The following is a 72,089-nucleotide window of genomic DNA, read 5'->3' as shown; positions in this document are numbered from 1 at the left end:
GCCAGACTCACAGCTGCTGGCTTGGCTAATCAGGGGGCCACACCCACACCAGACATTGATTTCACTTGAGACAGTCATGGATTCTCCCCAAAGAATCTGGGAAGTGTAGTTTGTGAAGGGTGCTGAGAGGAGGCTCCTATTCCCCTGACAGAGCTCCAGTGGCTAGAGTGGTTTAACTGTCAGCTGCTCTGACTGAATCTCTGTGAGGGGAAAAGGGCATCTCCTAGCAACTCTCAGCAATCCTTCCAAGCTACACAGAAAGTGGATTGCACTGTGAAAGACCAACCCAAATTGTGTCTGTATTTTTACAAATTTGTAGGGCAGTCCAATATCTCAGAGAGGAGGTCAGGTCTCTTGCTCCCCTGGTGCATTCACTATAGCTACCCAATTTCCCTTCTTTTTTAAAGTTTGATAGAAATATCTGTGGGCTATAGGTATGTTCTTAAACCGCAAGGGGTTTTTTTTGCCTATTAGTGAATATACACAGAATATGTATACACACACAACTAAGGTTATCAGACCTCCGGCTCTCGGCCGGAGACTCTGGTTTTTGGGGTCCTCTCCGGGTGACTCACCTTAATCTCCAGACTTTCAGCTTTCATTTTTTAAAAACATTAAGTTTCTAGGTGGTGTGGTTCCCGAGATATACACCAAAACGTCAGCCACCCCTGCAACTTCTGTTAGTTGCTCTAAATTCTGCTCTAATCCCTGCCGTTTCAGGTTTTTAGCCAATAAGAAGTCAGGGTTGTGACTAACAATAGCAAGAGCTAAACCTCATTTCAGGTTCTGAGAACAGTTCCCTTTTCCTGTTTGTCTCACATCAGGAATTCAGTAAATATATAGCTTTCAGCAGCATAAAGAGTACTTTCTCTGTACAGGATTGGGACTTGCTCCTGAGTAAACATGCATAGGATTGCACTACAACAGAAGATCACAGAAGGTTCTTGGTAGGCATAGAAGTGTACATGTAAGGTTTTGTTAATTACTTGAAAAAATGGTATACTTTTTATTTTTCAAACAATTTTTGAACAGAAGTTTTAAAAAGTGTACATGCTTCAGTGTTATACTTTTCTTTTCTTTTTTTACAATAATTTTTATTCAAATTTTCATAAAACATAGAAAACAAAATCATAAAACATTCAAAGACAAAAAACAAAACAAAACAAAAATGATTAAACAAAAAAAAATAAAATGTTGACTTCCCATTTGTCACATATCAAATCAGTTATAGGTCTACAATATATAACAATCCTGTCTCTTAAATCATATTATAAAATCACTTTCCTCCAGTAGTTATCTTAATTAATCATCAAATCTCATAAACATTACTTTATTCTTTCCACAAAAAGTCAAAGAGAGGTTTCAATTCTTTAAGAAATATATCTATCAATTTTTCTCCAAATAAACATGTCAATTAATCCATCTCGTTAATAATTATAATAATCTTATTGTCATAATCATAGTCCAAATAAACATTTCGATTAATCCATCTCATCAGAATCTGTTAGGTCCAATAATTTCAATAGCCATTATTCCATTATCCCTATTAGTTCCATCTTCCATCTTCAATAGTCCTGTTAAGTCCAGTAATTTAAGTGTCCAATCTTCCATTATCAGTATTCCATAATAATCTTGCTGTCGTAGCCATAGTCATATAATAAGAGTCTGATGGGAATTTCCTCTATCCCAAATATTTTCTTGCCATCCATTCTGAATAAGTTGCTGAAACATTGTTGTAAATTCAAATCTGTGTTCTTCTTTTTTAGAAAATGCACTGGCTCATCTCTTAAGAGTTTTTCCATTGTCACATGACTGCAGTTAATTCCATAGATTTTCTCTATATCAAGCTCCATCACATCATTCCAGTCCAGAAGATTATCCAAGCCATTGATAACTTTATCTCTAATATCTTCATTAATTTCTTCAGAGATAACGTTAAATTCCAAACAGTAGATTTTATTTCTAAAATCCATAAACTCCAGATCTTTTTCCAATTCCACATTTGTTCCAATCTCCAGGGCTTGTATCTTCCCTTTATTTTTTCTTTCTCAACTCTGATCTCATTCTCCTCTCTCACAGGGTCCCCTATTTCTTTAAACTCCTGCGTCATTTTGCTCAGTTCAATTTTCAGCTCCTTACTACCCTGTCGCAGGGTTTGTTTCGTTATCTCAATCTCATCCATTATTTTCTGAAACATAATTACTTCCAGATTCTCAGCCACTTTCTTGATTGCCATTTTTAAAACCACGAAAACAAAGCAAAACAAAAATAAAGAAGAACCACTTCTTATTTCAGCAACAATTGGGTTAATATTCCAGGCTTGATGACATCACAGTATAAACAGAGCAACCTGCCTTATCTCTCTATGTTCAAGAATACAAAATAAATTTAGTTCCCAGCATCAAAACAGTTAGTGGCGTCGTGAAGAAGCAGATTCGTCAAAATAAAATAGACCAAAAAGAGAATAGTCCCAGACAATATAATATTCCTCGGAATAGAAATCAGGAATAGAAATCCCTCTTCTGTTTATTATCTTTAGAATGCACTTCCAGGACAGCTTTTTGCGACAGAAACAGAGATAAGCTGTTAATTTCGTGAATAACAGAGAAGAGCTATATCTCACCCAGAAGTTGTCCAAAGCCGATCAATCTGACAAATCTCCTTTTGCTGCAACAATTTAAACCAAGTAAGAAAAATAATAGAAAGAAGGGTGCTTGCCTGTTAGTCCGTTCTCTCTTTCAAGAAAAGATAAACGTATCGCTTAAGCAGATAGAGCTTGTTCGGAAGTCCGTCCGGCATTGTTGGCTGGACCTTATCTCATAAATTAATGAAATCCAGTCCTCCCAACAAAAACAGGCTTTGAGGTTGATCTCTACGTTTCTCCCTGCCCGGGAGAAATTTCATCAGTCAAAAAAAAAAATGTTCCGACTGATTTATATCTGAATAAGCTTCTTTTGAGGCGGGAGTCCGTCCCAAAAGCAGGCACAAGCGAAGTCACCCTTCCCGGAAGTCGTTATACTTTTCTAATTAAGGAGTCAAACAATTTTTAAATTTTACAGGACTGTGGAAGAGGGCAGCTTATTTGTCTTATTCATAACCTGTTTCGAAAACCTTCCCAATATGATTTTTTTCTGGGAGTAAAACTTCAATGCTAATTTCACATACCTGGGAGCTAACCCCATTGAATTCAGTAGGACTTACTTTTGAGTAGACATGGTTAGGATTGTGCTGAAAATCAATGGGGCTTTTGAGTGAACATAGAAAAGGATTGTGTTGTAAATCTTTCTCTCCCCCTCCGATCCTTTTTTTTTTTTAAGCAGTAAGGCAGGGCTTACTTAGGTATCACTGTTTTTATTTTTTAAAAAGATGTTCTGCAGTGGCCAACTGGTTTTGACAATATTATATGGGGTGTATGTATTTTTACATCTCCAGTGTGTGCCTATATGGAATATTTCCAACAACCCTGTGAGGTAGATTTGGAAACCAAGGCAGCTCACAACAAGAAATAAAGCCATTTAAAATCCAATAACTGTAAAACAAATATAGAACAGTTGCAAAATAGCTTAAAGTGGCACGATTCTGAATTTTGGATTGGGTGAGTGAAGTTCCTTTTCATTGAATTGCAGTCCCATGCATGCTTCCTTGTTTGAGTAAGCCCCTTTGAATACATTGGGACTTGCTTCTGAGTAAACATGCATAGGATTGCACTATAAATATTTTTACAGGTTGTGTAAATAATAAACACCTTTGACATTCATGATATAAATATTTCTTCATAATATGTCTTCATATGTATCTGATTTCACACTATGGTTGTAAATTATTATTTACAAATGATTATTGCCTCTTTTAAATGTGCCCTTTTTCCTTGGGGTGGTCATGGTCCCCCTCTGTTCTTTTCACCCTGAGGGGCAGGTTAGGCTGAGAGATGCTGCGTAGTCCATGATGACCAAGTCAACTTCATAGCTTATTTCCATTTTAAAATGTAATTAAAATGATTTATACATAGGCGAAGTTTATGAAGTAATGGAGATCCACATAATACTTTTAAAGCACATCCAACTCTCATTTCAAGCACATGACTTCTCCTAAAGAATAATTGGAAGTGAAGTTTCTCCCTCACAGTTATACTTCCCACCACCCTTAACAAACTACAGTTCCCAGGATTCTGTAGTGGGATTCATGTGCTTCAAATGTATGTTGAATGTACTTTAAATGCATGGTGTGGATCTGCCCTAGTATGCTGTGCATTCATTAGTGAATTGAAAAGAACAGTATTAAAAGATACATTTTTAAAAAGGGCTGTAGCTCAGTGGTACAACACATGCTTTGCATGCAAAGGTCCAAAATTCAATCTCTGGCAGAGATTATTTTCTGGAATCGTCTACATGTCATCAGTACTGAGCTAGATGATACCAAATGGCCTGACTGGTACAAAAGAGAAAAGACCCACAGGCCACAGTGACTCTAAAATTTATTTATTTATTTATTTTATTTACAACATTTATATATGGCTTTATTGTAAAAAAAAACCTCAAAGTGGTTTATAGAAGGAATTAAAACAAAATTATTGACAAAAACAGTTAAAGACAGGTATTTTAAAACATTCAAAATAATAAAACCAATAATGAGTTAAAAATAGATTAAAAAACAGCTTCTACATGCTTGGGTAGGCTTGCCTAAACAAAAATGTTTTTAGAAGGTGCCAAAAAGAGTACAATGTAGGCACCTGCTAATGTCAATGGGCAAGGAGTTCCAAAGCATAGGTGCTGCCACACTGAAGGATCAGTTTCTTACAAGAGCAGAACAAGTAGTATGTGGCACCCGTAACATGGAAAGAACAACTTGAACTTATCCTGGTAGCCAATAAGCAAGCAATACAGATTTCAGAGCAGAGGTATTATGTCCTGATAGGGTCTCACTCATGTCAGCAATCATGCCACAGCATTCTGTGCTAACTGCAGCCCCTGGGTCAGGTTGTGCTGCATGGGGATTTCTGTGATCTTGGTTGATTGGCTGTCAGGATTTTTTTAGTTTTGTTTTTTTGTTAGGAATCCTGACTGGTTGTGGGATGCTTAGTTTTCTGCCTTACTCATAGGAATCTTGTTGTGGTTGGTATGGTATTGCATTTAGGAAATCACTGTCTTTTTCTTTTTCTGTTTCAATTTCACTTACCTTTATCCTCACTCCCTTTCATCCATAGAAGCAACAACATGTGTTCCATGTGCTCTGCTCAACTTTCTTAAACCCACTGACGATGCACCTTGTTATTTGTTTCTTGCCCAATAGTGGTAAAAGAGAATTCACATACAGTAGGGCCCCACTCATATGATGGGTTAGGTTCCAGACCCCTGCCGAAAAGCAAAAATCGCCGTAAGGTGGAACATAGCCTTTTTTTTGCGAATGCATATACAGTACTGGACTGGACTGTAAAAGCCTAATCTGTAAACACATTGCTTACCTTAAAACTGATGGCTGCTGAAATGGTGCTGCTGCCTATTTGAAGATCTGGTGCCACACACTGTGGGCAGGCTGCGCTAATACCTGGAGCCGCAGATGCAGAATCAAACTCCAAAAAGGGGGAAGGGAAAAAAGCCATTTTGTGAGCTCCTGGTGGGCTGCACTGACAGACACAGCCAGGGGCGAGAGGGACTGCTGCCACCGCAAGCTCCAAGCAGGCCGCAGTAGCAATGGTTGCCAATCAAAACGGCCTTGTGCTCCAGGCAGGCCGCAGTAGCGGGCACCGCTGACCAGAAGCGCACGGTGTGGGGAGGAAAAAACAACAACAGCATCCAATCCCAAACATGCCCTCTCACAACTCAGACTGAATCAAAATGGTGCCCGACGCCCTTCTCGGACGCCATATTAGCATGGCTGCAATTGTTGTTCCCAAGCTGCTGCCTATGAAGGTAGACCAAATCGTGGGTGCTTTCTCTCTGTCAATTATATTCACTGGAATTGGGTTGGTTGATGAAGTGAGTTTATAGCAGCCTACAGGGGAGACAGAAAAGGGTAGAAAATCTTCTTACTCATTTCTCAGACCTCTTTCTGAAGTGAAGGGTCAAATCTATAAAGAACTTTGGATATTAAAATGTAGGGGCAGGGCATTCTAGGCAGGGAGTTGCCAACCCTACTTGGATATGGATGTCTTTGTAGAGGATCCCTAGTCAAGCTTTACCAACAACACAATCCAAACCAAATCTACTCAGAAGTAAGTCCTATTGAGTTCTATGGGGGTTAGTTCCTTAGTAAGTGTGTTTAGAATTGCAGCCTTCAGGGTCATCCATCTTTACTCCTGAGTGCTCCCATCTATCATCTCCACAACACTAGGCTCCTTTCTTCCTACAATGGTCTTCTGTTGACTAGCCTGGCCTGAGGGCACTTAAATCCTTTTTGCCAGAAGCAAGTTGGCGAGATTAAATTTTCCCTATCCAGGCTCCATCTTTTAGCTAAGATTTCTATCTTAATTTCCAATCAGATAAATGTTTTTATTTGAATTGTATGCACCAAGCAACTGTGGTTGATGCTTAATGTATCATGCTTAATTACATCACTCGGTCCTGCCCTGTGACATCACTCGAACCTGCCCTGTGACATCACTCGAACCTGCCCTGTTACATCACTTGGACCAGCCCCGTGATATCACTTGGTCCTGCCCCATGACATCACTCGGGCCCGCCCCCCCAAATCTCAGGGTTTGGGATGCTTGTGACCTGGCGCGCGCACACGCGCACATGCACACACACACATGAGTTCTGAATCTGATGAGGATACAATTCATTCATGCTATTTAACAATGTGAGATAGAATGAAAGACATCTATGAAACCAATGATAAAAGCATTGAGAACTGTTTTTAATACAGAAGGATCACATAAAAGTTTTTCAATGCAAGATGAAAAATCACAAAAATCTTATGTGACTATCTGTATTCCAGATGGAGACCTAAAATTCAAAAGTCACTCCACTGCTGAAAGAATTGCACTGGCTGCCATTTGCTACCGGGCCAAGTTCAAGGTTCTAGTTTTTGTGTACAAAGCCCTATACCTGAAAGCCTGTCTTATCCCTTATATACCCAGTTGATCACTGCGCTCTGCAGGTGAGGGCCTCCCGCAGATACCATCGTATCAGGAAGTCCGTTCTGCACAACATAGGAAACGGACCTTTAGTGTGGCGGCACCTACCCTGTGGAATTCCCTCCCCTTAAATATTAGGCAGGCGCCATCTCTTGTTATCTTTTCGGCAACTTTTGAAGACTTTCCTCTTTCAACAAGCCTTTTAAGTTGAGACCTATCCCAGTCTGCGTCTGTGTTGGAATTGCTTTTTAATATGTTTTTTTAAATGTTTTTTTTTACCCTTTTTAAAATATGTTTTTAAAGCTTTTTTAAAACATACTTTGTTTTGTTTGGGTGTATTTTAAGGTCTGTTTTTATGATGTTTTGATGTGTTTTGGTTCTCTGTTCCATATCCATTTGATAAATGTGATCCTTTAAAAAAATGCAGAATAAATCAAGTTATTTACCTATAAATACCTGCCTAAGAGAGCTGTAAAGAAACATCTCAAAATGTAATGGGAGGTTTTCCATAAAACATTTCATTGCAGCAAATTTTACTAGAATTTTTGGAAATGTTGAAAGGAAGCTTGGCAGCAATGACCTTCCAGGGCAACTCAGGGGACTTACTGACCAATAAAATTGAAAGGCCACCTAGTCCAACATCCTGTTCAAAGGCATAGCAGATTATCCATTGGACCCATACAGAGCATCTTGTGCAGCAGTCTAAATCACAGTGTGTCCCATAAGAGCAAGTGAAGTGAACGTGCATGACTTAAGAGAGAAAGAAAGCTCTAGCTTTATTTCTTTATTTAAAAGATTTCTATTTGTTGTGAATGATTTCAGAGATAGGGAACCTTTTTCAGCCTGAGGGCTGCATTCCATTCTGGGTAGCTTGGGGGGGGGGACATGCCAGTGGTGGGGAGCCACAGCTAAAAGTCAGCAGAGCAATGAATATACATTTTACCTTTGTAGGCTAGTTTCTACAGATATCCTCATACACCCCTCTCTATCCTCCATTTGGGCAATCAAGAGGCATTATCAGAGTTCAAGGACACCTTCAAACCAGACAAAAAAACACAGGGTGCAAAGCAAGGTCAGTGAGAGGTGTGTGGCCTGGGAAGAGTTAAATAGAGAGGTTTGGAGGGCTGCTGTCCCCTGGCCCTCAATTTGCTTATGTATTAAGCACATTTATTACCCATCCTTCACCAATAGTCTCAGGATGTGTTACATCACAATAAAAAGAATATAATATAAAATAATAAACAGTTTAAACAACTGTCAACCCAATAAAATTGTTCACAGAAGATAAGCAACTATTGAGCATTCCCATAAACCTGATTAAAAAGATACACCTTTGCATGTTTTCTGAAAATCCCCAGTATTGGGGCTAGGCATACATTAGAAGGAAGGGAGTTCCAGAGTTTGTAGGCCACCACAGAAAAGTCCCTCTCATGTGCTGCTGTTCCCTGGGCCTCCAAGGGCGACAGAATCACCAATAAGGTTTTCCCTGCCAATCTGAATTCCCAGCCTGGTCTATAAAGGAGGAGGCAATGTTTCAGATATCTTAGTCCACTTTCAGGGTAAAACCCCTCACGAAGTGGATTACAGCATACTTTAAAAGACATTGTCTCCCAAAACAAATAACCACTATTCAGTAGATGAATGATTAAAATAACAAATATGATAGCAGTAGCAGCAAACACCTTAGTAACCATTAAAAAGTAACCAAATACAGACTGGAATAATTAAGTCTTTAAAATATTTCTAAAGGCCAGCAAAGAAGAGGCCAAACACAGAGGTGCCAATAGGATTTTCCGGACCCAGTGCACTCATCCCACTTGCAAAAGAGGACACAAATGTGCATGTTTCTGGTCATGTGCCATCTTGTATCCTCTTTTGCGGGTGATGGAGTCCCCAAAATAACTCTGGGACCACATGAGTACTAAGATTTCTGACATGCAGAATATCAGCAGGTGAAGCTTTCCCCATAATTGTATTTTCATACTAAAAAAAAAGGCTTGACCTATTAAATGTATGCCTGTCATTCATTTGTTAACGGCAGAAGAGCCCTGCTGTCTTCAATGCTACCCTTAAACCACGCAAAGAACTCAACTTTCATGAGTTATAAACCTGTTATGTTACTGTAGGATGGGGTGGATAATCTTTCTGGCTCCATGGGCCCAATCATCATCAATATGTGCCTTGTGGGCAGTATATGACAGGTGGGTGGGGCTACCCATATGTCAAAATCCTTTGTGCTGTCCTTTTAAGTCCCTGAGATGGAGGACTTAAAGGGGAAAGGGCGGGGAAGGACTAGCAAAAGCCTCTTTCAAGTTAGAGACCTAAAAGGAAAGAGTAGGGAGACTTGGGAAAGGCTTTAAAACAGCCCATGTGCTCCTGATTAAACAAATGGGTGTGCAGGAGCTGTCTTAAAGCCTTTGCAAACGCCTCTTTGAAGTAGCTCTCATGTGTGAGCTGCTTCAAAGGGTGCTTTTGCACAGGGCTTTAAACTCTGCTCAGTTGATGAGCAGGGATTAATCTTGCTGCCCTGGATGCCTGATCTTGTTCCTGCTGGGAACTGGATTTCACAGTCAATGCAGGATTAAACCCTTTCCTCCCATCCATCAGCTGATGTTAGTAGTGGCATTAGCTGATGGGAGGTTGGGTGTGATTTGGGGAAAATGACTAGGGGACCCAAAAGGGATCGCCTGGAGGACCATGTGATTGGCCTGGAGACCAGAAGTTCTCCACTCCTGCTGTAGGATCTTTATCAATTGATCTTAGCCTGCAATATACATTCTGTGCAAGAGCAGGAATGGTATTCCAGATTTTGAGGGGGTGGGGAAGAAATTTAAGATTTATAATGGGGTAGCCAATGTGGTATCCTCCAGAAGTTACTGGACTACAACTCCCATGAGCTCCAACCAGCATGGCCAATGGTCAGGGACAATGGGAATTGTAGTCCAGCAACATATATAGGGCACAACATTAGGTAGTCCTTTATATAACCAAGATTTAAATGCCCACGCTTGGATAAATTCAAGATTAAATTGTCTGGAGGAGGGACTTTCTGGTTCATTTTAAAGCTATTTTTGTTACTTGTTTTGGTCATCCCTGATGCATTTGTAACTAGTTTTTTCCATAGTACACATCAATCACAGCTATAACTTCACTTATTGGCAAATAGCACTGAATGGAGTGAGAAGACTCATTTTTCGCAAAGCAATTGGTTTCAATTGTGCCTCCACATTTTGCTTTGTATCCCTCATCCTTTGTATTGATAGTGTTATGAGCATGGGGGGGGCTGGAATGGATGATTTCTGTGGGTCACCTTTCCAGCCTCTGATTTGGAATCCTATGCCTGGGAGGCTGGCTCTGCTAGCCAGATGAATCTCCTTTGTTAATCAAATAGAGTGGCTAGGTAGTTAATGGTCCTATTTAGTTGCCCCGGCAACTGGTGAAAGGGGCTAGGAAGATCCTGTTTGTCATTTTAAACTCTACTGGAGGAGAGTCTCCCCCCCCCACTCCTGGGCGGGTAGAAGTGTGTTTGGAACTGGAAGTGGGTGTACTGGAGAACTAGGGCGGCAGGCATGCGCAGAGGCTGGCTCCCTGCATCGTGGCAATAGGATGCCCCTGCACCTAGATGGAAAAGCTGGATATTAGACTGCTAATGCCTTGAACCCCTCCATCCTAAGCTCAGGTTGGAATGTGTGTACATAAATAAACCATATTTCATAAAGACACCGCAGTCTCCGCTGGCCTTCTTCCCAAAGGAAACCAAACCCTGGATGGGCGCAGGGACCCCCTGAAATCTCACCGCTTGGAGATTGGGGGAGGCGCACAACACTGGTGTTAGAAGTGGGATTGAGTTTCCTAGAAGAAGCCTTGGGAGCAAGGTGTGCCTGAGTCAAGATGGAGGGGAGAACAGCATTCCTCCTGGAACAGATGAAATTGATGTTCCAGCTGGACCAGCAGCAAAGGCAGAAAGAACGCCAGGAGGACCAGCAGCAAAGGCAACAGGAGCAGCAGGAGCATTGGAAACGAATGGGAGAGATATATGAAAGCATCTTTGGAGATAAAAAGGAGACCCCATGTGAGGAGGTGAGAGCCCTGCCTGATCAGCCACTACAAGGGGTTGAGGGTGACCCAGGAGTCCAGCTGCAGAGCACCCAGATGGAGGTGGCTAAAGAGATCCAGAAAGTGGATGGGCAGCTGGAGGGAGTGGGCTGTAAGGAGTTGCAGTCAGTAGCGGAGGAAGAAGAAGTTTTGATTGTCCAGGAGCCTGCCAGGGGGGGAAACAGCAGAGAGCTGGAAGTGAAGCCCCAAGATTTGGAGGACAGGCTGGAAAAAGAAGAGGAAGATGCCTTCGAAGAAAGTAAAATAGAGGCTGGAGAAGAGATGCTGCTGATAGATTTCTCTACTCCCTGTGTGCCAGCTGTGGAAGAGAAAGTGCAGGAGGAAGAAAAAGCTTCAGACAAAGGTGAACTAGAGGCTGGAGAGGAGCTGCCAGCGCGTGGAGAAATGGCTGTGAAAGAAAAGGTGCAGCAGGAGAAACCTGAGAAGAGAGTTCAAGTCCAAGAGAAGCTCCCAGAGCCTGGAGGAATGGCTGTGAAAGAAAAGGTGCAGCAGGAGAAACCTGAGAAGGGAGTTCAAGTCCAAGAGAAGCTCCCAGCGCCTGGAGAGATGGGTGAGATAAAATCCCCAAGTGACTTTGTCCCTTGGGTGCCCCATAATGGTCTTGTGGGGTGGGATGCAGCTCCTATGATGGGTGCAGTCCTTGGGCGAATTCCAGCAGTGAGAGGCACCCAGTACCCAGTGAGTTTGGAGGGTAAGAGACACTGGGAGGGTTTCCTGCCTCTGTTTGGGCCCATGTTTCATACTGGAGATTGTGAGGGAGGACAGAGAAGATTTCTTTCTGCCAGCCTGGGTGGACTAGGCCAGCTAATCTTTAAGAAGATCCCCCCGGATAAAGACTTGTGGCAGAACTTTGATTTGGCGTTTGGGGCAGGAGACCAAGTGGACTGGCTTGAAGACTTTTCCCAGAGCAGAGAGTGGCAAGAACATGGCTACAGCCTGCCATGTGCTAGGGAGGAAACAAATCTGTTCCTGGAAAGGAGTCCCAACCCCCTGCAGGCAGCAGCAGGGATCAGCTTGGACTGGGAACGCCATGAAGCCCCAAGACAAAGGGCCATGTTGGCAACCGCATGGCTTCGGGGTGGGGGTTGTGCTTATGGGACTGTGTAATACTGTTGATTTGTGCCTTTCTGCATGCTGGTGGGGATATGAGCTGTTTAATGGGTTTTTTTTTTAGGAATCATGCTGATAGGGTTTTTTTTTGTAATAAGATTTTAATGTTTAGGATTTGTTATTCTGTGACTTGGATTGTGGGTGTATGTACAACTGTTTGGGGGAGCAAGGAGTAAATGTACATGTGGTTGAGGGCATGCTTAAACATGTCAGGAACTCAGACAACTGCCAAGTTATGAGGACTGGGTAAGCTGTTGGATGCAGAACTGTGACTGGGAGCTCCAAGAAAGAAGAGGAAGCCCAAAGAGAGAGTAATTAATTAAAAAAGGTGCTGTAAGGGAATGGACTGTTTTTGTACTTGTATGGAAATGAGACTGTAATATGACTATGCTTTTAATGATGTATATTGCAATGTCTTGCTAACCTGTATCTGTTATTTCTTGTAGGAAAAGTTGTTATTCTGTGGTTTGTTTGCAGGTCTGGGACAGACCTCTTTCAGAGAAGGGTGTAGTGTTATGAGCATTGGGGGGGGGCTGGAATGGATGATTTCTGTGGGTCACCTTTCCAGCCTCTGATTTGGAATCCTATGCCTGGGAGGCTGGCTCTGCTAGCCAGGTGAATCTCCTTTGTTAATCAAATAGAGTGGCTAGGTAGTTAATGGTCCTATTTAGTTGCCCCGGCAACTGGTGAAAGGGGCTAGGAAGATCCTGTTTGTCATTTTAAACTCTACTGGAGGAGAGTCTCCCCCCCCCACTCCTGGGCGGGGAGAAGTGTGTTTGGAACTGGAAGTGGGTGTACTGGAGAACTAGGGCGGCAGGCATGCGCAGAGGCTGGCTCCCTGCATCGTGGCAATAGGATGCCCCTGCACCTAGATGGAAAAGCTGGATATTAGACTGCTGATGCCTTGAACCCCTCCATCCTAAGCTCAGGTTGGAATGTGTGTACATAAATAAACCATATTTCATAAAGACACCGCAGTCTCCACTGGCCTTCTTCCCAAAGGAAACCAAACCCTGGATGGGCACAGGGACCCCCTGAAATCTCACCGCTCGGAGATTGGGGGAGGCGCGCAACAATATCTTTGTATCTCTGTGCCATTTGCTGACTGTGGACCTGGTACAGAAGTAGTCCCTGTACTTTCCTCTTGGAGGGTCTGCCCAAAATACTTCTTGGGGCAGGTTTTCCAAAGATGTAGGGCCAGCCACAGAATAGTTCCTGTCCCTGGTAATTGCTCATCTTACAGCTGTTACCAGTGGATCAGGGAGCAAGGCTCAGATGGGCAGGCTTGTACAGGTGCCGGAGGTCTTCCAAATAATCTGGTCCCAAAGAGTTTAGGGTTCTAAAGGCTATTACCAGCACCTTATATTGGGTCCACAAACAAATAGGCAGCCTATATAACTGGCAGAAAATAGGTGTAAAATGATCCAAACTCTTCCATGTGTTCTGTCTGCTGTATTCTGCACTGATTGTAGTTTACCAGACCATCATCAAGGGCAGCCCCATGTAAAACAAATTAAAGTAATTGAGCCGGGATGTGTTACTGAAGCAGCATCAGCTTTCTTGAGATACAGCCACAAATGATGAACCAAATAAAGTAGATAGAAAGCACTACATTTTACTCAAGCCAGTAAACAGAGCATATACAGTAATCCAAAACAAACTTCAGGATCACTAGTGAATGTAATGGGGGGGGGATTACTTCTGGACTTCGACTTTGGAAGGAATTTAGTGTCAACAAAACTCATCCAGAGAGTCCATGGGTGCAACTGCTGCATTACTGATTTTATTGTACACTGTTTGGATATACCAGTTTGAAGCGGTATATTAATTAATTAATAATGATAAATTATGGAGCCAGTTTCAGGCTTGTCAGTGTATGTATGGGATATTGACAGAGAAGCCTAAAGTTACTCTTTTTCAAAATATATTTAGATAATAATATATCAGTGCCATAGGTGAGAGTGAGATGGTCATCTGTTGTTGTTTTTCAAAGCCTTGCTCAAACTGTTACCATTACCATGAAAAAGTCCTGGGGATTTTCAAGACAGGATGCAACGATGAATAGCACTTGGCAAACTAATTTGGTTTAAACAGGCAGCCACCCAAATTTCAAATGAGCTACAAAGCTGGAGGGCAAAACAAAGCCTGGCTATTTCTAATTGTTCCTAATAGTTCTGTCTGGAAGGGTGGGCTCTGGGCTTTGATGGAGTGCTGCACATTTCCGCTTCCTTCAAATGGACACATCTTTTCCAATCAAATCCTTCACTTAGGGATTCTTCCTCTCTGGCAGTCTATTTGATTAAAAGCCTGCACAACTTGGCATACATTGTAAAATATTCAAAAGGCTGAGGGACTCCATAAGCAACCATAAAAGCTCAATTAGGTAGATATAAGGCTAGCACTATACCATATGTTACCCCAGTGACTGTGGGTGCAAGTAACTATTGAAATGTCTGCCAACATCCCAATTATAAACTATGTCTTCAAGGTGAAATTCAGCCTTTTTTGATTCACTAGAGCATGGCATCTGAGTAAGTCTAGAATAAACGGATCGCTTCCTTCCTATACCTCTGACTTGCCAATTTGATTTAAACACAGCTATATATGCACAGGAAAATGTGGCAGTCCTCAATGTTTTCCATGGTTCTTCTGTAGCAGATTGAAATATGGTTTGTGTTAGGCATTCATCCTATGCTTGAGGACTGACTAACCAGATGGAATGATATATGCCTTTTTGGTCTGCAGGAGGTTGATCCACCCATTCAAATCTAAAATGTGAAAGATTTCCCATATCTTTCCTCTAAGGCAGGGGTGGGGAACTTGTGGCCCTCCAGATGTTGTTTGACTCCAGCTTTCTTCATTCCTTGCCACAGGTCATGTTGGCTGGGGCTGAGGGGAGTTAGAGTCCAGCAACATCTGGAGGGCCAGAGATTCTCTATCCCTAAGGGCACATCGCCAGAAAACCTTACTTAGCAATCCTTGTGAGGAAGCAAATGTTGCAGCACAAGGGTGGAAAATGTTTTTTAGCACAAATGCTACATTCCCTTCTGGACAAACATCCAAGGACCACATGCCAATATTTGGCAGGACCAGAGGCAAAAGTATATGAATGTATATTTTACTTTTGTACAGTACGCACACTCACCCCTCCCCTATCCTTCATCCAGACAAGCAAAAGGTATTATCAAAGTTCAAGAACACATTCCAGCCAGGCAAAAACTTGGGATATGAAGCAGGACTAGTGAGGGGTGTGGCCTAGGGTGGGTTCTGAGGGTCAGTCAGAGGCCTAGAGGGTTACATTCCCCCCCACCCACCTAAGGCTCTTCACCCCTGGAATAGTGAGAAACAAGTTGTATTCTTATTTCTTTGCTGTTTTGTGTTATGGACATCCATGAAACTTTATCAAACACAACTACGAGTCTTGTGATACGTAAAACACCAACAGGCTTATTGTAGCATAAGCTTTATGTTGACCAGAGTCTTCAAGCTGTCACTGTTATGGAAATTTGTATATGCAGAGATCGTCATCGGTCTGAGATGCGGGTGTGCTAGTGTGTGTATTTACATAAGTAGCAGGCTTTTCCCCTGCATTTACATCACTGAGAAGACTTAGTAAAATAAGAAAAGCTCCTTTATTTATAGAAATACATAGTAGATAGGAAAGGCATACCACGTTCTAACTAAGTTGGAGGCGCAATGCCCAGACGTGGATATTGCCCTCATGGCTCAGGAGAGGGAACAAAGACAAAGATGTCTCCTCTCTTCTTGGACAGTCAAAGAAGAGAACAAAGGAAGGAGGGGCAGATAAGCTTTCCTGAGCATATCAGTTTACAACTGAAGAAAGTTAGGAAGAGAAGAGCACAGGTAAAGGTAGGCAAGCCTAGCCAGCTGGAGGACCCTAACTCTATCTCTTCTGGAATACAAACAAAAGAACCCAAACAGGAGTTGCTCTTGCCCCACTTCCAAAAGTCACAGGAGGGAGTCTTTTTGCTGGTTTTGTTCACCCTCTTGATAAAATTGTATGGAAACATGTAAGGTAAACTCCCTTCCTGATAGTTCACTGCTGTGTGCATGGGAGACTTCAGGAGTGGTTCACCTCTGACCACACTTTCCCCCCTGCTGTTGGACTCCTGTTAGTTTTTACTTAATCTCTGGTTTCATCTACATTCACAATGATACAATACAGGCTTTAGGATGGGGCTTTTTCATAAATGTGAGTGTGATAAATGAGATATATAGTTTGGGAACTATAGTATGTAGTGTTAATATGACACAGCAGAAAATGGATTAACCTGAATTAACTTAGAAGCAGAAAAGCAAAATTCCTCTGTGGATACTAAAAGTGCCTGAGAAGGCCAAAATGCTTAGTTGCTGTTTGATGCTCAAAATGCTAGCTTACCAATGTAACGGGACACCTTCCAAGAAGATAGGGACTGAGCGAAGAATATGCTGTGCCTGGGGGAGGTAGGGCACAGGGAGCGCTCAAGATTAGAACACTGTAAATGCAGAAGACAATGGAGCTCTCTTGACAAGAGTTGCTAACAAGATGGGAGGGGCTGTGTGTAAGGAGAACTTGGGAGCCAATATACCAATGTATCTGTGTAGCTATGCCTCAGACGGGTTTCCAGACGCGAGTCGGATACCTGGTCTCTCTTTTGCAAAAGAAGTTAATAAAGGTGTTTTATATCTGGTTTCTCATCTGGTGATTATTGAAGCTTCCTCCAGATGTAAAGAGCCTTTTTGGCGTAACATGAGGAAGAAAAGATAAGGGAGAGAACTTCAAAATGGTGACAAAAAGGGAAAGAGGCCACACCAGTTAGCAGGACCGGTGCCAGGGGGCGGCCAGGTTGAGCCCTGGCTGAGGGCCCCTCAACCCAGAGGGGTCCCTGGGGCTCCTCTCCAGACCCTGCTCCCAGGCACCTCCCCATACAGTCAGTGCAGGCTTCAATAAGCCTGCATATACGCTCCACCTACCTCTCCTATCCCTGTGAATGGCTTGTGTGCTGTGTATGCATGCTTGCCATCAAACAAATTGGAGGTAGAGTCTTCCTTAAGGGGCTGATGACCCCACCACCATCTTGGCTGATGGCAGGCATGCAGTGCAGTGTGCATGTCATTCACAGGGCCAATAGAGGTAGGTGGGATGCGTGGGTGGGTTTATTAGCCCCACACCACCTGTATGGAGGGGTAGGGCTTTAGTGCCAAGGGCCCAGGCATGCCTGGCACCAGCCCTGCCAGTTAGATACTGAAAAATGGGTATTTATTTACAGAAACATTCAATTTAATGCAATTGTCTGACTGGTTTGAACATTTCCAAGCATGTTAGCTCATTTCACATGGTAAAATTACTGTACCTCATTTGGGAGCAAGGCTCCCCCTATGATGCTGCCCATACTGCCTATGTACATTGAGCCTCCTCCCAATTCTAGGGGGACTCCTCATCTAGAAATCTAATGAGGGATCTGTGTCTGTGCGATTAGGCTTAATATGCAAAACCTCCACCTTTATTATTTATTTATTTATTATTAAATTTGTTAGCCGCCCATCTGGCTGGTTGTCCAGCCACTCTGGGCGACGTACAAGATAAAACAGTATATAAAACAATTAAAATTTAAAAACAGTAGAAAACTAGCCCATCTCAAACGCCTGCCTAAAAAGCCAAGTCTTCAGGGTCCTGCGGAAGCTCATTATAGACGGGGCATGGCGTAGGTCACTAGGGAGAGAGTTCCAAAGGGCGGGGGCCATTATTGAGAAGGCCCTCTCTCGAGTCCTCACCAGCCTAGCTGTTTTGACTGGTGGGATCCAGAGAAGGCCCTCTGAGGTTGATCTTGTTGAGCGGCATCCCTGTCGATGCTGGAGGCGCTCCTTCAGATAGGCTGGGCCACAATCGTATAGGGTTTTAAAGGTTAAAACCAACACCTTGAATTGGGTTCGGTACACAACCGGTAACCAATGCAACTCCTTCAACACAGGAGTGATGTGATCTCTACGGCGGCTGCCTGCAATCAGACGCGCCGCTGCATTCTGTACCAATTGTAACTTCCGAACTGTTTTCAAGGGTAACCCCACATAGAGCGCATTACAGTAGTCTAGGCGATTGGTGATCAGGGCATGTACAACATGTATATTTGTAAATAATGCCAAACATTTTCCAAAGGAAACCTCTCTCTAAAGGAAACCAAACTGAGTATGTGCTGCACCCCCTTGAGTTCTCACTGCTCAGAGAATTGGGGTGTGTGCAACAACATATAAACTGGAACCTGTACAAGAAACATACTCCTAATTTGGAAGCTCCTAAATCTGGTGACTTATTGTGTAGTGGATTTAGCAGCAAAATGGTTAACCCAGAATTGACTATCCCAGTTAGTAAATATGCAAGAAATTTGAGCTCCTTTCTGTATAATTATTCACTGATCTAATATTTCTAGTATGTCAGCCGTCTGGACCGGAAGTTGAAAACACAGCGCGTTATTCTTCTGACTGAACATTACTTCGAGGCCATGATAATAAAGTCTGGATGTAATGCACTTCCTCATTATGTTCTGTTTTGTTTCTTGCAGTGTGCTGTTCAAATGGATTAAAATGTTCAAGGTGATCATTCCCAGCAATTTTTTTTTCAGTGTTCGTGACCCTCTGGAGTAGATAATTTTTTCTTACATCACTATTCCCATATGAAAGCAACCTGTGCAGTGTCAGCAAGACTGGTTTTAAAACAGAATATATTATATTATTAATCCCCCAATTTAAAATGCATTCTGTAAGGAAGAAATGTATCATATAAAAATAGCTTGCTTCCTATATATCATGATACATTTATGTAGTAGGCATTCATAAGTGTACCAGACTTTGTTAGGAAGATGGAGCTTGCGAAATTTGAAGTTTGTACATTACAGACTGTAAAGGGGCAAATTCTGGAAACAGCCAGTGGGCTTTTAATAACAGAAGAGTGAGACAATAGTTGGGTATGTTGTAGGATGTGGGGTTGGAAGAAAAGGATTTGTGTGAGGATGTGAGAAGGACAGGAGAAAGGTTACCATCTGCATATAAATAACATAGCTGAGGGGGGTGGGAACCTCTGAATTTCCAGCCTACATGTATTAATGGATAGTTTGCAGCCTTTAGTTCCTGGTTGTTGTTGTTGTTATGTGCCTTCAAGTCACTTACGACTTATGGCAACCCTATGAATCTGTGACCTCCAAGAGCATCTGTCATGAACCACCCTGTTCAGATCTTGTAAGTTCAGGTCTGTGGCTTCCTTTATGGAATCAAGGACATCATCTCTTGTTTGGCCTTCCTCTTTTTCTACTCCCTTCTGTTCTTCCCAGCATTATTGTATTTTCTAGTGAATCATGTTTTCTCATTATGTGTCCAAAGTATGATAACCTCAGTTTCATCATTTTAGCTTCTAGTGATAGTTCTGGTTTAATTTGTTCTGACACCCAATTATTTGTCTTTTTCGCGGTCCATGGTATCCGCAAAGCTCTCCTCCAACACCACATTTCAAATGAGTTGATTTTTCTCTTATCCGCTTTTTTCACTGTCCAACTTTCACATCCATACACAGAGATCGGGAATACCATGGTCTGAATGATGCTGACTTTAGTGTTCAGTGATACATCTTTGCATTTGAGGACCTTTTCTGGTTCTCTCATAGCTGCCCTCGCCAGTCCTAGCCTTCTTCTGATTTCTTGACTATTGTCTCCATTTTGGTTAATGACTGTGCCGAGGTATTGATAATCCTTGACAAGTTCAATGTTCTCATTGTCAACTTTTGTTGTTGTTGTTATGTGCCTCCAAGACGACTACGACTTATGGCGACCCTATGAATCAGTGACCTCCAAAAGCATCTATCATGAACCACCCTGTTCAGATCTTGTAAGTTCAGGTCTGTGGCTTCCTTTATGGAATCAATCCACCCCTTATTTAGCCTTCCTCTTTTTCTACTCCCTTCTGTTTTCCCCAGCATTACTGTCTTTTCTAGTGAATCATGTCTTCTCATGATGTGTGCAAAGTATGATAACCTCAGTTTCATCATTTTGGCTTCTAGTGACAGTTCTGGTTTAGTTTGTTAAAGCTACATAAATCTTCTGTTGTCATTACTTTAGCCTTTTTGACTTTCAGCTGTAGTCCTGCTTTTGTGCTTTCCTCTTTAACTTTCATCAGCATTCGTTTCAAATCATTACTGGTTTCTGCTAGTAGTATGGTATCTTCTGCATATCTTAAATTATTGATATTTCTTCCTCCAATTTTCACACTTCCTTCATCTTGGTCCATTCTCTCTTTCTGTATATGTTCTGCATATAGATTAAACAAATAGGGTGATAAAATACACCCCTGTCTCACACCCTTTCCAATTGGGAACCAATCGGTTTCTCCATATTCTGTCCTTACAGTAGCCTCTTGTCCAGAGTATAGGTTGCGCATCAGGACAATCAGATGCTGTGGCACCCCCATTTCTTTTAAAGCATTCCATAGTTTTCCATGAACTACAGAGCCAAAGGCTTTGCTGTAATCTATAAAGCACAGGGTGATTTTCTTTAAAATTCCTTGGTCCGTTCCATTATCCAACGTATGTTTGCAATATGATCTCTGGTGCCTCTTCCCTTTCTAAATCCAGCTTGGACATCTGGCATTTCTCGCTCCATATATGGTAAGAGCCTTTGTTGGAGCATTACTTTACTTGCTTGGGATATTAAGACAATAGTTTGATAATTACTGCATTCCTTGGGATCCTCTTTCTTTGGAATTGGGATGTATATTGTACGCTTCCAGTCTGTTGGCCATTGTTTAGTTTTCCGTATTTCCTACATTGACCATTTGGTGATGTCCACATGTACAGTCGTCTTTTTGGTTGCTCAAAAAATGTGTTCACAATAAACAAATTATTGGCTTCACAGAATTCAGTAAGTCTTTCTCCTGCTTCATTTCTGTCTCCCAAGCCCCATTTCCCCACAATTCCTAGTTCTTCTCTGTTCCCTACTTTTGCATTCCAGTCCCCCATGATTATCAGAACATCTTGTTTTGGTGTGTGATCAATTTATTCCTGTACTTCTGCATAAAATCTCTCCAATTCCTCTTCTTCTGTGTTTGCCGTTGGAGTGTAGACTTGGATGATGGTTATGTTAATAGGGTTCCTGTTTAATCTCACTGATATCACTCGTTCAGACCTTGCGTTGTAGCTCCTAATTGCTTTTGCTACATCACTTCTCACTATTAAAGCAACCCCGTTTCTTGTTGATTTCTCATTTCCTGCATAAAATATTTTGTAGCTGCCTGATTGAACATGTCCCATTCCTGTCCATTTTAATTCACTCACGCCAAGTATTGTAATGTTGATACGTTCCATTTCTTGCTTGACAATTTCTAACTTTCCCTGGATCATGCTTCTCACGTTCCATGTTCCTATTGTATGCGTTGTACAGCTCTGGACTCTCCTTTCACATCTGTGCTCCTCAGCCTCTGGGCTTTGACCAAGCTGCATCATTAGTCACAGTGCTACTCGTACTTGTCCTTTATTTTTCTCCAGTAGCTCGTTGAGTGCCTTCTGACCTGGGGGTCTCATCTTCCAGCACTATCTCGTGTTGCATTTTGGATACTCTGTTCATAGGGTTTGCATGTTAAGAGGTATTCATAGGCAGTTTATCATTGGCTTCCTCTGAGTTTGGATGCATCTTAGTCTGGTATCCCAACTTTGACCTTAGGTGCCCCTGCTAGGAGCCTAGCCTTTTGGTCTAGACTCTTGACGGCATTGCTCAGCTTCTTCAACACTCTCAAACCGCCTCACCACGTTAAGGTGTGCATCCTAGAGGGAGATAATTCCTGATACATTTCCTGATGAAGTCTCTGATAACCCATCCTGATAAATTTATGAAGTGCTGCCATAGTTCTCATCTCAACCTCCTTTACAAAACTTTTTTTTAAAAATAAACTAAACAGGCTCATTGATTTTAGCCTTTGTCAATACAAAATATGCCCATCTTTCTAACTTTAATTCCTGCGAGTTGTAACAATTCAGAGAGGTCAGGATGTCTCACATGACTTACTTTGGCCTAATAGTACTCAAGAGGCATCTTTGCTAGTCTGACTCATTATACGCCAAATAATGTCTTCAAATGATAAAAAATAGTATTGTATATTGTAGATTTTATATACAATAAATAATCTATTGTATTTTTCTTGTCCTGCAGACCAATCTGGGACTCCTTTTGAGTGTCTGAAACAATATATAAATATAATTAACTAAACTAACTAAGTTAATCTTATATTTACCTCCAATATAAAGCTTTTTCCCAAGTGTAATTGTGGTGAGTGAGATATTTTTGGTTTTGCCCCACAGCAGAGCATGCCACTCAAGGATGCCTCTTCTTCCTCCTCCTCCTCCAAAATCTAGCCCTGCTTGGAACTGCTGCCATGGCCGACACTCTTTTCTTCCTCCCTTGCTAGAGAGCATTTAAAGGGATTAATACTGCGAAGGTTAGGCAGCAACTAGTTTAGAGAATCTCCTTAACATGAACATTAAGTCTGACAGTGGCCAAGTTGAGGAGACTGTCTGGGCTTGGCTTTTGATCTCTGATATAAACCCTTTAAATTTCCTTCTACCTTTGCAGGGAGATGGAAATAAAACTGGACAAACAGAGAAGAAAGTGGAAGAAGAAGAAAAACCCCACATAGGACGGAATGGCCTTCTAGTCCATGAGATTAAGATCATATCGGCAACAACAAGCTGATCCCATTCCTAATACAGTCACACTGCATTTTATTCCATTTTTACTGCTCTGTGTTGCAAAATGACCCAAATCACCCAGCATAGCTTCACTATTCTTCTCTGCATTTATAATGCTTTGCAGTGTGACTTGATGTTATTCATAAATGTTATAACATGCTTTATTCTATCCCCAGGGTCATTAATGAAAATATTGAACAAAATTGGTCTCAAGCCTGATCTCTGAGGCCTATTCTCTGCATCTTAAAATTGCTTCTTCACTTTTAACAGTTCCTTATCTTAGAGAGGAAAAAAATACAATATCACATAATCACAGACCTAAAGGGTAGAGGGGGAAATCTGATATGCAGCTTCTCCCTAGTATTCACTCATGTGCACAAATCTACTTTTTTCTGATATACACATTTGTCTCCATATTGGAAAAAGTAGCATTTTGTAATGTATGTGATATGCCACAAGTTTTTTAGCTATGAGTCAACAGAACTTTGAGCCCAGCAAGTATTAGCACACTGATCTGTATAAATGCAGACCGAAACCAGGAGCGGCTGGTGCTGTGGGGTTTTCCTGCAGAGCTGCCTTCCTGACACCGGCATTGTTGCCGCTTACCTGGACAGTGTTGGGAAAGGTAGTGGCAAGATCAGGCTGCACAGCTGCACTCCTGAGAGTGTTGGATTGGCTCATCCAGTGTGCCCATGCAGCCCTTATCTCATCGCCAACCTCATGTACATTGTTCATATAAGCGGCAAGGATACTGGTGTTGGTAGGGTGGCTCTGTGGCATCATACCACCCTGCCAGTCACACCTGCTCTAAACACAAAAACTACTTGTACAGTCTAGCATGGAGTAGTCTCTGTGTAAAAAGTCTTATGTGAAGCAGACCTAAGGGAAAATTATTTATACTTCCTCCTTTTTGTTAGATTAGTCTGGGAACAGAGTGATCAGAGAACTGGGAAAAGAACAGAACTGCCGAATTGCAAATAACAACACAACTGCAGCCACCAGCAGAGTAGTCCATAAGTGTCAGTTGTACCATCCTACAGGGAGACCAACAGCAGGTGGAGCCACAGCCAGTGATAGCAGAGCCAACTGGTGACAGTTTTGTACCATCCTCTTTCCTGCTGAGTTCAAGGCCAATGCTGAGAACTAAGAAGGAAGAAGTTGATGGGCAATGTCACCCAGTGGACTGGTTGTAAGCAAGAAGGCAGGCAGGTGGGGGTGGATGGGGGCAGAGTGAGGCTGGTGGAGCGGTGCCCCATTCACCCTAATGAACTACCCTTCACTGCAAGTAGCATAGTGCATATAATATGCATTTCTGCCATATATTTGTGTTCTGTGGAGTCATGGATTTGGCTATTGTGGGTGATATAAATCCTGAAGGGAGGGAAATCAGTGGTCATGATCTGGCTCTACTTTAATTCTCTGATACTATATTTGCAGTTTCCTGCACTACTAGAGAGTAAGAGCAGTTGAGTCCTATTGCCTTCAAGGGGGGGGGTTTCCCCGAGGCATGTGGTTGGCCACTATGAAAAGCAGGATAACTGGACATTTGGTATGACCCTGTATGTCAGAGCTTGGAAAAGTTACTTTTTTGAACTACAACTCCTATCAGCCCCCGCCAGCATGGCTACTGGATTGGGCTGATGGGAGTTGTAGTTCAAAAAAGTAACTTTTCCAAGCTCTGGTCCTATTTAGCATTCTGTTCTCACAGTGCCAACCAGAGACCTATGGGAAGCCTTGCATTTGTCTTGTGCAAAGTTATAATCTGGAAGACATGAGCTGAAAGATAACTTTCAAACATTTTCTGGTTCTGTAGTGATATAGTTCTACATTTTAAAGAGATGGCACTGGCAGCTTTAATGTCAAACGCGCTTTCCCAAGAATATGTTACTATTTGACAGGGCAACAGAACGTTGCTCCTTCTGACAGACATTTTTATTTTCAAAAGGCTATTCTGACATTGACATTGTGTATTTCAGTTAGGCCTAATAGGAGTGTGGTGTCTGATGTGAACATATACTGATTACAAAAAGTGTATCAATAAAAACACACAAAATTGCCCAATTTCACCCAATCTTCTCCCCTGTATCTGTAATGTGAAGCACAACTATATCTCTTGGTGGGGAAATTAGGTGTCGTATTTGAAAACAAGCATAATTCTTTTGATGCCTTGAGGGTGCAAAGGAAGAGGGAAAAGTGTGACACTGGCAAATAAGTGTTTATGTGTTTTTGAGCTGGCAACATTTTCTTCTGTCATATTGCAGAGGAAGATTACAGTCACTTTTTAGTTGGTGGGTCTGGAAGATGAAGAGACATGATGATTCCATTCTTATTGCAGGGATCATTCCGATAATGTCCAGCAGCAGGAGTATCTTCCATAACTCAGTACCATTAATTTTTCAGTGCCACAAACCTCAAGCTGATAGCCAATAAAGGGATGTTGTGATTTCCACATTGCATATGCTTCCTATAAGCATTTAGAAATATTTGGATGTGTTGCCAATGCCATATAGGTGTCCTCATATTTCACTCTGAAAACTGCTGTGACTGGACTTCAGAAACTTGTTTTCAAGGGGCTAAATGCCCATTAAATGCCCAGCTCCCATTACAAATCCAATGTTTTCTCCTTTTTAAAAGAATAAAAGAATGACCTAAAGGGGAAAGTTGTTGCAGGAGGGAGAAAATAGAGCAAAGTAATGGAAATGATGCTAAATTCCCACTGCTGCTTCTTTTGCTCCAAATCCCGAAGCTGCTTTTCTTCCCAAATGCATGTGTTTGGAACCTCATAGAGGGGAAAGTAACAGGGAGCTGTTTGAAATAAGTAATCCCCCAAACCCAACTTCTCAGGTCAGTTGAAATTAAACCTTTTTCTCAGTTAATTTGGGCTAAGGTTTCAAAATGTTCTTGGTGATATCAGGCTCACCAACCCCGTGGCCTTCCTTGATGCATCGTTACGGTACATGAGCAGTTAGGAGCAAATCCAAGTTGAGTTTTGGCGTTATCCAGCATTGCTGGCCAGGTCTGATGTTTTGGAGATGATGGTGATCCTAAATGCCTGAATCAGACATGGAAGAAGGTAAATAAGAAAATCTGTGTCACCCTGACTAGCAGTCAGGGTGAGATTATGCATCATCCTGAGATGAAGTGTACAAGGGCTGATTTACATAGTCTGGATGGGATCTATTTGTCTGATTTGGGCTTATTCTTTTTGGTGGCAGGTATGTGGGAATCCAATAGATATGGTAGGGTTTGGTGAGCACCATTAGGCACCTTTTGGGGTGAAAGGTGAGTTTTGAAACATACCTTCCAAGTCATGGTGCCTGCTGGCATGGTAAGAATCACCTTTCGGAACAACATGAGTCACCCTCTTAGGGATATCCCCCCTTCTATTGAGAGGGGGTGGATCAGGAAGGCCTCCCTACTCACCCAAATGGGTGTGGCTTAAGGGGGAGGGTGGAGTAAATCCCACCCCTTCCTTGGTGCATGGTATGGCTAACCCAGATTGGCAGTTAGATACCCACATAGAGTGTCACCCTATAGATCCTTTTTTAAATTGGAATAAAGTGGGCCATGTTTGAACTCTCTGCATCTTGTCACAATTAGCACTGTGAGGATAAAATGGTGGTGGTGGGGGACCATGTATGTTACCCTAAACTCTTTGGAGGAAGGATAGGACAAAATGCAATAAATAAATAAACTTCTGTATGCCTGATAATTTTTTGGAACAAGCAAATTCTGTAGCATCCATCTATTTCAAAGAAAGAATGCTAAGTTTAGTAAAATAATGTGGTTCTTTATGTTTTGGAATACAGTTCCCATCATTCCTGACCATTGGCCATGCTGTTTAGGGCTGATGGGAGTTGGAGTCCAACAACATCTGGAGGACACCAGGTTAGGGAAGGCTGCTTTAAAGTAAAGATTTAGAATTATGGTGTTCTTTTTGTTTAATTTTTTTTTAAAAAAATCACAAGAACTGGGGGTGGGAATATGAAGTGTGGTTGGAAACAGAGTGGCTTCAGTTCCTAGCAATCAGTTTGAGAAATCCTGGTCTACTGTATTCACTTTATCTCATTAAAGCTGTGGATTTGCCACTGGAATTTCTGCAGAACTTTCTGTTTGCCCATCACTATTTAAATTCACATAAAGATTTGTCTGAGGTTTCTTGTTCTTTATTTATCTCACAGCATAACATTTCCCAGAATCCCCACAAAACCTCAGTTGCCTTGACCTTGATTACAAATTTCTCCTCAGTCATTTGCGGTCGATGGGTGAAATAATACGCAGACAACAGCAGCTATGGTTGAATAAAGGGCCACTTTATTAAATTCAAACAAAACTTTAAAGCGACCTGCAGAGGTGAAACCTAAGTGCGGGAACTAACAATAGGCAATCAGCTTGCCCTACAGCTCTCGGGCGACCAGCCCCTGGTGGAGCCAAGGGCAAGCCCCTTTTGCTTACCCCTGCCCCGGCCACACCTTATAGGTGAGTAGGGAGACCTTCCTACGTCACCCAGCCCCGGGGCCGTAGAACCCTCGGATGGATGAGGTAAGTTGGCCCCAAAAGCAGCCCATATCCTGTCTTCGGGCCGTAAAACCCTGAGAGACAGGCATCTGGAACCACCCTTCACCTCCAAAGGTGCCTAAGGGGGCCACCTAGCTGTCGTTACTAATTTCCCCTCCCGCACTTTACCGCCACAAAAAGGGGACAAATCTCTAGTCCCCTTTTCCCCACTGCGTAGAAGAACTTCCAGCAGACTCCTCTGCAGGTCTTGCAAAAAGATGTTGTTCCCTGTGTCCAACAGGTGAATGCCATCGGCCCTATAGAGTTCAACCCTAGAATGCTGTATGAGCAGATGTGGAATGGGCAACCCACCATCCCCAAGAAGTGCCAACCGAATCTGTTGGTTGACCCTCTTACGTGTCCAGTCTATCCTCCTGGGGTTCCAAACTCCACGCCATTCCCTGCATGGCAGTATGTCTGACCAAAGCAGACAAACTGAAGGCCAACGCTGCCTTATAACGTGCATGTCTTATTTATTTATTTATTTTATTTCATTTTTAAACCGCCCATAGCGAATAGCTCTCTGGGCGGTGTACAAAAGATTAAAAGTACAGAAATACAAAATATCACAATAAATAAACTGAAACAAAGAGATTTAAAATTGTAACATTAAACGCTTTAAAATGCCTGGGAGCATAGCCAGGTCTTAACCTGGCGCCGAAAAGATAGAAGCGTCGGCGCCAGGCGTATTTCTTCGGGGAGGCTATTCCACAATTCGGGGGCCACTACAGAAAAGGCCCTAGATCGAGTAACTGTCCTCCGGGCTTCCCTATGGGTTGGTACCCGGAGGAGGGCCTTAGACGCTGAGCGAAGTGACCGGGTCGGTTCATAGCGGGAGAGGCATTCCACAAGATACTGCGGTCCCACGCCGTGTAAGGCTTTATAGGTCAAAACCAGCACCTTGAATCTGGCTCAGAAGCAAATAGGTAGCCAGTGCAAACGGGCCAGAACAGGTGTTATATGCGCTGACCGGCTGGTCCTCGTCAGCAGTCTGGCTGCTGCGTTTTGCACCAGCTGAAGCTTCCGAACTGTCTTCAAGGGCAGCCCTACGTAGAGCGCATTACAGTAATCCAACCTAGAAGTTACCAGAGCATGAACAACTGAGGCGAGGTCATCCCTGTCCAGATAGGGGCGTAGCTGGGCTACCAACCGAAGGTGGTAGAATGCATTCCTTGCCACCGTGGCCACTTGCGCCTCCAGAGACAAGGAAGGATCGAAAAGAACCCCAAGACTACGAACCTGTTCCTTCAAGGGGAGTGTAACCCCATCTAGAACAGGGTAAGCATCCACCATCTGGGCAGGAAAGGCATTCACCAACAGTGTCTCAGTCTTGTCTGGATTGAGTCTCAGTTTATTAGCTCTCATCCAGTCCATTATCGCGGTCAGGCAGTGATTCAGCACATCCACAGACTCACCTGTAGAAGATGAAAAGGAGAAATAGAGCTGCGTATCATCAGCGTACTGGTGGCAACGCACTCCAAAACTCCTGATGACGGCACCCAGAGGCTGCATGTAGATGTTAAAAAGCATGGGGGACAAAACCGACCGCTGAGGGACTCCACAATGGAGAGTCCAAGGAGTTGAGCAATGTTCCCCAAGTACTACCTTCTGGTGACGATCCGCCAAGTAGGAGCGGAACCACTGCCAAGCAGTGCCTCCAACTCCCAACTCCGCGAGTCTCCCCAGAAGGATACCATGGTCGATGGTATCAAACGCCGCTGAGAGATCAAGGAGAATCAACAGAGTCACACTCCCTCTGTCCCTCTCCCGACAAAGGTCATCATACAGGGCGACCAAGGCTGTTTCAGTGCCAAAACCAGGCCTAAAACCGGATTGAAACGGATCCAGATAATCGGTCTCATCCAAGAGCACCTGGAGCTGACCAGCTACATGCCTGAACAGTAAGGGCCCTGCCCTTAAGTAAACCCAGGTCATAACCTCCCAGGTGAATGACCAAAATGTGCGGAACTTCACACACTAACCCTTGCCGGAACAGGGCGGGTAGGAGCCCATCCCAGCGCATCCCTCGCCGGCCAAGCCATTGTACAGTAGCTTGTTGACTGAGCCCCAGCTGCAAGCCCATCTGAGACGACGCGGCCCTACGGCCCGCCCAGAAAATCATGCTGTGGCCGCAGATTAGGATGCGCATCCGCTCCGTCCCCCTCCGGCAACCTGCCAAAACAAGGCAATGCCATTAGGCTTCCGAATTACCATGCCCACTCATGGGGCGGACCTAACTCCTATAGGCCCCAGAAGCCCACCTTCCAACAGCTTGCAGCCTGGCCCGTGGGAAACCCAGCCCCGCTGCTGTGGAAGCCGCTCCAATTCTAAAAGAGTGGGTCCCAAAAACTGATGGGTCTATTCCTAATCCATGCAGAGCCTTCTTAGTAAGTGCCCAAAATTGATATTTAGTGAGAGGATCACCGTTCCTGTGAACAAATAAATATCCACTCCCTGCTCCTCTAGCTATCATAAAGGTTTGCAGGGCCTGCACTGGGCAAATGTGTGGCAAAGGGGAAGGAGCTAAAATAACAGTCCATCCTCTGCCCCTCTGGTCAGTCTTAGACCTATGTAACATGAGGTAAGCGCTGCCTGCTTTCATGTTGATATCTGTAATTAAAAGGCCACGCTGCGACTGGTCCAACTTAGACCCAGCCACCACTTCTCCAATTCGAAATGCGCCAAAAATTAATGTAAGGGACACTGCTTGAAATAGCTGAATTTTGTAGCTGGAAGAGCATACTGCTGACCATTGGCTCATGAGTTTCTCTAAAAGCTCTGGAGATATAGGACGGTGGTGATCGGGGCAGCTGGGCGCTCCCTAGCCCACCCAGCCAACATGCACCGGACCCTAAAATCCATGGAATGATCTCGAAAACCCTGTGCCTTAGCTAGAAGTGGAAAAACTCCAGGATCCTAATCTGCAACAGTTAAAGCATGTCCCTGTGCAGCTTGCAGCCCTGGGCCACAGAGTCAATCTTGATACCCAGAAAGGTGAACACTGGGGCAGGATCCTCCATATTCCCAGTTTTCAAGGGAACCCCCAGTTACATATCCATACTATAAGCTGTGACCTCAAGTGCTAACATGCACCCCAAAATCTGCCCTACCGATGAACAGCCCATCATACAGATAGTGCCCCACTGTTTCTGAGTCCACTTGTCTCCTGACTGCCCCCTACCAGAAGGATCTGAAGCACTCCATGCGAGAAATATAGCAGTCCATAGGCAATGCTCTGCCACCTGTGCGCACCATGTTAAATGAAGCATAGAGCACCGTTCCTAGACTATCAGGTATGAACCCGTTACTGCCTGACCCCTTAAATAAGACTGGTTGTGAATCAGGCGTAATTTGCACACTGCCTTTTAAGGCCCTACCCGACTGGGGTGGCCAGGAAGGGGCCAAGAGCTCTGCCCAACTGTACATCTTTACACTCTGTCCCTGGCAATTACCGCCATAACTAAAACAGATTGAAGATTGTAGGCCATGAAGGCCAGCTGGGAGTTGGAGGCCATGACTGCCCCTCCCAGAAGGAGCTGAAGCACTCCATGTGAGAAATATAGCAGTCCATAGATAATGCTCTGCCACATAAAAATGCATAAGGCATCTCTATCATAGGCGTGCACCATGTTGAATGAAGTGCAGCGCACTATCCCAGACTACCCAGTATAAACCCATCACTGCCTGACCCCTTAAACAGGACTGGTGGTGAATCAGGTGTAATATGCCCTCTGCATCCTAGGGCCATAACTACGACAGATTTAAGACTGTATGCCCTGAAGGCCAGCCAGGAGTTGGAATCTGGGATCAGGAAACCAAAAGAAAACACCATAACACAGACAAACCTCCCTTTAAACCGGGTAGCCAGTAAGCGAAGTTCGTAGTACCTCAAGTCTAACTGGGGAGGGACACATGTCCCTGAGCAGCTTAAGCTGGGGGCTTCCTCTTACCCCCTTGAAGGCCTCCGGCCTAATATCTCACTGCTGTGCATATCCCTCTGCAAAGAAAGGAAGTAAATCATTTATGAGTAAGTACACTTTACCAACTACTATTCCATGGCAGCTAATCCAGTTCCCCTAAAGCACAGAGACTGAGGATATGCTGCTGTCACCAATATTTGGACCCACTGCAGCTTTCTCCTAGTGGGTTTCCAAACAACCATAATAATAAATGTTCAAATGCAAAATGTGCATGCTACATTGATTTCAAGTAACTGATATCAAAATAGAAGTGCCAATATAAAAGTTGCATGCTATATATGACTGCAGGTAAATGATATCAGAAATCCTAACAAAGGTTTTTTGTTGTTGTTGTTACAAAATCATCAGGAAAGGGTGAAGAGTCTGCCTGGAACTTAAAAGGCAGCCTCTATGTCAACAGGATTCTAAAATCCTGTCAAGGCAGCCCCTTCTTTAGTGAAGTCTAAGATCCTGTAATTAGGATAAGAGCCTTATAAGCAGTCTGGCTTTCCTTTTTATTCCTATCCTCCCATCAAATCACATTATAATCTGCTAGACCTTCAATTCCATGCAGAAGTTTGCATGTCCTTCTTTAATACAACAAATGCCATATGCTTTGTTTTTGATACGAGACTAAATTCAAATAAATGCAACTTCTGTCTCAGAGGTAACAATTAGCGTGGCACTGACACTTGAAAAAGGATCACTGTCAACTAAGTTATGGTGATTTAGACATTTTCTAGCAAAACCTTGTCATCTGTGCACACCACTAGTATCTAAACAGGACAGGCACAAAGTCCCAGAAGGCTCACCCGGCCCCACCAAGGCCACCATATAATGTAATGATAATAGAATTAATTACCTCAACCCAATATATTCCTGGGCCTAGCAAGAAGTCGGAAGCTTAGCCAAGAGCTCCGTATCCCCCAACAGCCACCATGTAATAAATTAATAGAATAAAGTACCTGCAACCTAATATAGGCCCGGGTCTAGGAAAAAACTGTAAGCCTAATCAAAGAGCCCCGCACAATTGCCAATAGAGGCTGCCAGGGCCTCACCCACATCCCTCACTGTGTGGCGCCCCCTACCTAGGCTGAACTCACATCCAGCCTTGGCAATCAAAGGGGGAAATAGGGCCTGTGTTGGCAGGCTCGAAAAGCCTGTGCAGCTGTCTTACTGGCTTGTTGTAAAAAGTGTAAAGAATCTTGTTATAACACAGCCTCCTCCCATAATTTGCTCTGAGCCTGCAGCAACTGGCCCAAGGTCACCCAATGCGCCTCACAGCAGTTGGGGAGACTCGAACCCTGGTCTCCTGGGTCGCAGTCCAACACCCTAACCACTACACTAAACCACCTTTTCTCCCACAATCTGCCCTAGGCTAAGGGTGTGTGTGTGGTTTTAAATGCCCAAAGGCCTAGACAGCAAGGGGTTGCCAAATACATATATAGCACGTTTGTTAGCTTGATATGTTTATTGTATTTTACTTTATTTATAAATGTGTTTCTTTCTTTTACCATTATCAGCCCAGACGCTTCCTGCCCGCTAGGCCCCTTTAACGAGGCCTGCTGGCTAGGCACATGCCCCTTTTGGCCCAACTCTCTCCTTCTTAGGAGGCATTGGGCTCATATCTATTTATCATTAATTATTTAATATTTAATGTAAATGTTCAATATATCTAAGTGCTACTCTTATATTACCTTCACCCCTTCCCCTTTTATGGGGGGGGGGAGAAATCAGCAACCCACAGGGATGCGTCTCTCTCTCTCTCTCTCTCCCTTTAACTGCCTAAATATACTTGCGTAATATTTAAATGTATGTGGTTGTAATCCTTGTTTAACATCCACTCCCTCCTCCCTGTATAGGGGGGAGGATGTTTGTGTAATCTTGCTTAACTTGGCCAGGCCTCACCACCAGGCCACCTGCAGCCACGCAGCAGCATTAACAGTCGTTGCCCTCGTGGCTGCAACCTTAAATGGGCTGATCAGGCCCAAGCATCGACCATGCGGCCAGAAAATGGCCGCCGCTCTCTGTCCCTCGCTGTTCAGTAGCTCCGTCTGCCCCACGCCATCATTCTTCCTCTCTTCGTCGTTGCGAGCCAAGAGGAAGTCGGAGGGTGTGGCGTGGGCTTAAATAGGCCCATTGGCTCCGCCCCCTCCATGCAGCGCGATGCGCGACGTTGCCCTTACCTCCCATGGCTTCTGCGGCTTCACCCTGGGCCGCAATTGCGCTGCCGCCTCCCATTGCTTTCACAGGTAAGCGGAGCTACATATCTCGTTGGCCTCATTAAAAGTGTGGCCTATGGTTGTTTTCATTAGAATATGCATAGTAAAATATGTTAAAATGCTGGCTTCCTCTCATTTTCTCTGCAAAGCAAGATGCTTCCTTTTTTTCTTTTGGAGATTCTATACCAAGGTATGGAAAAGCAGGATTATTTTCTTTCTTTCTTTCTTTTTTTCTTTCTGCATTTTCATGCACAGTATTTTATCAGTCACGGCACAAGTTTATAAATATAGATTGAACCAAGCAAAGTTAAATCATTTTCTCTGGGTAAGTCCAAGGCTTTCTCAATCAAAGCTCTGCTGACATAGATTTCCATCTTGTATGAGTGCTCTTTTGCTGCCGTACATCTCTTATCAAATTTCTGAAACTGCCGAAGTCTGGATCCGCTGTGCTGCTACAAAAGTACAAGTCGTTTCCTTTCACTAGTTTCATGTTGATTTCAAATTATTTGAACACTGTACTGTGTTAAAGCTCTTTGTTTTTATGTCACTCTAGCTTGAGTCCCAAGTTCATGTTAGTAGAACTTGTTTTAGAGGATGTTCTGGTTGGCTAAAGGGGGGAGGAAACAATTTTTGGTGATTCTCCCTCCCCACTCTACCACCCCTCCAGATAGGAATGGACAAACCTGTCTGTGAAAGAAATTGACTGTTTTGTATTATATAAAAATATAAATCTTGCACATCAGTTTGTTTTGGGATTATGGGGTTAACTTGTTAAACCTGGGCCAGCCCAGATATTGGCTTAAAATGAATAAATTACATTGAAATCATTTACATTTGCTTAGATTGCTTAGAATATGCTTAAGATTTGCTGAAATAGCCTATGAAGTCTGATTAGTGCATAACAACCAAATAGTAAGAAAAGGAGTAGTTTAAAACTGCTGCCCCCCCCCCCCCCGTTCCCTCTGTCTCTTGACTAAAGTTGTAATTTTCCTATGAAAGCAGCTGGAACACATAGAGGTAAGAGGTCTGGGCAGTCAGCCAACACTGGCATTTTTAAGAGGAAGTTCCTTGTATGGTATGGTTAACACCACCACATTCAACTAGTAGTTTACACTGAGCATTCCTGCCATCTCTATGAGAAGGCAGAAAGGTTGCTAGTGCTGCCTCTTTTATTATTATTATTATTATTATTATTATTATTATTATTATTATTATTACATTTGTATACCGCTCCATAGCTGAAGCTCTCTGGGAGGTTTACAACAATTAAAAACATTAAAAACAAATTTAAAAACTTAAAAAAAACAATTTAAAAAGTAGTAGACAGCATAATCAATAAGGCCATGGGAACAAGTCTTCTCTTTGATAAGAAAGGGTATAAAAGGCCAGGTTTTATAGCACTCAGGACCCCTCAGCTCTGCTGCAGTGGGGGAGGGGTGGTCCAAGAAAGCAGGAGAACCATCCATCTATTCCATCCATGACTTCTGATGGGTGATGTGTCATGACATGTATTTCCATGTACTTTGTAACTTTAGCTCTGTAATATGACTTAGAGTTTAACTCAGTGCTTCATCTGTTGTAACTTGTTTTAACTAAGATGTACCTTCAAAGTCTTGTACTTTGATGTTAAATGGATATCCAGCGATTTCTTTCATGCTATGTATTTGTATTATTCTGTTTGTGCAATGTTGGCTAAGGCCACCTAGAATGCATTGTATTAGTTGTAGTGTGCAAGATATGAATAAATAGCCTATATTATAAAGACTATTCTGCTGTCTGAAGTCTGATGCCCAAATAGAAAATTTCTGGTACCTCCCAAGACTCAAGAATTCTTGAATGGGGTCTCCACCATTCTCCGTCTGCACTAGACGACTGCTGTTGATAACCTGTGAGCTTAGGTGAACTAACGTTCGACATACCAGGACTCTATGTAGATATGGAGGAAGGGAGAAAGCAAGAACCCTCAACCCTGTGCATTCACTGGCAAGGGGGCCAGCCTTGCCGATATCACTCTTACTTTCTTAAAGTTTGTGGACTGAGAAGCACGAGAGTCACCTAGCCAGACAGTATATTAGACAGCCCTAATGAAGGATGAGCAGATCAAGATATGGTCTCAGAATTTAAAGGAAACACTCTAGAGGGCATAAGATATGTCTAATTGAATGCTAGTCAGTAGCTTTAGGGACTGTGACTGGAGAGGGAAAGCAGATTGTGTTTAACCTTTTGCTTATTTGTTATTTTGCTTCATTGGAGGCATATACTGATTACCTGTAACTTCCTATGTTAAACCTTTTTCCTAACAGATATTTTTTATCCTTAGCAAACTTAATTCAAAACTTTTTAGTCACAATTACAGGCAGGGCTGGCCCCAGGCATGCCGGGGCCCTTGGGCACTACCATGCCCCTGGCCCTGGCACTCCCCTTCCACAATTTGCCACAGTATTGCTGCCACTGATTGCAGAGCGGGAGCTTCGGAACCCCCGCCATTCCCTCATTTAGCCTATCTTTCTTGGCTGTGTGTGTTGCACCTGCACGTGCAGTGTGCACAGTGCTGCCCTTAACCAAGATGGCGTCTGAGGTTTCCCTAAGAGCTGAAGCCTCTGCTGTCATCTTGGCTGATGGCAGGAATGTGCACGTGTAGCACGCATGCATGCCATCAACCAAGATGGTGGCAGAGGCTTCAGCCCCTTAGGGAAATCTCAGCCACCATCTTGGTTAAAGGCAGCCCTGTGCAAGCTGTGTGCCCAGCTGCAACACACACAGTCGAGAAAGGTAGGTTGAACGAGATAATGGCAAGGGCTCCGAAGCTCCCATTCTGCAATCTGCGGCAGCGATCCTGCCATGAATCATGGAAGGGGAGTGGAGGAGCCCCTCAGGGGCCCCTGTAGCCCCAGGGCCCCTCAGCCAGGGCCCCACCTGGCCAGCATTTGGAGCCAGCCCTGAATACAGAGGTGTAGCCATCTAGGGGCTTGGGGTGCTTTAGACCCCTTCCTTTTTTGGGAGCCAGGTCCCAGCAGAGGCCCTGTGTCTCCAGCAATCCTATGAACCAATCAGCATGACAATGCAGTATGATAGCCATTAAGAAGAATCTTCTAAAGCAGTATTCAAGCCTGGCCAGATTATTCTATAATCTTAAAAGGGGGCATGGCTGTGACTATTATGAACGGACCCTGTACTTCCAAATTTCCCACTACACTACTGTTCTGTTATTCTAATACCAGCCCACACCCAAGCCAAGTTCTACACTGCTTTGAGGTATTCTTGAGGAGACATAAGGGAGTTTTTAGGCTGTGTGGTAGAAGGCAACCTTGTAGAAAATAAAATCTTTCATCTGGTGACAGTGAGAGGTTTAATGGGAAGGGTGAGTAACCAGAGGGGAACGCCCTGACTTGACTAGAACTCTCTTTCCCACATGGCACAAAACCCAGGGAAGCTGGGGTCCTGTGACACTGTCAATTTTGGTTTATCTGTGTTTCTCATTTTTTTAGACTTTAAGTTCATTTCTCCACATTTCCACATCAGTCTCTCTATTTTTTTTTGAAGTCCTCATGAAAACTCATCAGTGTTGTAGTGTAAATTTTTCTTAATATATACATTTTTGTATACAATTTCCCCTAGTATATACATTTGTTGTAAGTAGTTTTTCCTAATAGAATGCATTTTTGTATGTTATTTTCACTAATGTATGCATTTTAATGCACCCCCCCCACCAATATACACATTATTGATACTGTTTGAAGAACTGCATCCCAAAATATGGAGAAGTGTGGATTTTTAAAGGATAGCTGTTTCAGTTCATGTGTTGTTTCGGGAAGTGCACATTAAGCATTGCAGTGTAAACCAAACTGGATTTCATTCTTCTTTCTAACCTCCAGAAAGCATCCAAGTCACAGAGCTTAACTCCTATAAGAAAAAAGGGGCCAAGCCTCAGGCCTAACTTCAGTTATTACCCTTGAAGCAATTTCCTCAGATATTTGAAAGTTATTCAGCGAGGTGGGGAAAATATTCATATACTTCAAATCACTTCTCTTTGTATGTATTTTTTGTGTGTTTCCCAAGTCTGGCTCAGATTAAACCGTTGAGTTATAGAATATATGTGCATACTGCTTCTTTGTTCTATTGAAATCTTCAATGGCTTTAAAAGGGGATTAGACAAACTTATGAAGGATAACAGCTATGTACTCCCTCCAATGTCAGAGGCATACTGTCTCTGAAAGCCAGTTTCTGGGGAGCAGTGCACATGTGGGGAGTGTGTTAATTGCGCTCATGTCCATAGGTATCTGTTTGGCTACTGTGAGAACAGAAGGCTAGACAAGATAGGCCTTTGGTCTGCTCCAGCAGGGCTTGTCTTAAAGATAAAAACATCCATCTGATAATGAAGCCTGTATAAGGTCCACAAACTGTATATTTTCGAATAAGCAATATTTCCCCACCCCAAGATAACATTCATGTTGTGAAAATTATTATTATTACCTCTTCAGTAATTGCCCCTTAATCATCATGGTTATGATATCTTAATATTGCCTTAAGGAGGGGGAAAGCTAGCCAGAGAAGAGAAGCCTGATCAGTGTTCCCAGCAGTGACCTACTCAGAAAGAGCACAGCAGGCTGGTTGCAGAATTCATCTCATTTGAAGATTTGCATTTTGGAAAGCTTCCAAGCCTGCCTTGAATAACAAAGTGTAAATGTCTGGATGTGATGAATGCTCCATGTGTGTGCTATTATGTATATGCATGTATGTATTTATGTGCATACATACTAACTTGCCCCTTATGCATACTTTCTGCACACTTACATACCCATAGGTGTCATGGAAATGGGTCCTGAACCTAAGAATGGCTGCAAGTTATAGGTTTGGGACGCCGCTGGCTGCATTTGGGACAACTTCAGCAACAGCCTCGTCACCCAGCTGCTCCAAGCCGCAGAGCCTCCCTGCCGCCAGCAGCAGCAGCAACAGCAGCATCTCCTGCTCCTCCTCCAGTGCTCCTCACTACTGCCACCCGGCGCGGGGCCTCCTGCTCAACAACAGCTGCTACCGCATCCTCATCTTCCTCCTCCTGCCCCAGGCAAGGCCCAGGCCCCCGAGCCCCCACAACCGCCACCTGACATGAACCACCACCAGCAGCAGAAGCCTGGAGAGCTGAGCAAGCCTGAGATGGAGATGGAAGTAGGACTAATTTCCCCAGAATGCTCAACAAGGACAAGATCATTGATCAAGATCAAGACAACAAGGACAAAAGCAGCAACTGCTGAAAGGGCGAGGAGCCATCTTGCTACTAGACCTGAAAGACCTGCTGCTCAGGATGTCTACAGGCTACTGGGGATATTTTTAAGGAGTTCTTTTGGGGGTCAAGATTTAATTTTAGAGGTGCACTTTTGCTGTTTTAGGGAGTATAGCTTTGTATTTTTATTGTTAGATATTATTATGAAGTATGTGGAGATTGCTTAATTTTATTGTATATTTATAGAGATGTTTTCATTAGTTTATTGCTTATGACTGTGGTTTGATTGTATTTTGTTTTATTTTTGTAACTGTTAGAATGAATCATGTAATTTTTCAACATTGTAAGCCGCCTTCAGCATGGCTCAGCTGTGGAAAGGCAGCATATAAATAAATAAATAAATATAAAGATCAGTAAAATGGAGCCATGTACATCTCAGCTTCTACTGTACTATACATGATGTCAAGTTAACTTATAGTATGGCCATGTAGCTTTCTCATCTCTAATGAGGGATTTGGTATCATCATACCATCATACCATCATAAATTAGGGAATTCAGCTGACTGTGATGGCTGTTTTTGTGTTCTATTTCTATCAGAAGGCAATTATAGCTTGTGCAGACTTTATCTCCACAGTTTAATGGGGCATGTAAAATATGTCTTACAGTTTGTCCTTTATTTATACTGTATATAAGAGTTTAGTATAAGTGGGAAGTCTTGCATATTGGTGTGCTGAGGAACAATATAAACTTTGTTTAACTTTCCTAAGTGTAGAGGCATGACCTAAGCACAGTATTTTTTTTTTCATTTGCATGTTCATTTACAAATTCTGTTTGCACCACTTCATGTGATGATTTCAGTGACGTCAGTGGGACAAACACTATTCACATTCTTGGAGTCTTGAAGCATAGGGAGATCTCAGGACAATTTGCTGCCTGGGGCAAATAATAACACGCTACAACATTTCCACGTATACAAGTCAATAGGACTATCAATTAAATCATACTTCAAAACTGGAACAGAAGAACCTGTCTTATACCTAGTCAGACCATTGGTCCATCTAGCATAGTATTGTCCACATTGACTGGCAGTGGCTCTCCAGGGTTTCAGACAGGGGACATTCCTAGCATTACCTGGAGATGCCAGGGATTGTATCTGGGACATTCTGCATGCAAAGCAGATGATCTACCATTGAGCCCAGGCTAGCTAAGGGAGTTCCAAGCACTCTACATAGCACACATAGTACCTTGTTGCTGGTTGCTTACTGCTCCATGTAGCACTTCTTCAATAAATGCCACAATGGGGCAGAAGTGCCAGAGTGCATCATGTGGACAGAGCATCTCAGGTGCATGGGCAATGCCTGCTGTAGCATGTGGCTTGGTCTGGCTGCCTCTCTGCCTGGCCTATTAGTCCAGAACCATTCCTAGTGGCACTTTTGGGGACACACTGGGAGACAGTGATTAGGCAAGACAGCCAACTAGCTCAGGAAAACAGCAAGTAAGTGTTGCTGCTGCCAGAGCCCCAGATCATGAGGATGGGAACAGCCGAGGGCTCATGGGGAATTTAGGACGAATGGCTGGAGGATATGTTACTGTCCCCAGCTGCCTCACTCTAGCTAATGTTCAAGCATAGTTAATCTTGCTGAAGGAGACTGATAATTGTTCCCTCATTGAGTATGGTCAGGGTGGATGAGTGGGTGCACAGCACACAGTAGAGCCTTCTCAATGGCAGTGCCCCAATTGATGGGATTCCCATTAGTATAGGGCTAGCTGGCTGTCCCCCGCTTTGTGCACATTTAGGTATCAAGTTATACACACTTTTTTTCTTCAGGCATTTGGAGTATTTGTTTTCAAATGGAGCATTTTTTTCCTCTCCAGAGGAAGCGGTTTAGATTCAAAGCACTGAAGGAAATGCTCTGAGTTCCTAATGGTGAATTTTTTAGTGCAGCTGATCCCAGAGGGACAAATGTGCAATCGGGAACTCCCTTTAAGCTCCTGATCTGTTCTTTTGTGCTGCATTTGTCCTTGCCCCACACCTGACATCACATATGCCATCAGATGTGGGGCAAATGGTGTGGCTTTTGGGTAATGGCCTCACAGGCCAAATCAAAGCCCATGCTGGGCCTAATTAGACCCATGGGCTGGAGGCTCCCCACATCTGCTTTATGTTATGCTGCTGCTGACTGCGTGTATTGTTGTGTTTGATGATTAATTTGTTAACTTTAATGTGCTACAGCTTATGCAGTTTTTATCATTGTATTTTTAAATATGTCATTCACTCTGGGCTCAGTTTTGAGGGAAGCAAGTAACTAGTGAATGAATAGCTAAATAATAAGTGATGTACTTTGCATTTCTGTCTTAATTTGTAAATGCAATGTATGTATTTATTTACATTTGTATCACAACCTTCACCATAACATCCCAGGGTGGGCTCCAACATCGTTCAAAACTAATAAGGATTCTGACATTGTTCACACTACCTTCACTGCCAGAGGCACTATACTTCTGAATACCAGTTTCTGGAAAGCTCGGGAGAGGAGAGTTCTGTTGCCCTCAGGTCCTGCTTGTGAGCTTCCCATAGGCATCTGGTTGGTCACTGTGAGAACAGGATGCTGGACTAGATGGGCCACTGGCCTGATCCAGCAGACTTTTCTTAAATGCTTATGTTCTTAAACTAATAAAAACATAATAAAATCCTGCAGCAGTGACTAACTACTAGATGAGGAAACAGGTAGATCTTTGAAATGCCAGCAAGTTTGGTGACAGGCACGTTTTCAAGGGAGGGTGTTCCACACTGGGGGCAGCCCTATTCCACTCCATATACCTCCTGGGACTGTGAAAAAGGCCTTCCCTCTGGATTTTTTTGCAAGGGCAGGCTGCTACTGGCAGAGGCATTCTTTCATATGCCAGAGCCCCAAGTCGTTTTGGGGCTTTGTAAATCAAAACCAGCACCTTGAATTCTGCCTAGAAGTTAATCAGTAATCAGTGCAGATGTTTCAAGATTGATGTTTTTTGATCCCTGCCAGCTGTCCCAGTCAGTATTAGGAACAGATGTTAGAATATGCAAAATCCTTGTTTCTTATGCTTCTGGAGGACCTTCTCCAGGAAACTATGCATTTTTGGGTGAAATATAAAGTTCTGAAAGTATATTAGGATTGCCAGGTCTCTGGAGTTTTGGGGTGCTCTCCAGATCTCTGGTGAGTAACCCCAATCTCCAGACTCTCAGCTTTCATTTTTGTAAAAAAATATGAAGTTTCCAGGTGGTCTGCTTCAAGAGATATACACCAAAATGTCAGCTGACCCCTGCAACTTCTGCTAAATGAGCTTGTAGCTGGTTGCTCTAACCCCGCCCCTTCAGGTTTGTAGCCCATAAGAGAAGTCAGGGTTGTGATTGACAAGTAGGGTTGCCAGGCTCAGGGCCTGAGAATGATTCTGTATCTTTAAGAGAAGAGAAAATTCAGCCAAGTGCAGGTTTTCTTGCAACACTGAAATGGGAAAAAACACAAGGTGAAATTCTCCCTTCCCCCTGCACAACTTTTAAAGATACAGAAGACCTCTTGAAGGCTGGGCCCGGCAACCCTATTGACAAGGGATTTGCTGACCTCCAGGCAGAGCTTGGAAAAGTTACTTTTTTGAACTACAACTCCCACCACCCAATGCAGTGGCCATGCTGGCTGGGGCTGATGGGAGTTGTAGTTCAAAAAAGTAACTTTTCCAAGCTCTGCCTCCAGGCAATAGCTAGAACCCATTACAAGGCCAGAAAACTATTGTTTTTTCCTTCTTGTTTGAGAATTTCATAAACTGTGTATAGCTTTCTGCAATAACAAAAGTATCTTTTTCTCTTGTGTGCAGGAGAACTAAATGCCATTACAATGTGCTGCGCTTTTCTAATTATGAGGAGTCAAAGAAGTTTAATTTTCCTGGGCTGTTGAAGAGGGCAGTTACGTGTCTAATTCATAACCTGTTTTGAAAACCTCACTTTACTGAGAGTAAAGCTGCAATGCTAATCCCATATACTTGGGAGTAAACCCTATTGAATTCAATAGGACTTACTTTTGAGTAGACATGGCTAGGATTCTGCTGTAATAAATGGGACTTTTGAGCAAACATAGCAAAGGATTGTGTTTGTGTTGTAAATCTTTCTCTCCAATCTTATTTTTCAAGCAATTAGGCAGGGCGTTTAGTGTGGTGTAGTGGTTAGAGTGTTGGACTATGACCTGGGAGACCAAGGTTCGAATCCTCACACAGCCATGAAGCTCACTGGGTGGCCTTGGGCCAGTCATGCCTCTCAGCCTCAGAGGGAGGCAATGGTAAACCACCTCTGAATACCACTTACCATGAAAACCCTATTCATATGGTTGCCATAAGTCAGAATCGACTTGAAGGCAGTCCATTTCCATTTTTACTTAGGTATCACTGCTTTTATTATGTAGGAAACTAATACTGTTTTTTTTTAGGCAAGCCTACCCAGGCACGTAGAAGCTATTTTGCTTTTTATCTGTTTTTAACTCATTGTTGGTTTTATTATTTTGAATGTTTTTATATACCTGTCTTTAACTGTTTTTGCCAATAATTTTATTGTTTTAATTCCTTCTGTAAACCTCTTTGAGATTTTTACAATAAAGTGGTATATAAATGTTGTAAATAAAATACATAAATACATTTCGGAGTCACTGTGGCCCTTGGGTCTCTTTCCACTTTTAGGAACAAAGGAATCTGCCTTACACCAACTCAGGCCATTTGGTACCATCTAGCTGAGCACTAATGGCATGGCTCTCCAGGATTCCAGGCAATAGACTTGTCTATAAATTGAATTGTAAACCTTTGCATACAAAGCATATGCCCTACCACTGCGCTACATCCCTTCCTCTTTAAAAAAGTATATTTTAACATTGTTCTTTTAAGTTCACTAATGAATGCACAGCATATTAGGGCAGATTCACACCATTCATTTAAAGCACATTCAACACAGATTTGAAGCACATGAATTGCACCACAGAAGCATGGGAACTGTAGTTTGTTAAGGGTAGTGGGAAATAACCCAGCCACTCTCTGACAGGTGACTGGGGGAAAAAATGACTCTCCGAGAGGAATATCATCAAATGAATCCACCCTTCACATCCCTGGCTCAGTAAGTAACAGCACAATCCTGTACTCAGTATCCATTGAACAGAATGTGGTTTACTTCTGAGTAGATGGGATTTACTCCCAGGTACAGAGTATAGGATTGCTCTGTAACTTGCTAAGGCAAGAGGGATGTGAAGGGTGGATTCACATGGCTGTATTTCTCACTGAGTAGTGGTTGCTTTCCCCCCCATTCACTTGCAAAGTGAAGAAGAATGGCTGTAGAATTCTTTGTGTCAGCATACAGGTCAGGCAACAATAACGGGCCACAAAGCTTTCTACTGGAATCTTTAAAGATGAATTTGTTTGGTTTTATTAATCCTTCTAGACACAGGCTTGAAGGATAAAACATTATTGCTAACTCTATTTTCAGTGGTTCTTTAAATAAACCTATCCCCCCTCAACAATTACCGTTGGTTTGACACATAAAAGGATTGATCGCTACTGCTTTCTCCATAGGCAAGGAACAGAGGGCTGTTTGTGGCTCCTGACTAGACAAGCTTTGCCATTTGAATGACATTTAATTAATATTAGCTCAATTGATGGCAACGATGTGGTGTTTGAAAACACATAGAAAGTCCCTGTGTAAAAAGCTGTAATGTGTGAAAACTTAAGAAAGGCCCTGATTTACACTGTCATTAACTCTAGAGCCAGAACTAAGGGAGGTGATCACAAAGCCCATTAAAATTTTGTCAAACAAAGGCAAAATCCACCAAGCACTACTGAGGCACATGCTCCATTCATGTCAACTGGTCCAACAGCAGCAGTGCATAACAGATCAATCTCTCAATGATTTTCTTGACAAAAGACTATTTCTAAAGAGAGATTTCTCCAGGGGGAAAAATGTACCTTTTTGAAATTTATCTGGGTTTCAGTGAAGAATCAATCCTGGAAATTTTATAATGTATAAAAACTTTTAAAAGAAATGCACAAGGAAGCAGGAAGTTTTATTTTATTTTTTAAAATGAGCACAGCTTAAGTCATTTGAGCTCTTTTAAGTCCCGTTGATTTCTTTGGAAAGACTTAAGCATGTTCAGTGGTGGAGCATTTGCTTTAAAAGGTAACAGTCCCAGGTGCAATCCCCAGAACATGAGGCAGAATTGGGAAAGATTCCTGACTGAAAGCTAGGGGAACCACTGTCAGTCACTGTAGACAAATGGACCAATAATTTGATGGTATACAATAGCTTGCTATGCTTAGCTTTAGCTGGATTAAGCCCAATTTTTAGCAGGGGTGTGTGTGCGCGCATGTGCGTGCGCGTGCGCAAGCACACAAGGATTCTTGTTAACTTAATTCGTCATATGTGAATGTAATCAGTTTGGTATACTAAATTAACTTAGTCTTGGTTTGTCCTGTTCATCTTTGTAATTTATATTGCAATGACCATTGGCTACAAACAATACAGATCTGACTGATATATTCTTTAGGGTTGCCAGGTCAGAAGCATCCCAAACCCTGTGATTTCAGGGGTGGGCCCTAGTGATGCCATGAGGTCCTAGTGATTTCACATAGTGGGGCCTAGTGATGTCATTAAGCATCAAGCAGAGTTGCTTGGAGCATACAATTCAAACTAACATTTCTCTGATTTAGGATTGCCAAGTCTCCGGTTTTTGCCTAGAGACTTCATTTTTTTTTAAAAAAAGTTTCTAGGTGGTCTGGTTCACGAGATATATACCCAAACATCAGCCATCACCCCACAACTTCTGTTAAATGAATTCGTAGCTGATGGCTCTAACCCCGTCCTTTCAGGTTTGTAGCCAATATGTGAAGTCAGGGTCAGGATTGAAAAGGGATTTGTTGACCTCCAGGCAGTATTGTCTGCATATCTTAAATTATTGATATTTCTCCCTCCAGTTTTCACACCTTCTTCATCTTGTCCACAGTATAGGTTGTGCATCAGAGCAATCAGATGCTGGGGTACTCCCATTTCTTTTAAAGCATTCCATAGTTTTTTGTGATCTACACAATCAAAGGCTTTGCTGTAATCTATAAAGCACAGGGTGATTTTCTTCTGAAATTCCTTAGTCCATTCCATTCTCCAATGTATGTTTGCAGTATGATCTCTGGTACCTCTTCCCTTTCTAAATCCAGCTTGGACATCTGGCATTTCTTGCTCCATATATGGTAAGAGCCTTTCTTGTAGAATCTTGAACATTACTTTATTTGCTTGGGATATTAAGGCAATAGTTCGATAATTTCTGCATTCCCTGGGATCCCCTTTCTTTGGAATTGGGATGTATATTGAACACTTCCAATCTATGGACCATTGTTTTATTTTCCTTATTTGTTGACAATTTTTTATCAGAATGTGGACAGATTCAGTCTCAGTAGCTGGTAGCAACTCTGTTGGTATGCCATCTGTTCCTGGTTATTTGTTTCTTTCAAGTATTTTAAGTGCAGCTTTCACCTCACATTCTAAAATTTCTGGTTCTTCATATGGTTCCTCTGTGAATGAATCTGTCATCCTTGCATCTCTTTTAAATAATTCTTCAGTGTATTGCTTCCATCTTCCATTTTTTTCATCTCGGTCAGTCAGTGTGTTCCCCTGTTTATTATTCAACATCCCTACTCTTGGTTTGAATTTCCCTTTCATTTCTCTAATCTTTTGCAATAGGGCTCTTGTTCTACCTTTTTTTATTATCCTCTTCTATTTCTATACAATAATTATTGTAGTATTTCTCTTTGTCCCTAGATACTAGTCGTTGTATTATTGCATTTAGGGTTCTAACTGTGTTTCTCTCTCCTTTTGCTTTTGCTTTCCTTCTGTCCTCAACCATTTTAAGAGTTTTGTCAGTCATCCATTCTCTCTTTGTAACTAGAGGTATGTTTTTTCTTGCATTCTTCCCTGATTATGTCTCTGACTTCACTCCATAATGGTTCTCTATCAGCTAGGTTTAAAGCATCACATATGATTGCTTTGTTGGTTCTTTTTAGCTTTACTCTGATTTTTGATATCACCAGTTCATGATCTGTACTGCGTTCTGCTCCTGGTTTTGTTTTTGCAGAAAGTATAGAACTTCTCCATCTTCTGCTTCTAATTATATAATCAATTTCATTCCTTTATTGACCATTTGGTGATGTCCACATGTGCAGTCGTCTTTTCAGTTGCTAAAAAAAATTGTTTGCAAGAAACAAATTATTGGCTTCACAGAATTCAATAAGTCTCTCTCTTGCTTCATTTCTATCTCCTAAACCTCATTTCAGCATAATTCCTTGTTCTTCTCTGTTCCCTACTTTTGCATTCCAGTCCCCCATGATTATCAGAGCATCCTGTTTTAGTGTGTGATCAGTTTCTTCCTGTACTTCTGTGTTAAATCTCTCCATTTCCTCTTCTTCTGTGTTTGCCATTGGAGCATAGACTTGGATGATAGTTATGTTAATAGGTTTTCTGTTAAATCTCATTGATATAACGCCGTCAGACCTTGCGTTATAGCTCCTAATTGCTTTTGCTACATCACATCTCACTATTAGAGCACCCCCATTTTTCTTAATTTATCAGTTCCTGCATAAAATACTTTGTAGCTGCCTGAATTATTGTAATGTTGATGCATTCTATTTCTTGCTTGACAATTTCTAACTTTCCCTGGTTCATGCTTCTCACATTCCATGTTCCTATTGTGTACATCGTACAACTCTGGACTCTCCTTTCGCATCTGTGTGCTTTAGCCTCTGGTCTTCCTTTTGACTTTGACCCAATGGCATCATTAGTCACAGCGCTGCTCGTATTTGTCCATTTTTCTCTCCCAGTAACTCGATGAGTGCCATCTGACCTGGGGGGGTCTCATCTTCCAGCACTATCTCATGTTGCATTTTCGATACTCTGTTCATAGGGTTTTCATGGTATGAGGTATTCAGAGGTGGTTTACCATTGCCTTCCTCTGAGTTTGGATGCATCTTAGTCTGGTGTCACAGCTTTGACCATTCTGCCTTGGGTGAACCTTCTAGGAGTCTAGCCTCTCGGTTTAGACTTCTGACAGCATTGCTCTCTTTGATACTCTCAAACCCCTTCACCACGTTAAGGTGTGCATCCTAGAGGGTGATGGGAATGTAGCAGACAGTTTTCCATCCTTAATGGTGACATATCAAAGTGTTCATGGGGTTCACTTGTGAGTTTTCTGAATTATTCTGCCAAGGATAATTTCACCATACATCAGACGCAAACATGTGGATGACAGAGTAAATACAGGCAGCCGTTTTGTCATGACCACACACCAGCATCATGATTTTCCAAACTATATCAACTTCCTGTTCATGTTCGGTTTGTTTGAAAATGTCATTTATTTTAAGAAAAATGACTCTGCTGGGAAAGAATCACAGTCTCTTTAATATGATACTCTTTCTTCTGCAGGGGTCAGCTGTATACCACTGGTTTAGTTTCCAAGCAAGACATGATGAAGACAGCCATTGCCTCTTGTTGTCTCCAGTACCAGGAGTACTGTTTAGAAGCCCAGTTTGGTGTTAAGCACAATATCCATCTGGTAGTCATTGATTATGCTGCTTGAAAGTTGTTGTTTTTTTTTAAAAAAAATCTGACTATCATAGACCTATCTTCCATTAATGAATCTATTCCCTTTTTAAAGCTACTTAAGCTTTATACAGTGCTTAGGGCAGACTAGCAGTGATTGGATTACAACAGGGGTTCCAGTTGGCTGGGCAGAAAGCAAGAGCAAGCAGGAGATGCAGACAGTTATTCAAGGGAGTTAAAATTTGTGCCAAAAAAGGTGATAGGAGGGAAAGGATAAATTAGATAGGTGGGAAGAAGCCAAATTAGATTGAGGGAAAAGACCAGGATGCAAAAAAAGAAAAACAAGATGAAAATATATGCTTTGGAGATGCATTCATTGTTAAGGATGGATGGATCTGTCAGTTTTGGCTTCTCTTAGTTTTCCATATTTCAGTCTTCAGTTTTGTTCTTTACATGGCCACATCAGTTTGTTTTTTTAAATTATTTTTTAAAAAGGCCTCATCAGCATTTTTAGTTCCGGGGTTAAGAGCCAAAAATCAACCTAACCTTGCACTCTGTGAGAAAAGCCAGCCGTTTGATATGGGTGATGTTTAGACCCCTCCTGAATGATTTTAGAAGTGGTGCCACTCCACTATCCTCCCTGGGGGCAGTACCTGTTAACATGTACGTGTGAATCCTTACATGCACGCCCACCCACCACAGACTCAAAATTTTATTTATTTTTATTTAATTACATTTTTAAACCGCCCTATAGCAACAAGCTCTCAGGGCGGTGTACAACATATTAAAACCACATTTAAAATCCAAGTAAGTGTGGTTAACACAATACAAAGTTAAAATAAAATAACAATAAAAATTTACAGATTGCAGAGATTTAAAATTAAAATTAAGCTTAAAATGCCTGGGGAAAGAGGTAGGTTTTCACCTGGCGCCGAAACGATATCAAAGAAGGTGCCAGGCGTATCTCATCTGGGAGGGCATTCCAAAGTTCGGGGGCCACTACTGAAAAGGCCCTAGATCTCGTTGCTGTTCTCCGGGCCTCTCTATGAGTTGGGACCCGGAGAAGGGCCTTGGATGTCGAGCGCAGTGAACGGGTAGGTACATAGCGGGAGAGGCGTTCCATCAGATATTGTGGTCCGATGCCGTTCAGGGCTTTATAGGTAAGAACCAACACTTTGAATCTGGCCCGGAAACATATTGGTAGCCAGTGCAGTTGGGCCAGAATAGGTGTTATGTGGTCAAATTTTCTTGTCCACGTAAGAACTCTGGCCGCAGCATTCTGCACTAGCTGAAGTTTCCGAACCGTCTTCAGAGGTAACCCAACGTAGAGTGCATTACAGTAGTCCAATCTAGAGGTTACCAGAGCATGAATAACGGAGGCGAGGCTCTCTCTGTCCAGATAGGGTCGTAGCTGGGCTACCAGCCGAAGCTGGTAGAACGCATTCCGTGCCACCGAGGCTACCTGAGCCTCAAGTGACAGGAGCGGATCTAATAAACACACCCTGAGAGCATAGTGGAATCTTTAGGTGGAACTAACCTGCATGTTGCACTCCATACCCATCCCTACCATGCCCAAAGAAACACAGAAAAATAAAACAAAGGTTGGTTTATTGAAAGAGGAAAGAAGAAAATTGTATACAGAGTCTGCAATTGAAATTGCAGGCAGCGTCTTACCTAGCATCACACACACAGTCCCTACTGGGCTCCTACTGGGAGGAGGAGTTGGATATAAATCTAACAACAACAACAACAACAATAATAAAAGTAAAACAGATCAAGAAAGTTCCTGCTATACACTTCAGGCATAAAAACATATAGACTCACATTCAAGGAAAGAAGGAAAGAAGGAAAGAAAGAAAGAAAGAAGTATACCTTTCCTGAAGAATATCAGAGCTCAAAGCCAGGAATCAGATTTCTCTAGCCCAAGAGCCAAAGCTCTGCCCTTAACCGGCAGCCAGATAGTCACCCTTCCTTGGCCCGATCATCCTGCATCATGGTGTTCCTAGCGTATGATGTGAGGTATCAGGAAGCTGTGGGAGCCCTGAGGAGGTGCTGCTTGAACCCACAGAACCATGACCATATATGTGTTTCTGAATTACATTGAATCACATGTAAAATAGCAGGGGGAGTGCTGACCTCATTGTTTGTTAGAAGCGCCTTTCCTTTGATGATATTGAAACTCAGGACTTTTTGGTTTTTTCCTGTGAGAGTCAGGAAGTTTGTTTTGACTCCTAACAGTTACAAACAGCTCACGACTTAACAGAAGGGCTTTTTCCCAGGATCCATTGCAACTTTAGACTTTCAACCTTTGGTTCACTGAGATTAATCAAAGAATGAAAAAGCTCCAAAGTTATACAGTAGATATCCCCGTAACATAGGGTTGCCAGGTCAGAAGCATCCCAAAACCTGAGATTTTAGGGGCGGGCCCGAGTGATGTCACGGGGGTGAGCCCGAGTGATGTCATTAAGCATGGTACATTAAGCATCAATCATAGTTGCTTGGAGCATACAGTTAAAAAAAAATCTGATTGGAAATTAAGCTAGAAATCTTAGCTAAAAGATGGAGCCTGGGTAGGGAACATTTAATCTAGCCTACTTGCTTTCAGCAAGAAGGGTTTAAGTGCCTTCAGGCCAGGCCAGTCACCAGAAGATCACTGTAGGAAGAAAGGAGCCTAGTGTTGTGGAGATGTTAGATGGGAGCATTCGGGAGTAAAGATGGATGCCCCTGGAGGCTGCAATTCTAAACACACTTACTAAGGAACTAACCCCCATAGAACTCAACAGGACTGACTTCTGAGTAGATATAGTTTGGATTGTGCTGTTGGTAAACCTTGACTAGGGATCTTCTGCAAAGACATCCATATCCAAGCAGGGTTGGCAACCCCCTGCCTAGAATGCCCTGCCTGGAATGCCCTGCCCTTATCTTCTTTACAAATTTGACCCTTCACTTCAGAAAGAGGTCTGAGAAATGAGTAAGAGTAAGAAGATTCTCTACCCTTCCTGTCTACCCTGTGGGCTGCTATAAACTCACTTTGACAGCCAACCCAATTCCAGTGAGTAATAACTGACAGAGAGAAAACACACATGGTTTGGTCTACTTTCACAGCAGCCTGGGAACAACAACTGCAGCCACACTTTCAAATATGTGAATTCTCTTTTACCACTATTGGGCAAGAAACACACTGCCATGAAACCAGCAAGGTGCATCATCAATGGGTTTTAGGGGGTTGACCTGAGCACATGCAACTGCTGTTGCTTCTATGGATGTAAGGGAGTGAGGTTAAAGGTAAATGAAATGCAAACAAAAAATGAAAAACAAAATACAGTGATGCTTTCCTAAATGCAATACCATACCAAACACAACGAGATTCCTATGAGTAAGGCAGACAACTTAGCACCCCACAATCAGTCAGGATTCATAACCCAAAACCAAAACAAAAAAAATTCTTGTAGCCAGTCAGTTAATGCAGAATGCTGCAGCATGATGGCTGACATGAGTGAGATCCTATCAGCACATAATGCCTCTGCTCTGAAATCTGCATTGGTTGCTGATTTGCTACCAGGCCAAGTTCAAGCTGTGCTTTCCATGTTATGGGTGCCACATAGTACTTGTTCTGCTCTTGTAAGAAATCAGTTCTGTATAGTGGCAGCATTTTGGATACTCTATTCATAGGGTTTTCGTGGTAAGAGGTATTCAGAGGTGGTTTACCATTGCCCTCCTCTGACTTTGGACACATACCATATTTTGGACACATAATGAGAAGACATGATTCACTAGAAAAGACAATACAGAAAAACAGAAGGGAGTAGAAAAAGAGGAAGACCAAACAGGAGATGGATTGATTCCATAAAGGAAGCCACAGACTTGAACTTACAAGATGTGAGCAGGGTGGTTCTTGACAGATCCTATTGGAGGTCACTGATTCATAGGGTCGCCATAAGTCAAAATTGACTTGAAGGCACATAACAACAACAATGAAGTGGCAGAACCCATGCTTTGGAACTCCTTGCCTATTGACATTAGGCAGATGCCTCTTTTCAGCACCTGCTAAAATATTTTTTGTTTAAGCAAGCCTATCCATGCATGTAGAAGCTATTGTGTTTTTAAATCTGTTTTTAACTCATTGTTGATTTTATTAATTTGAATGTTTTTCAATGTTTTTGCCAATAATTTTATTGTTTTAATTCTTTCTGTAAACCGCTTTGAGATTTTTTACAATAAAGCAGTATATAACTGTTGAAAATAAAATACATAAATAAATTTTGGAGTCCCAGCTTTTAAAAATGTTTTTAAAGATGTTTTGTTTTAATATATTTTAAAGTCTGTTTTTATGATTTTAAAAGTGTTTTTAGTGCTTTTGTTTGCCACCCTGAGCTCCTACTGAGAGGAAGGGCAGGATATAAATCAAATAATAAATAAACTTCATTCACCCAACCCAGCATTACCCAACCTTTTTTGACCCAACGCCCCTTTGCAAAATCTTTTTGTGCCCAACGCCCCCCTCAGATTAAGTATATGCCAATGCTTCCTATTCTTCCCTTAAAATATGAGTAATGCATAAAAGGTATTTTCAATTATTATTACTGATGGTTTTTTATCATGCCTTTTTATTACACTTAGATTACACATTGAATTCTTAGTATGATTTATTAATATACATACATAGTTATAGAAAAGTAAACATCACAGAAACAACGGGTAGCGAGTGTGTCCCATTCCTGAAGAAAACCAGCGAATAACTAACTGTCTGCGTCACCCGTTTGCACACAGCACTCATCCATTGGAAGAATGCGCCCTCCACCAATACACCCAGCTTATCAAACACTGTCTCGTGATTGGTTCCAACATCCCTCAAGACAGCATCGGAACATTACCTAGTGCCGGGGCGTGGCTAATATCCCCATTCCTTGATATGACACTGGCCGCTATTCAGAATTTCTTTACTAAAGAGCACACACTATTTATAGTGTTATTTCCATGAATTGAGACTATTAAATACATTCTAACTGGGGACAAAACAGTTTAAAAATTAATGATTTGTGTATTAAATAAAATTAAACTTAAATGCTTCAACTGTCGCATCAGACCGCCAAATGTCAACGCCCCCCTAATGAACACAAACACCCCCCTAAAGTTTGTAGTCATGCCAAAGCCCCCCTGAAAGGCTGTAATGCCCCCCAGGGGGGCACTACCGCCCACATTGGGAATCGCTGACCCAACCCAAAATTCAGAACCATGCCACTTTAAATATACACCCCATATAATTTTTGTCGTTATGTGTCAAACCAGTTGGTCATTGCAGAACATTTTTTTTAAAAAATCAGTATTAGTTTCCTACATATTAAAAAATGTGATACCCAGGTAAACCTTGCCGAATTGCTTTAAAAATAGGATTGGAGAGGGAGGGAAAGATTTGCAACACAAACACAATTCTTTGTTATGTTTACTCAAAAGTCCCATTAATTTACAGCACAATCCTAACCATGTCTACTCAAAAGTCAGTCCTAATGAATTCAGTGGGGTTTACTCCAGGTACATGGGATTAGCATTGCTTTACTCCCAGAAAAGCAAGTATTGGATTAAATACTTTTATATTGCCACAGTTTTCAAAGCACTCCAACAGCCCAGGGTCTGACTCTTGCACACAAGAGAAAAAAAACTTTAAGCCATATTCTTACTTACAAACTGAAGATCTCAAAGCTACTATTTCCTGACATTGCAATTAAGTGTAGGCACTGCCTGGGTCAACAAATCATAACCCTGGCTTCACTTATTGGCTACAGAGCTTGGGAAAATTATTTTTTTGAACTACAACTCCCATCAACCCAATCCAGTGGCCATGCTGGCTGGGGCTGATGGGGGTTGTAGTTTGAAAAAGTAACTTTTCCAAGCTCTGCTAGGTGCTGCTATAACTGAACTGTTAAACAGATTTAACAGTTGCGGCCGGCGGCTGATGTTTTGGTATATATCTCAGGAACCAGACCACCTAGAAACTTTTTAAAATTGAAGCTGAGAGTCTGGAGATTAAGGTGAGTCAGCCGGAGAGCTGTAGGGGACCCCCAAAAACTGGAGTCTCAGGCTGAAAAACGGAGATCTATCCCATCTTGATATTTTGACATCAAATTTCTTGATATTTTACAATACTGAAAACGCAGACATTCAGTTTTTCCTCTGTAACTTTCTTCTGTTTGAGATACAAGAATGGTTCTGGTCTCAAAGATTAACCTTCTGAATGCCAGTTATGAGAGAAATAGTGGAGTGCAAGCCTCCCCCCCAAAGGAGGCCAGCAGCCCCCTTGATATTTTACAATACTGAAAACTTGGATATATCGCCCCCCCCAGTAACTTTTCTCCTATTTGAGATACTAGGTGTAAACATGGGGAGACTGCAGGGCTCAAGCCCCCCTGATTCTCCCAGGGGGGGGTCAGCCCCTCCTGGCCACCAGTGCCAGGCAGTATTGACAGACTCACATGATGAACTCCGTTACAACAGCACAGAATGAATTTTAAAAGCTCTGAAAAAGAGATGGAATGAAAAAATGGAGATCCATCAATCCCTGCTTCCAGTCAATATCAGTTTGCTATCTTTAAGTTCTAGTTTTCTAAGAAAGACTCATCACACAATTTATAATTTTATGAACCTGTATTGTTTAGTTCCATTATACTTATGAATCACTTAAAATTGTTTAGGCTCTGTTCAAAACTAAGATCAAGACAGGTTCGAGCCTGCTTACAAACATAATATTTAAGACACACAAGAAATAAGGGAACTGGAAGGGTAAGAGAAGTACTGACAATCAGAGAAAGGTGAATTTAAATGGAGCAATGGAAGTGACCCGTTGAAGAGTGGTGAGAAGAAGGAATTACTGTGGCGTGGACCAAGAGAGACCCAATTCTTAATGAGCAAGAACAATTTATCTATGTACAGTTGCATATGCTGAGCATTTCATTTAAACGACATCACCTCTTTTGCAACTGCAGACTTAGCATCGAAGATTCATCACCTAGGTGGGCATTATGGTGGCCTATTAACATTGCATGCATTGCAGCAGAGGACATGGTTTGCAACAAGATGCGAGTGCATGAATAAGGGTGCAATCCAAACTCCAGGCCAGAAACAGCAGGGCTAAATGGAGTAGCAGAATCATCACTACATCTCAAGCTCTGTGGCCTGTGGCAGCTAAGGTGGAAGGTCATTGTATGCGCTGTTTTTTGGTGTACCAGGTTCAGGCTGGTGGAGCAGAGAGGGCTGGAGTGGCCCTATTAACAGTAGTTGGCACAGCTAGGGATCCAGTGGATTCTTGATTAGCACAGCTCCACCTCCTTTCCATCCTTCGCTGCCCCCCAAATGGCGTGTTTAAGGGATATCACCAGCAGTAGCTTCTGCCTGCCTGTGCTTTCAGTAAACACAGTAGGGCTCTTCACACTGGTTGTCCTACCTTACTGGCGGAGCCAAGAGGAGCTGAATGGAGGTAGGACACCTCTGCTGATCCAAACACATTGAGGGCACCAGATTAGGGACTGGATTCCTTTGTAAGCTTTTATGCTTAAATGCTTCATGCTTAAATTAGGTCTAAGTTGAAGAGGCAGAGGTGAGACAGATGGGCAAAATAATCTTGTACTGCGTGAGGAGGCAGGTATCTGAAAGACAAAAGATGGAATATAATGAGAGAAGAAAGAGAAGGGCACCAGGCTACAGGAGTTTAGAAATTAGAAGATATTTGAACATGATTGGAAAGAAATCATATATCCACAGTGATTCAGAGACAGGTATAGACCTTGAAATCAAGAGTTAAGGCCTACATTAACCAGGACAACATGCCATTGCCCCCACACCCAAAGAAGACTCGTGACACAACACTTGGAATAATGTTATATTAAAACATAATAACAATTTTAACCCTTAAACCAATTGAACCAAATTAACAAGATTGAACCTTATTCGGGCAGGTGAGGATAAAACCTATCTGGTAGGGATATTTCCCTCCAGTCTCCTGGGCATGTCAGTCAGCCACTGGCTGTAGCTCCCCAGCAAAGAATGGGGAAGAACTTGTCCCTCCTCGCTAGCAGAACCAAGGATGTGGGTCCAACCTGCGCAACCAGGCCCCACCACACTGGCGTTCACCCTGATGTGCAAATTAGGCCCACGAGGACACCCCCCAGATCCTCGCCAGGCCAGAATCACTGGCAATTCCTCAGAGGGTGCCCTTTACCCAAGAATGCCTCAGTATCATGCTGTTTACCCCCACCTTCCTTACCTGCCCAAATTCCATGCCAGCCCAGATAAGCAACCACACCCTTCCAAAGGCCAGTTGAATTAACCCAAGCAGTAAGAAGTAGGCAAAACGAAAGGGAATCTGAAATCAGAATACACCCCCAATTCCTACTCAGCCCCAACAGGCGACTAGCATAAGCCCATACGGACAAAGGAGGGAGGGAGGGTGCCGCAGGGCACAAGAGTGGCAAACCTGAGGGCGGAGCTAGCTTATAAGCCCACTCGTCCTCCTTCAAGATAGGCCACTTGGCCTACACATGATCCCCCCACCCTTCAGGAGCCAGGCTCAGTTCTTAAATTGGGGGGGGAGGCAAAGCCGCCCCCGCAAATGTAGCCATGAGAAACCCTGCATTTACCTTAAAGCAACAGAATTCAATATAAAACAACATGATTCAGAAGAGGTGAAGGCAGCTGGAGAACAAAAGGAGGACTAATATGATTGGTTCAGCAGGTACGAAAGATGAAATGAATCTCATTTATTATGGTAGCATCTAAACTGAATATCTGACACCATCTATAAAAGTGTGCCTTTTGCAGGGTGTATGTGCTTGGCATGTTCAATGAGATTAATGCTCATAAGCACTTTGCTTTCAAAGGTCACAAAATAAGAAAGCTTTTGAATCCAGATTAAAAAAAAACCCATATTCTAATCAGTCCAATCAAAAATTCGGCACAAACTTTGCTGTGAATATTCAGCTGAGCTCTAGCTTGAATAAAGACAAAACAAATGATGAAATTTTAAAAGGGGTAGGCCTAGAAGTAGGCATTGTGAAAGCAAGGGCACAGGATATCAATTCAGAAGGGCAAAATTACCACAGGTCAAACCAAAAGTGCCAGAGACACTTGAAGAGAGACACTGCTTACAAGTGTCTGTACGCTAATGCTAGGAGCCTCCGAACCAAGGTGGGAGAACTGGAGTGCTTGGTCTTAGAGGAGACCATTGATATAGTGAGCATAACGGAGACCTGGTGGAATGGAGAAAACCAGTGGGATACGGTTATCCCAGGATATAAACTATATCGGAAGGACAGGGAAGGACGTATTGGTGGCGGAGTCGCTCTATACGTGAAAGAAGCCATTGAATCCAGCAAGCTCGAAACCCCAAAAGAGGTGGACTCCTCCACAGAATCGTTGTGGGTGGTGATACCATGCCCCAGGAACGATTTAATACCGGGGATGATCTATCGTCCCCCTGATCAAAATGCTCAGGGAGACCTTGAGATGAGATATGAAATTGAGGAAGCATCCAAACTAGGAAATGTGGTAGTAATGGGTGACTTCAACTACCCAGACATAGACTGGACGCATATATGTTCCAGCCACGACAAAGAAGCAAAATTTCTAGATATTCTAAATGCAAAGCCCTAGACCAGTTGGTCATGGAACCAACCAGAGGGACGGCAACCCTGGACTTAATCCTCAGTGGGGACCGGGACCTGGTGCGAGATGTAAGTGTTGTCGAATAGATTGGGAGCAGTGGCCATAGTGCTATTAAATTAAAGATGTAAATGGCCGATTGCCAAGAAAATCCAACACGGTCACATTTGACTTCAAAAGAGGAAACTTCACAAAATGAGGGGATTGGTAAAAAGAAAGCTGAAAAACAAAGTCCAGAGGGTTATTTTAAAAGTCCTGGTGCATATATTACCTAAAGCATCAAGAGTGAATGCTCCAAACAATGAAGACTGTAAGGTGGGTGGCTAAAAGAACTTCTCAAAAGACCCTCTTTTTCAGTGGCGAATATGCTGTATTGAATCACCTCCGATGAATCTGGCAGATGCAGTCCAATTTATCTGTTTTTTTTTTAAGTATTCATTTTGACCAATCAACTGAATACTTTGCCAAAGTGTCAGTGGGTATAATAGACTAATGGGAAATTATGCTCTCTGCATGTCTACAAGATCATTTTAAAGACAAAACCCCAAAATGTATAACTCCCCCTTCTTTCCTCAAAGCCAGATAAACACACTCAGTATGAAGCTCTTCCAGTCTCTTGAAGCTTCTAATCTACTATTGGAACCTCTCCCTTTGTTATTCTTTGCATAGTCCTGGAGCACAGGGATAGACTGACTTCACTGAGCAAACAATTTAGAGCTAGGCAGAGTGCTTAAAAATGGCAATGAACTGCTGAGAGAAAATAGCATGCACTTCTTTGAGAAACAATGTGAAATGTATTTTCTTTTTTACAGTGGCAACCTTAAGACAAAAGGAGTAGGATGGGATATGGAAGGGGAAGATGGCATACAGCCTTTCATTTATCCAGAGGTTGGCAGAAATTGCTTCCAAATCAACTGCTTAATCCCTTTAAACACAATCATTCTTCTGATTTACCTTCTGCAATATCTGACATTGTGAATTTCAAACCCATGAACAAAAAGAAAGGATCAGAAGGTTAAATAACAATGAACCTGTAGGGTTTACTACAATTCCAGATAATTTTCAGCCTGGTAGGATTCTGATGACACTCCATATTCAGACTGCAGCCTAAAAGTAAATCTCTTCAAGCACATTCCTTATCTTAGGTAGTAGCCCTTATGGTGACATGTACAAACTAGCCAAATCAGTATGAAGTCACAGTAGAGCTCACAATTAACCAGAGCTTGGAAGATTACTTTTAAAAAGTAATAAATTACAGTTACATGGCCCAAAAAAGTAGTAATTACCGTTACAATTACAATTGCTCTGAAAGTAACTGATTACTTTACTTTTCCTCCAAAGTAATCACTACAATTACATTTCAGTTACTTTAAAAAAAACCGCCTACAGGTGCTGGCCTTGGCTCCTGCACATCTAAGTTGCCTAAAACAACATTAAAAATAAACAAACACATACAGAGGTAGTAGAATAATAATTTTTATTCATAAGATAGCAATGGTGGTCTCTGCTGGTAAGGGAGGTGGGGAGGGAGGCTGAGGCCATTACTCAGATATTTGCTCGTCAAACCAAGTGCAACCCCCCCACTCAGCCAGCCAGCATAATTTCTCTCACTTAACCACCTCCTGGACCCTGCCCTGCCACCAACTAAGGGACACTCACTCAAGCGAACATTTTCCCATGAGATGCAAAAAAATTAAAATACTGCAAATGCAGCACAGTAGCCAGAAAGGATGGTGGAGGCCACTTTGTGTGCCAAGCGCAAACACAGTATTCTCTCCCTCCCCCTCCCCTCCCCCTCCCCCTCCCCCTCCCCTCCCCCTCCCCCTCTCCCTCTCCCTCTCCCCCTCCCCCTCCCCCTCCCCCTCTCCCTCTCCCTCTCCCTCCCCCTCCCCCTCTCCCTCCCCCTCTCCCTCCCCCTCTCCCACACACACACACACACACACACACACACACACACGTCTTCTTTCACCTCCACAGTTCTTTATCTCCATTCTGCTGCTGTCTCCTCCTTCTCCTTTATCCATGTTCTTGACCTCGAGATCCTTTTTCCCTCCACTCCATTCTTCACCACCACCATCCATTTTTTAAAATAATTGTTTTCTCCACTCCACCCTGTCTCACTCTCCGCCTCCTCCCTCGTCGCCTCCTGCCCATCCACAGAGCATGAGGAAAGAGCGACGCTGCACAGAAGCCCAGTTTGAGGCACATGATTTTCATCCACAAATCAGAGGAGCAGAAGACTTCCCCTGCTACCCCCCCAAGTAATGCCCAAAAGTAATTCTGGAAATGTTACAATTACTCCACAAAAGTAGTAAAATTACTCCTAGTTCTATTACAATCAAAATGTAAAGGAATTACCCACTCGTTACTCAAAAAAGTAATGAATTACAAGTAATTCGTTACTTGTAACTAGTTACTTCCAAGCTCTGCAATTAACATCTTCACAGATGAGTAAATGTTACACCTTTTCAATTCAAAATGGGCCAAGCCTTTCTGAGATTTCAGAGAACTCCCTGAAAGATCCCATGCTCATGCTTGTAACTCATGTGTGGTTTTTGCATATTGAAAGATTATTCAATAGCATGTTGTATTAAAAAACCTAGCCCATTCTGAATCTTTTCCTACTAGCCCTCCACTGTTCCCAGCTTTTCCTGCAGATATTTTGCTTTCCCCCATCTTTCCAAAACTAGATTGCAAAAAAGGGAGGATGGAAATCAGCTTCAGGGAAGGCTTGAAGGCCAGCCCATTTCTGAGCCCCTGACACCCTTCCCTTTACCCAAACTGCTGTTTGGGCCTTGGCAGGTTCTGCTATTTGAGCCTTGACAGTACTTGGAACATTCATTTTAAAAACAAACCAGTTATAGTTCACGTTCATCCTGTCCAAAAAGGAACTTGTTCAAATTAAAGTCCATACTTTTACAAAATGAACTAGTTCAGTCCAAGTTCATCCAAATGAACTATTTTGTTCATAAAAAGTTCATTCTCAGCAAAACAAGCAAATGTGTGGAATGTAACAAGCAGCTGTGCTGAAGTATGGAATCCAAAAATAAATCAGGGGCACACACAAGTAATGCTATGTCTGATAGAGTGTCAGCAGGTGAAGCTATCTCCATAATTGTATTTGCATACTAGAAAAGGCTTACCCTGTTTAATTTCTGCCTGTCATAAAGGCACAGTGTATTTGTATCTGTAGTTCTCACTGCAAGCTGTTCTTGTTCAAAGACAACGATTCTCTTCAGCTGGGGAGAGATTCAGTGAACCTCCTGTAAGAAATGCCTCACATTCCTTCTTTCTGATCAATTAGCAATAAGGATTAAGTGAGTAAGCATCCTTAGAGACATCAGCACCTTTGCATCTGCCATAAGCCTTAGAACATTGCCTCCACAGTTTTTTTTATATATGTCCTATTGACTTTCTTTTTTTAAAAAAATAGTAAGCTAAGAATCTGCCTACCCATGCACCCCCCACTGGGGGACAGGGGAGGGAATGAACACCAAGATGAACTAGAAATTGTTTTAAATTCTATCCCCAAATCAACTTAACTCCCCTTTAGTTTATCTAGCAATTAGGGGAACTACTTCGAGGTGCAGTTCAGAAATTTTTCAACTAGTTTAGTTCAATAAATTAGTTAATTCCAAGCACTGGACCTTCGCTAGGTCTCACCAACAAGAATGCCATACTACAAAGATCCCTAAGAACTGTAGTTTGACAGGACTTAAAAGTCCTCCCTCAGGGATTCCAGGCCCAAAGGAAGGCCCAGTGAGCAACTCTTCCTTCCCTTCATCTTAAAATGGCCACTAACACATTCCCCCCACAACAAGGAAACATATCACCAAGAGAGAGAACAAAAGAAGGTGCAGATTGCATTGAATACATATGTGCTAATTTTATGTATAGATGCAAATTTAGAAACTATAGTGAGATGTATTATATTTCTATAATTTAGTTAGAAATACAGTGCATCTCACCATAGTGGAGAAGGCTTTGACCAGGTGACCTGCTCAGTCTCCTGTCCAGGTGCTAACTTGTGATGGGCAACTCCAAGGCCCCCCACTGTCCCTTCTTATTGTCTTTTATATTTAAACTGCTCTTGGACAAGTCCTTCAAATACAGGGTATCTTCAATTAGGGGGGGTATATTCTGACAGTCTGTTAACAAAGGTGTATGTCAGGTGTAGGGAACCTTTGGGCCTTCATAGGTTGCTGAATTACAACTCCCATCTGCCCCGGCAAGCATGGCCAATAGCTAGGGATGGTGGGAGTTATAGTTTAGCAACATATGGCGAGCCAAAGGTTCCGTACACCTGCTGTATGTCATCTCCCTCTGGCAAACTAATATTTATGAGACACCTTATAAAATAAATGCTCTAGGCATGTACAAAAAGAAAGTAAAAATATAACAATACTATAATAAAAATTCACAATAAACATAAAATATTAGTCAGGATAAAAGCCAAATACAATACATTACAATAAAATACCATACAGAGCACAGAAACTAAAACAACTGTAAATGTCTATGTTAAAACCATCAATCATCCCACAGGGACTTAAAAATAAGTTTCTTTAAAGGTGTGGGAAGAACACAAAAGTCTCAACAATGTGGGTGTCTGGCAAGCTTCTCTAGGGAGAACATTCCATATCTGGGGGCCATTACTGAAAAAGCCCTTGTCAGGGATCCCCAGGTTCCTCTCAGCTTCACTTCACGTAAACAAAGTCTTCCTTAATTTTCCATTGTCACCAGTTCTCTTAGTAACATGTATAGTAGGCTTCAGACAAACACTGAGAGACAGGAAAACCAAGGCTTCCCAAAGGGTGGTCTGTAAGCTTCATTCAGGTGGTCCACATAGTATCTGTAAAAATACAATTAAAAATCATGCAGCATCTAGCATAGTGCATTACAATTGCTACAACTGGCAGAAAACTCATTTAGTAGTCGGACAAGACCCTCAGCAATTTTCAAGTGGTCCATGGGAAAAAGTTTGGGAACCATTGCACTCAATCCCACGGACCTGAAATCCCTGCAGCTAAGCACATGTGAGTTGCACTTTTTTCCTCACTTATCACTTCTACTGGTAACACAGTGAAAATATGAAGGTGAAAAATAAAATCTGACACTGATCAGTATATATTTTTAAATGTACTGAGGTTGAAATAATCCTATTTATTTGGATCACAAGTTGTGGCGTTTTGTTCTAGTACCATTTCTCCATTAAACATACATTTTTATGGCAGCCATCTTACCTAGAGAGAGGATTCCTATTATTTCTGCTGCTGAGTCGTTTCCGAACATGGTGCAGCTCTGCAAATTCTGTTTTCTCTATCCCACCATAAGCTCTTTTCTCATTCGACATTCTGAATCCTCAATGAGTCAAACCCCTTCATTATCATTTGTTGCAATTACCATGGCAACTCTACCACTTACCAAAGAGCTTGTGCACCTTTCTTCCAAATGCCTTGCTTAGTGGAAATTCCACAGAATGGAATGAAAAATGGAAATGGATTACCTTCAAGTCAATTCCAACTTATGGCAATCCTATGAATAGGGTTTTCATGGTAAGCGGTATTCAGAAGGGGTTCACCATTGTCTTCCTCTGAGGCTGAGAGGCAGTGACTGGCCCAAGGTCACCCAGTGAGCTTCATGGCTGTGTGGGGATTCAAACCCTGGTCACCTAGGTCGTAGTCCAGCACCTTAACCACTACACCACACTGGCTGTCACAAAGAATAGAATACAGTGAGTCATATAAACATAGGCAATGACTGTCGGAACAAAGAGGAGCTTTTAAATGTTTGCCTCATGTGACTTCCTCCTGGATAATTACTATTTGTTTCTCATGGAAAGCAAAAAATCAACAGGGTTGGGTTTTGGGTTTTGTTTGGCTTGGGCCAAGTGGAATGGTGGTTTGCCAAGAAAACAAATTACCTTTTACTAGTTTTTACTCTCTTTATTCAAGCCGACATTTGTCCTGGATTCTCTTCCCTTTCACATTCACAGTTGATGTCTCTGCATCATCACATTCTGTGGTCTTCCAAATATTAGGAACAGATAAAATAACTGTTTCTCCTTTATCTCTGTAGTGTTTAATTGACATACCGTTTCCCAATCTGTTTCTCTGTCAGTTTGACGCAGGAAAGCTTTCCATTTTCTCTTGTCTTTGGCTGCTTGATTCCCTGTGTGCAAATACTCTTTGTAAGCAATCTCTCTCTCTCTCTCCCCCTCAGCACTTTGGGCTGTTCTCAGTGACGAGGGTATCAAAATTATGGCCTTCCACTAAAGATAGGAAGCCTAAATTTAGTGTATAAGTGGTTCAAGACATCCCGATGACCTGAAATGTCTAAAAATGCAATGTATGGATCTTTTCCCCTCAAAAATTGAGACATGAAATCTCATAACGGTAGCCTGCATTCCAGCATAGGCCACGCCAAAGCACAGATGGGATAGAATATTGGGTTGTAGGAATTCCAAATCAGCCTCAGAATGGTAGAATGGGAATTTGTGGGCAGCAAATGCAATATTTCGGGGGTAAGCCACACATATGTGTTATTTCCCACTTTACATGCTTTAAGGATCCTTGGAGAAGCAGAGGTTTCCTGTGGCATCCAGGAAATATTTATTCTTATAGGATGAAGAATGCACGTACTGATACTAATGTTTGTTTATATATTTCAAGTGAGATCTTCAACAAAATGTGGGGGCATCTCGTCAGAATCTAACAGGAATGAGTTTCAGCCAGCTGGCTATGACTTTGTGGCGGAGGGTTGAAATAATACATGGACACAGCAAGCTGGGTAGAACAAAGGGCCACATTATTAAACTTCAAACAAGCCCCTTAAAATAAACCTGCAGAGGGGAAACCTAGGTGCAGGAACTCTGTATAATCAAGCAGTTGCAATATAGCTCTCTGGTGACCAGCCCCTTCTGGGGCAAGGACAAGCCATTCTGCTTACCCCTTACCCCTGCAACACCATGCAGGTGAGCCACGGGGCCTTCCCACATCATGGCCCCCCCGGGCCCTACAACTCTGGGTGGATGAGGTAAGTTGGCCCCCTAAGCAGCCCATATCCTGCCCCTCGGCTGTAAAGGCCAGAGAAACAGGCCTCCGGAGCCACCAATCACCTCCAAAGGTGCCTAAGGGGGCCACCTAGCTGTCCTTACCTACTTCCCTTCCTGCACAAGTGACCAGACAGCCTAAACCAACTTGGGGAATTAACCTTAACATAGTAGAATTAGCCAAATTAGCCAAAATAACCTAGTAACCACGATGCCCCCTAACCCATCCAACCACCACAGTGTGGAGTAGGGAAAAATCTGCCTACCAACAAGGGTGGACAGGATAAAAATTCCTACTTCGCCCCAAAGCAACCCAGATCACACCATAGCAACAGGAGGGCAGGGTGGGCATCACAGGCCAAGAGGAGTTTTAAGCGGGTGGTACAGGCTTAAATAAACCCTGATACCTCACCCACACACAGCATGCCGCACACACACACTCCATGCAATACGTGACTGCTGCCCTCCTCTAAAATGGTGGTCAGGGCTTCAACCCCTGGCTACAAATATGCCCTGCCCGCCCAGGCTGTGCTTGGGCAAGCGGAGCGGGACTTGTCTGGGATACTATAAAATGCTAGCTGCTTTACTAAGCCAAGTCACTACTTCCACTGGTTTCAAACTGTAGTTTGTGAAGGGTGCTGGGAACTGTTCTCCATGTGCTTTAAATGTATGGACGTGTGCAGCATTTTTTTTTCTTTTTCCAACCGGCACACAACATTCCATGGCTCCTCGTGACTAATGAGCATGCTCAGTCCTCATGTGTATTTTCTTTTTGGGGGTTTATCACTTTTGATTTTTAAAAAAGTTTTTTTGTATACCTGCCAACTGTGGAGCATGCTGATACCTCCCTTTTGAGTAGGGTTGACAGGTCAGAAGTATCCCAAACCTTGAGATTTCAGGGGTGAGCCCGTGATGTCATGGGGTGGGCTCCAGTGATGTCATGGGGTGGGCCCCAGTGATGTCATTAAGGATGATATGTTAAGTATCAACCACAGTTGCTTGGAGCATACCACTCAAACGAAAAGATTCTTGATTAGAAATTAAGATAGAACTCTTAGCTCAATGAGGGTGTTCCCAGGTCCAGCTGACGGGATCATTCCTTCTTACCTGCTTAGGGATGCTGGGTATAAAAGCATTTTTTGTTTAGGCAAGCCTACCCAGTCATGTAGAAGCTATTGTGCTTTTTATCTGCTTTTAACTTGGTTGGCTTTATTATTTTGAATGTTTTTAAACAGGGCCGGCCCCAGGCATACCTTGGCCCTTGGGCATCAGCTTACCCCGGCCCCTGGCATGCGCACGTGTGGGCATGCATGTGCACATGCATGTACAGCCCTCCACGCCCCCTACCTACCTGTCTCTGCTTCTGCTTCCCCTTCCCCTGGAGCTACAGGGCCCCCTGAAGAGCCTCTCTGCTCCCATTCTGCGATCCGTGGCAAGAGCCATGGATCACAGGGCAGGAGCTTCCGCCTGCCCACCATTCCCTCGCCCCACCTACCTGTCTCCTGTCTTTTAGCATTACCATTAACCAAGATGGCGGCCATGGGCTCCCTAAGGGGATGAAGCCTCCGCCGCCATCTTGGTGGATGGCACACGTGCGTACTACACACACTCATCTCTGCCATCCACCAAAATGGCGACAGGGGCTTCCGCATCTTAGACAAACCTCAACCGCCATCTTCATTAAGGGCAATGCTAAAAGGCAGGAGAAAGGTAGGTGGGGCGAGGCAAGGGAATGGTGGGCAGGCGGAAGCTCCTGCCCTGCAATCCGTGGCTGTTGCCACGGATCGCGGAAGGGGAGCGGAGAGTTCCCTTGGGGGCCCCTGTAGCTCCAGGGGCCCTCAGGCCAGTGCCCCACCTGGCCACCCTTTAGAACTGGCCCTGTTTTTAAATACCTACTTTTAACTGTTTTAACTGCCAATAATTTTATAGTTTTAATGCTTTCTGTAAACTCATTATTGAGGGGTTTTCTTTACAATAAAGCAGTATATAAGTGTTGTAAGTAAAATACATAAATAAATTTCAGAGTCACTGTGGCCCTTGGCTCAGGCCATTTGGTACTGTCTAGTTCAGTACTGATAACATGAACTAGCATTGGTTTTCCAGGATTCCAGGCAATAGTCCTTTCTAGAAATGAATTGTGCACCTCTGCATGCAAAGCATGTGTCATACCACTGAGCTACAGCCCTTCCCGTTAAAAAAAGTATCTTTTAAAATTGTTCTCTTCAGTTTACTAATTAATGCACAGCATACTAGGACAGATCCACACCATGCATTTAAAGCATTCAACACACATTTGAAGCACATGAATCTCACCACAGCATCATGGGAACTATAGGTTGTTAAGGGTGGTGGGAACTATAACTGTGAGGGGAAAACTACATGTCCCAGAGTTCTTTGGGGACGTTATGTGCTTTAAATGTGAGTTGGATATGCTTTATTTGTCTTATATGGAGCTGCATTACTTCATAAACGTTGCCTGCATATAAATCATTTTAATTAATTTTTAAAATTGAAATCAGCTACGACGTTTACTTGGTGACCATTGGCTACTCACCATCTATCAGCCTAATCTGCCCCTCAGGGTGAAAACAACAGAGGGGACCATGACCATCCCAAGGAAGAAGGGTATTCTTAAAATGTAGAGGAAATAATAATGTACAACTATAGCATGAAATCAGATACATATTGAGACACAGTATGAAGAAATAGTTATATAAGCAAGACTGTCAAAGATGTTTATTATTTACACAACCTGTAAAGATATTTATAGTGCAATCCTATGCATGTTTACTCAGAAGCAAGTTCCAATGTATTCAGACCTCCTGAAGAGAGAAAGTACTCTTGATGCTGCTGAAAGATATAAATTTACTGAATTCCTGATGTGCAGACAAGCAGGAAAATGAAACCTTTTTAGACCTTGCAGTGGGGTTTAGCTATTGCCTGGAGGTAAAAAAATCCCTTGTCAATCACAACCTTGACTTCACTTATTGGCTAAAAACCTGACAGGGATTAGAGCAGCCGGTACTAATGGAAGTTGCGGGTCGGCAGCTGACATTTTGGTGTATATCTCTTGAACCAGCCCACCTAGAAACATATTTGTTTAAAAAATGAAAACTAAGAGTCTGGAGACTGGGGTGACTCACCAGAGGACCCTCCAAAAACTGGAGTCTCTGGGGAAAAACCAGAGACCTGGGAACCCTACTTCTGAGCCTTGTTTTAAGCCCCATTTCTGAGTTTGTTATTAGAGGGAGAGATTTAGCTAAAACTGGCTTCCAAAGTGGCATAGAAACCCACAAAAAGAAACAATATATATATTGATAAGTTTTATTATTATAAATACAACATAGACAGCAAGGGCAAAGTAACAAAATCAGCATCATGAAACGAAAAGAAAAACAACAATAAACCCATCCTAGACGCTTTGGGAGGTAATGTACATATTGTAAATGAATTCAATAAAGGTTAACAAAGGATTCCATAATAAAAAAAGGTACTATACATTCCAAATTTTGGTAGCTGCTCCTGGCATGTGGGTGTGTAAATTGTTCACAGACATGTGTAAATCAAAGTTCCACCAAGTGGCATAATGCCCTGTAAGAGTTGTAGTTTGTGTGTAATTATTATTATTTTAAAAAGGACATTACATTAGAAATATGGGGAAGATTGTTACCGCAGAGTCTGATGGACTAGGTAGCTGATGACATGTCCCAATCTCTATCCCAGAGCTGCAAATATACTCCAACCCTAGTGGATGCCAACTCACAGGAAACAGCTCTTGATAATGTGATAATACTAAGAGTCAGGCTGCATACTACATGTGTATTGAGAAGCCTAGTTCTGCCTATTGAGAACTTTAAAGTTCCCCTGCCAACAGGAAAAGATAGCTGGAGGGTAACAAATAAGCAGAAATGAAAGGAAAAGCTACTAACCAGATTCTCTTTGTTTATCTCTCTCTTTAGTAGTGAAATTTACCTAGCAGATAGGAGGGTAATGACGAAGGAGGAAAAGGGACAACTGGAGAAAAAAGAAGGAACTAGTGTGGTATAGTGGTTAGAATATTGCACTAGGAACTGGAGACCAGCATTCTAATTCCCAAGCAGCCTTGAAGCTCACGGGGTGACTAGTCACTGTCCTTCAGCCTAACCTACCTTACTGGGTCGCTGTGAGGATAAAATGGGAAGGGGGAGAACCATGTCAACCACCTTGGAGGAAAGATGGAATATAAATGTAATAATAAATAAATGAATAAGACTGCAGATAATGGACAGAGAAAAGCAGTCAGTGGTTCTTGTTTCCCTATGTCATGGATCCCGTGGAGAGTTCTTGGCAGAATGTTCAGGAGGAGGAGGAGGAGGAGAAAAAGGACTAGGATCCTGGGTAATGACCCAGTGGGTTGCAATGGGAGGGGGCTGAAACAGGGGAAGTCTTCAGCAATTTAGACAGTTCCATTTACCCCTAGTTCCATTTACAATTGAAACAGCACTGCTGACAAGCAGCTGGCCTTTGTCCCACCTCTCAGCCCTGCCTTGTCGCTCAAGCTGTCACTTGCACCTCCTCCAAGGCAGGAAGGATCAGAGGCTCAACCAGAGACAGTGTCAGAGGAATATCTGCCTGAAGTGCTGCTGCCCCCATCACCAAGGACATGCTGACAGATAGCATAATCCTTTAACCTGTTTGTAGGAGTGCCTGCTAGTTAACCCCATGCTGTTCAGAGAAACCTTTCCTACACAAATAGAAAGCCTGCCCCAAGCCTACTTAAAGGGTCCCAATGGGCATGTCTAATTGCTGCATCAATGTCTTAGCTTGAGTACTCATGCCTAATTATGCTTGTGTAGAGATGCAGCTTTCTGTGTAACCTGTAAGCTGATCTATGAAATGCTCTAAGCTGAGATTTCACATTAAACATAACAGTCTGTCTGCATCTGAATCCAACAGGGTTGGCCAGGACACTCTGTGTCTTTGGCTTTGATGCTTTCCAGCTTTCTTTTCCAGAGGTGTGAGAGAGCTTTCAAAGTTCTTAATAGGGTAGACCTCAGCTACTTCCTCACATGAGGTTGGTTCAGATAATAATTTGAAGATCCACTCCATGCATTCCCATGGAGCCAATGCCCTGGCCCTGCTTCTGCCATCCATGTAAACAGTTGGCACATGCATACTTTTTTATTTCTGCATGAGCCCAGCTACCTCTAATACTGTGCCTCATTCTGCTTTTTCCTTCACATCCAACATGATAGGAATTTGAAAGCCAAGAGTTACCATTCTTCGAGGTGGTGGTGTTATTATCACCACACAACAGCCGTGCTAGACTGCTCCTTTCATCTCTTGTTATAACTGCAACATTACTTGTGAGTCAGAGTAAAAAATATATGTGGGTCACACCAGGGAATGCAAAGGAAGGGGAAGACTAGGCGTACTATATGGGCTAGTAACCACTGTCTTGGCTTTGACTGGGGAAGTTAATATATAGTGATTCAGATCCTTATCAGATATTTTTATTTTTGTACATACCTTGACATATTTATTACAACATGTCTACGACAAATAAATAATATATACAAAATACATGATGATCTTGAAGAAGAATAGGGTAACTGCAGCAGAGAGGCCAACTGTCCTTACAACGTTAGCTAAGAGAAAGAACTTGTGGATATTCACACTGGATACATTAATGCCACATGGCCTCAACCAGGAGGATAATACTAACATCACTTAGCTGCAGCAAATGAAACCCTTCTGAACATTCCATCCTCAGAACTCCATAACAGCTACCTTGGCAATAGCATCCTTTCATATTCACCAGAGCAGTTTATGAAGGCATAAGCCGAAACATTTTGCAACAGAAATTAAATCTCCGTTTTGTTAATCATAGTGTCATATAAATTATTTCAGTGATTAAGTGAATCTAGATCAAGCTTGTGTGAATCGCTGTTTAATGCTTTGCAATAAGCTACTTTTTAATAAGCAACATCTTTTCTTACTATATCTTATAACAGGCTACATTTTGTAACAGGCTAAGAGATTGGAATATGGGTTATCAAACAGTAGCATCGGACAAGAACAAAAATTCAGGTAGTGTATGTACTACTGATTAAAAAAACAAGCAAACATACAAGCTTCCAGTTTATAATATGGCACAAATATTTTGCCATGGGTTCTGTACTCTGAAACTCAAGGTGGGGAAAAGACTATATCAGAAAACATCCATTCTGTCACAATGCTGACTTTTATTCTCAGCTGGGTCCTTTTAGATTGCACTTTGCAGCCTGTGCCAAAGAGCAATATTGGTCAAGACTTATTGCACACAGATGAACTATGAACAGAATGCTGGAAGGGGGCATTTGAAGCCGCTGTAAATATATATCACATTCTGTTCTATTAAAATACCCATAGCCTATGAGTTTATTGGTCTTCACTTTCATTACACTGCCTTCTGTTCTGCTTTGAGGCAGAACTGTTTCAGTCAGTGCTTTTGCACTTTGGGGTTACAGCAAAGCACACATGCATCATTAATACACCTAGGCCTGTTCTCTGCATACCACCAAAGACTGACATGGAAGTGCCTGAATATCTAAGGTTACCATCCCCAATCCCCAATCAAGCTGATTCCAAATTGGGGTTTGGAGGACTGTTCTGTGATGTTTAGAATTAGCAACCCCCCCAAGCCAGTGGTGAATAATGATTTGTGGAACGTCAGCTTTATAGGCCAGAGAAAAAAATTGGGATGGAATTATTCAAGATATCTTGGGAGCTCAGCAATACTGTATGAGAACAAGCTGCTCTAAAAAGTCCTGCAGAATGTGCAATAGCTATTTTGTTC

This window comes from Rhineura floridana, chromosome 2 (assembly GCF_030035675.1).
Source record: "Rhineura floridana isolate rRhiFlo1 chromosome 2, rRhiFlo1.hap2, whole genome shotgun sequence".
Lineage (NCBI taxonomy): Eukaryota > Metazoa > Chordata > Lepidosauria > Squamata > Rhineuridae > Rhineura > Rhineura floridana.
This window is presented reverse-complemented; position numbering follows the sequence as displayed.